Below are 72,089 nucleotides of genomic sequence, written 5' to 3'. Positions count from 1 at the left end.
ACGCACAAAGCCCTTGACCAGGTCTGGCACGATTCGCGCATGTATGAGGACTGGCACGATTTGTGCATGGTAAAGGATTCGTTGAAGGAGAACATGCAGAGGATACGCGCTTTGTATGAGGACGGTGCTAAAAGGACTTCTGCGGGAGAGGCGCTTTGCCATTGAACCGTATTGGGAGCGCATATAGCGCCGGTTCTTCTATTACGTACGCGGCCGTGACCGCAAGTATAACCGCCAAGCCCGGTTCATCTATTACGTACGCGACCGTGGTCGCAAGTAACCGCCCAGCCAGCCTTACCTTTCGCCCCGCATTTAACCCCGTAATTGTCCGATCCGCGTCAACGACCCGCGGGGAGCTTCTGCCGCCCTGAACATCCTCTTCGCGGTACGAGTCGGGGACCGGAGCGAACTGCCTGGACGCCATCATCCCTGGACCATCACCCTGACCATCTGCAATCCCCGTGTGAGTGTTTGAGTGTGAAACGGGCCCGTGTCCTGGGATAAGTTAAGACTGTAATAAGGCTGCACTGTGTGTTCTTCTCCTCCTTCCTGTACAAATTGTGAATAAACCAATCTGTTCTTCCTGTCTTTCCTGATTCGACCGTATCAGTGTTTTCCTCCATTGGGTAAGCGTGGCACGATTCGGAACCGCTCAGATCGGGTTTAGTCCTTGTTAACGGCCCGGGTCATGGTTCGCTATCGCTCGGAGTTTCCACCTATAACCATGATTCGGGCGGGGTTTATTTCCTTGCTTCCTGGGCGACATTGGTACTTAGGTAATAGGAATTCGGCCTACCACCCTATTCAACGCCGTCCGGAAGGAACGTCATAGCCCCGGATCCCGTCGGCTAGTAAAAGACAAGGGGACTAATCCCCCCTTGGTAAGGGGAAAGGCCGACCAGGAGATCCGCAACAATATGTTAATGATGATGTCATAGGTGCCTCCATTATGACATCATAATTCGACAAGTACAAAACGTCATCCGATCAAGATGAAATTTCTTGAGCATTATCTAGGGATAAATTGGTGGAGAAAAAAAAATAACGATGATGTCATTGGTCACGTGGTTCGGCCGTCCTATTTGTTTTAACACAAAAGCCTTAAAAAAACACTGAAAATACATCTTGGTGAGGGTTTGCAATCTCTGATTGCTCTTTCTTGTTAAGAAAAGCAAGAGGAAGGAAGTGGAAGAAATTATGGACTGATGAAGGAATGTTTTTATAAGAACATTTATGGATTTTCTTTAAGATAATGGTTTTACATTGTACATTACTTATAATGAAGGGAAAGTCATTGTAATTGAGCATTTTAATCATACTTTGAAAGAGAGAATTTATAAAACATTTATTGCATTGAGTTATCAAAAATGGGTTTCTGTTATTGAAGAAATTCTGGACGAGTATAATAAATAGTCTATTCCTCAACAGAAGCAAAAGCATCAAATGTTTTTTTTTACAAAATTAGATTGTGAAGAGATTAACCTGAGAAAACCTAAATTCGAAGTCAGTGATATTGTTCGAATTTCCAGATGGAAATCTCATTTTTAAAATTGTGATACGGTACCAAAAGATGGAGCAGTGATCTGTAAAAAATGCTTATATTTTAAACACATTTTCCTGAACTTATTAATTGTGTGATTTGAATGGAGAAGACGTTTTAGGCTTATTTGATACAAATGAACTTCAGAAAACAAAATTAGGCATAAAAATGTGAATTATTTTGTCTTTAATATTTTTTTCACGGTATGTTTAACATGTGTTATGAATATTTGGCAATATAGACTTTTTATTTGATGAAGCTGGTTGTTATAACTATTTTAACAAGCAGTTATCAAATTAATACATTATGTTTAGTGTTTACTAGCAACGGTACCCGCCCTACGGACGGAGCTTCAATTGGGAGGCCCAAATGAAAAGGCAAAATATCAGAAATTGAAGGTTTTTTATTTTAAACGATTTATATAAACATCCGTTAAATCATATCACACGCAAATCATCAAAATCTAAACAGTATTTGTAGAATTTCAATAAAAGCCACATCACTGTTCATATTGGTAAATATTATTCCATCGTGTTTGGAAAAATTTGGAAAAAATTGGAAAAACAATATAGCCTATTTTACTCCAGGGGGTCCCAGGATTACTCACCCAAAATTTCGTTGCGATCGGTTCAGCCGTTTTTGCGGTACCTGGGAACAGACGGACAGACAGACAGACAGATGGACAGACGGACAGACATTTGGTTAATTATCGCAAGATATAGTTTTAAAGGTTATATGATTATATTGTGGTTTTCATAACTTTGAATACGTATAGCTATGTAGGTAATATGATTATGTTGTCTTAGTGGGTCGTCATAGGCAGGTGGTTCGATATTAGGTGTTAACAGTTGAAGTGGTTCGACATCAGGGGTCAAAATGCCAAGTAGTTCAATATTTGGGATCAAAGTCAGTGGTTCAATATTAGAGGTTGAATAGCCAGAGTTTTTTTAAATATTTATGTCAAAGTACCAGAAAGGGTCAAAAGGTCAAATGATCAATTACGATCATTTCTATACTGCTGCTCTGCCTATGTAGCACCTGTCCAACAGTTTCTATTCAGGTCAAGATTCAAACCCAGCTTAGACAGTTCGAAAGCAAGTGCATAAGCTCGTTGTACAAAATGTTTACAACAACAACCATTGGAAAGCCATGTTTAATTTTAAAATGTGATTATACCGAGTAAGTTCTCCTACTGCCATACTTGTCAGGAAATAAATGGAGCAGTAATTTTACATTATCAGCATACATACTTCCAGATGAATTAAGCACTCTTGTGTCATGACACCAAACAGGAGCTGAAGTCTCAACAAAATGAGTCATCATTCAAGAGAAGTTTATTGGAAGACAGTTTTATGGATAACCGTCCCAAATATATCCACAGGGTAGTACCACAATCCACCAGGCAGAGAGATTGGTGAGGGAGAGGGAGAGGGATGGTTAGCGAGAGGTACATGGTTTTATGTGTTTGCGAGGCCGTGCGATCGCCGAGGAGGGTTGCTGAAAGCACGATGGATGCCGGTGTTTATGACGGTTGGGTTGCTCGGCCACACTAACATGCCTGATGAAGAGTCCGAGGCTTTGGCAATGATGAATAGCGCACGGGCTGGGCAGCCGCAGGCCAGCGGCAAAGCTTACAGATAATAAAGCCCCGAGGTTAAGCTCGTCCATGATTGTGCCGAGAGCCTTTGTGTAGGTCTCACAGATAGTGTCTCTCTCACTGCAGGCCAGTCTACAGCTGGTAGTGGAACTTGATGGCAGACAAAGGTCATCAATATGTTTCTTCTGAGACATCATCAGCCTTCTTTTTTCTATATATTATTACCTTCGCAAAAGCGGAAGGTTATGTTTTGATCGCTGTGTATTTATTTGTATGTCTGTGTGTGTGTATGTTAATCGCATAACTCAAAAAGTATTCAACCGAATTGCATGAAATTTGGTGGGATGATTGGTTATTATACGGGACACATTTGATTAGATTTTGGGAAACAGATTTGCTCAAATTCTGACTATTTTTAACTCGATCGTATTTCACTCAAAGTTATGAGCGACTGAAGAAGAAGATGTCCATCCAGGACGTCATCACTATAACGCGATCTCCCGCGATCATTTCAACCTCAAAAAAAATTATAATTGCAGATTTGTCAAGAGATGAGGCATATTAACAAACGAATGAAACAGATTTGCTCAAATTCTGACTATTTTTAACTCGATCGTATTTCACTCAAAGTTATGAGCGACTGAAGAAGAGGATGTCCATCCAAGACGTCATCACTATAACGCGATCTCCCGCGATCATTTCAACCTCAAATGAAATTCAAATTGCAGATTTGTCAATCGGGGAGGCATATTAACGGACGAATGAAACAGATTTGCTCAAATTCTGATTTTTAAAAATCGATCGCATTTCACATAAAGTTTCACATCGCATACACTCCCATGCCAAGTACAGAACAGTAGCTGCGGCGAAGGTATGCGCTCTACCGAGTGCCCGGATTCTAGTTTCTATATATTATAGCATCGCAACTGCCATTCTTTTTTCACTCATTCTTCTCATCTTGGAGCTTTGTATATCAGCTGAGCTTAGAGCTCCAGGCAGTTGCAGACAAAAATGGCTCTTCGGCATGCAAACAATATTACCTTTTTAAGTGACAAGTGTCTCCCATGGCACAACCTGGTTGGTGGTAATAATATCAGCACACACAACAATTAAATAAAAATCACTTCAGATTATATGTCACATGTGGATCATTTACATGTGGTGGATTAAACATTCCTGTAGAATTACACCAATGCATCTGCTCAATTTACATTACTTGTGCTGATGAAACATACCGTGTGTGCTGCAAGAAGTGAGGCTCTCCTTTGATTGGACTGTGGAAATGAGCTCCTTATTATCATCATCCCAGTTTTCTGTATTTGAAGAAAGTGCAAAAGATCCAACTTTGTGTTCAGTTAAACTAGCAAAAAAACAAGTGTTGTCAGATCTGATCTTCCATTGGAAAAGCTTATGGAACTTACTCCAGTAAAGAAAGGTAGTCAACCACATACACTCCCATTACTCAGGATCAAATGCTTACTCTTTAACAAACAAAATATACAGTGGATTTCTTAACTTTCACATTGTCATGCAAGCCTAACAGCCATTTTGGTGCACCTCTGAAAGATGCCGTCCCTTCAGTGGCAATGCACAAACCTCTGAAAGATGCCGTCCCTTCGGTGGCAATGCACAAACCTCTGAAAGATGCCGTCCCTTCGGTGGCAATGCACAAACCTCTGAAAGATGCCGTCCCTTCGGTGGCAATGCACAAACCTCTGAAAGATGCAGTCCCTTCGGTGGCAATGCACAAACCTCTGAAAGATGCCGTCCCTTCGGTGGCAATGCACAAACCTCTGAAAGATGCCGTCCCTTCGGTGGCAATGCACAAACCTCTGAAAGATGCCGTCCCTTCGGTGGCAATGCACAAACCTCTGAAAGATGCCGTCCCTTCGGTGGCAATGCACAAACCTCTGAAAGATGCCATCCCTTCGGTGGCAATGCACAAACCTCTGAAAGATGCCGTCCCTTCGGTGTCAATGCACAAACCTCTGAAAGATGCCGTCCCTTCGGTAGCAATGCACAAACCTCTGAAAGATGCCGTCCCTTCGGTGGCAATGCACAAACCTCTGAAAGATGCCGTCCCTTCGGTGGCAATGCACAAACCTCTGAAAGATGCCGTCCCTTCGGTGGCAATGCACAAACCTCTGAAAGATGCCGTCCCTTCGGTGGCAATGCACAAACCTCTAAAAGATGCCATCCCTTCGGTGGCAATGCACAAACCTCTGAAAGATGCCGTCCCTTCGGTGGCAATGCACAAACCTCTAAAAGATGCCGTCCCTTCGGTGTCAATGCACAAACCTCTGAAAGATGCCGTCCCTTCGGTAGCAATGCACAAACCTCTGAAAGATGCCGTCCCTTCGGTGGCAATGCACAAACCTCTGAAAGATGCCGTCCCTTCGGTGGCAATGCACAAACCTCTGAAAGATGCCGTCCCTTAGGTGGCAATGCACAAACCTCTGAAAGATGCCGTCCCTTCAGTGGAAATGCACTAACCTCTGAAAGATGCCGTCCCTTCAGTGGAAATGCACAAACTTCTGAAAGATGCCATCCCTTCGGTGGCAATGCACAAACCTCTGAAAGATGCCGTCCCTTCGGTGGCAATGCACAAACCTCTGAAAGATGCCGTCCCTTCGGTGGCAATGCACAAACCTCTGAAAGATGCTGTCCCTTCGGTGGCAAAGCACAAACCTCTGAAAGATGCCGTCCCTTCGGTGGCAATGCACAAACCTCTGAAAGATGCCGTCCCTTCGGTGGCAATGCACAAACCTCTGAAAGATGCCGTCCCTTCAGTGGAAATGCACTAACCTCTGAAAGATGCCGTCCCTTCAGTGGAAATGCACAAACTTCTGAAAGATGCCGTCCCTTCAGTGGCAATGCACAAACCTCTGAAAGATGCCATCCCTTCAGTGGAAATGCACAAACCTCTGAAAGATGCCGTCCCTTCAGTGGAAATGCACTAACCTCTGAAAGATGCCGTCCCTTCAGTGGCAATGCACAAACCTCTGAAACATGCCGTCCCTTCAGTGGAAATGCACTAACCTCTGAAAGATGCCGTCCCTTCAGTGGCAATGCACAAACCTCTGAAAGATGCCATCCCTTCGGTGGCAATGCACAAACCTCTGAAAGATGCCGTCCCTTCGGTGGCAATGCACAAACCTCTGAAAGATGCCATCCCTTCGGTGGCAATGCACAAACCTCTGAAAGATGCCGTCCCTTCGGTGTCAATGCACAAACCTCTGAAAGATGCCGTCCCTTCGGTAGCAATGCACAAACCTCTGAAAGATGCCGTCCCTTCGGTGGCAATGCACAAACCTCTGAAAGATGCCGTCCCTTCGGTGGCAATGCACAAACCTCTGAAAGATGCCATCCCTTCGGTGGCAATGCACAAACCTCTGAAAGATGCCGTCCCTTCGGTGTCAATGCACAAACCTCTGAAAGATGCCGTCCCTTCGGTAGCAATGCACAAACCTCTGAAAGATGCCGTCCCTTCGGTGGCAATGCACAAACCTCTGAAAGATGCCGTCCCTTCGGTGGCAATGCACAAACCTCTGAAAGATGCCGTCCCTTCGGTGGCAATGCACAAACCTCTGAAAGATGCCGTCCCTTCGGTGGCAATGCACAAACCTCTGAAAGATGCCATCCCTTCGGTGGCAATGCACAAACCTCTGAAAGATGCCGTCCCTTCGGTGGCAATGCACAAACCTCTAAAAGATGCCGTCCCTTCGGTGTCAATGCACAAACCTCTGAAAGATGCCGTCCCTTCGGTAGCAATGCACAAACCTCTGAAAGATGCCGTCCCTTCGGTGGCAATGCACAAACCTCTGAAAGATGCCGTCCCTTCAGTGGAAATGCACTAACCTCTGAAAGATGCCGTCCCTTCAGTGGAAATGCACAAACTTCTGAAAGATGCCATCCCTTCGGTGGCAATGCACAAACCTCTGAAAGATGCCGTCCCTTCGGTGGCAATGCACAAACCTCTGAAAGATGCCGTCCCTTCGGTGGCAATGCACAAACCTCTGAAAGATGCTGTCCCTTCGGTGGCAATGCACAAACCTCTGAAAGATGCCGTCCCTTCGGTGGCAATGCACAAACCTCTGAAAGATGCCGTCCCTTCGGTGGCAATGCACAAACCTCTGAAAGATGCCGTCCCTTCAGTGGAAATGCACTAACCTCTGAAAGATGCCGTCCCTTCAGTGGAAATGCACAAACTTCTGAAAGATGCCGTCCCTTCAGTGGCAATGCACAAACCTCTGAAAGATGCCATCCCTTCAGTGGAAATGCACAAACCTCTGAAAGATGCCGTCCCTTCAGTGGAAATGCACTAACCTCTGAAAGATGCCGTCCCTTCAGTGGCAATGCACAAACCTCTGAAACATGTCGTCCCTTCAGTGGAAATGCACTAACCTCTGAAAGATGCCGTCCCTTCAGTGGCAATGCACAAACCTCTGAAAGATGCCATCCCTTCGGTGGCAATGCACAAACCTCTGAAAGATGCCATCTCTTCGGTGGCAATGCACAAACCTCTGAAAGATGCCATCTCTTCGGTGGGAATGCACAAACCTCTGAAAGATGCCGTCCCTTCGGTGGCAATGCACAAACCTCTGAAAGATGCCGTCTCTTCGGTGGCAATGCACAAACCTCTGAAAGATGCCATCTCTTCGGTGGCAATGCACAAACCTCTGAAAGATGCCGTCTCTTCGGTGGCAATGCACAAACCTCTGAAAGATGCCATCTCTTCGGTGGCAATGCACAAACCTCTGAAAGATGCCGTCTCTTCGGTGGCAATGCACTAACCTCTGAAAGATGCCATCCCTTCGGTGGCAATGCACAAACCTCTGAAAGATGCCATCTCTTCGGTGGCAGTGCACAAACCTCTGAAAGATGCCATCTCTTCGGTAGCAATGCACAAACCTCTGAAAGATGCCTTTCCTTCGGTGGCAATGCACAAACTTCTGAAAGATGCCATCCCTTCGGTGGCAATGCACAAACCTCTGAAAGATGCCGTCCCTTCAGTGGAAATGCACAAACATCTGAAAGATGCCGTCCCTTCAGTGGCAATGCGCAAACCTCTGAAAGATGCCGTCCCTTCAGTGGCAATGCACAAACCTCTGAAAGATGCCGTCCCTTCAGTGGAAATGCACTAACCTCTGAAAGATGCCGTCCCTTCAGTGGAAATGCACAAACTTCTGAAAGATGCTGTCTCTTCAGTGGCAATGCACAAACCTCTGAAAGATGCCATCCCTTCAGTGGAAATGCACAAACCTCTGAAAGATGCCATCCCTTCAGTGGAAATGCACAAACCTCTGAAAGATGCCGTCCCTTCAGTGGAAATGCACTAACCTCTGAAAGATGCCGTGCCTTCAGTGGCAATGCACAAACCTCTGAAAGATGCCATCTCTTCTGTGGCAATGCACAAACCTCTGAAAGATGCCTTTCCTTCAGTGGAAATGCACAAACTTCTGAAAGATGCCATCCCTTCGGTGGCAATGCACTAACCTCTGAAAGATGCCGTCCCTTCAGTGGAAATGCACAAACTTCTGAAAGATGCCATCCCTTCGGTGGCAATGCATAAACCTCTGAAAGATGCCGTCCCTTCGGTGGCAATGCACAAACCTCTGAAAGATGCCGTCCCTTCGGTGGCAATGCACAAACCTCTGAAAGATGCCGTCCATTCGGTGGCAATGCACAAACCTCTGAAAGATGCCGTCCCTTCAGTGGAAATGCACTAACCTCTGAAAGATGCCGTCCCTTCAGTGGAAATGCACAAACTTCTGAAAGATTCCGTCTCTTCAGTGGCAATGCACAAACCTCTGAAAGATGCCATCCCTTCAGTGGAAATGCACAAACCTCTGAAAGATGCCGTCCCTTCAGTGGAAATGCACTAACCTCTGAAAGATGCCGTCCCTTCAGTGGCAATGCACAAACCTCTGAAAGATGCCATCCCTTCAGTGGAAATGCACTAACCTCTGAAAGATGCCGTCCCTTCAGTGGCAATGCACAAACCTCTGAAAGATGCCATCTCTTCGGTGGGAGTGCACAAACCTCTGAAAGATGCCATCTCTTCGGTGGCAATGCACAAACCCCTGAAAGATGCCATCTCTTCGGTGGCAATGCACAAACCTCTGAAAGATGCCATCTCTTCGGTGGCAATGCACAAACCTCTGAAAGATGCCGTCCCTTCGGTGGCAATGCACAAACCTCTGAAAGATGCCGTCTCTTCGGTGGCAATGCAAAAACCTCTGAAAGATGCCATCTCTTCGGTGGCAATGCACAAACCTCTGAAAGATGCCGTCTCTTCGGTGGCAATGCACAAACCTCTGAAAGATGCCATCTCTTCGGTGGCAATGCACAAACCTCTGAAAGATGCCGTCTCTTCGGTGGCAATGTACTAACCTCTGAAAGATGCCATCCCTTCGGTGGCAATGCACAAACCTCTGAAAGATGCCATCTCTTCGGTGGCAATGCACAAACCTCTGAAAGATGCCATCTCTTCGGTGGCAATGCACAAAACTCTGAAAGATGCCTTTCCTTCGGTGGCAATGCACAAACTTCTGAAAGATGCCATCCCTTCGGTGGCAATGCACAAACCTCTGAAAGATGCCGTCCCTTCAGTGGAAATGCACTAAACTCTGAAAGATGCCGTCTCTTCAATGGCAATGCACAAACCTCTGAAAGATGCCATCCCTTCAGTGGAAATGCACAAACCTCTGAAAGATGCCGTCCCTTCAGTGGAAATGCACTAACCTCTGAAAGATGCCGTCCCTTCAGTGGCAATGCACAAACCTCTGAAAGATGCCATCCCTTCGGTGGCAATGCACAAACCTCTGAAAGATGCCATCACTTCGGTGGAAATGCACAAACCTCTGAAAGATGCCACCTCTTCGGTGGCAATGCACAAACCTCTGAAAGATGCCATCCCTTCGGTGGCAATGCACAAACCTCTGAAAGATGCCATCTCTTCGGTGGCAATGCACAAACCTCTGAAAGATGCCATCCCTTCGGTGGCAATGCACAAACCTCTGAAAGATGCCATCTCTTCGGTGGCAATGCACAAACCTCTGAAAGATGCCGTCCCTTCGGTGGAAATGCACAAACCTCTGAAAGATGCCGTCCCTTCGGTGGAAATGCACAAATCTCTGAAAGATGCCATCTCTTCGGTGGCAATGCAAAAACCTCTGAAAGATGCCACCTCTTCGGTGGCAATGCACAAACCTCTGAAAGATGCCATCTCTTCGGTGGCTTCGGTGGCTTCGGTGGCTTCGGTGGCAATGCACAAACCTCTGAAAGATGCCGTCCCTTCAGTGGAAATGCACTAACCTCTGAAAGATGCCGTCCCTTCAGTGGCAATGCACAAACCTCTGAAAGATGCCATCCCTTCAGTGGCAATGCACAAACCTCTGAAAGATGCCATCTCTTCGGTGGGAATGCACAAACCTCTGAAAGATGCCATCTCTTCGGTGGCAATGCACAAACCTCTGAAAGATGCCATCTCTTCGGTGGCAATGCACAAACCTCTGAAAGATGCCGTCCCTTCAGTGGAAATGCACAAACATCTGAAAGATGCCGTCCCTTCAATGGCAATGCACAAACCTCTGAAAGATGCCGTCCCTTCAGTGGCAATGCACAAACCTCTGAAAGATGCCGTCCCTTCAGTGGAAATGCACTAACCTCTGAAAGATGCCGTCCCTTCAGTGGAAATGCACAAACTTCTGAAAGATGCCGTCTCTTCAGTGGCAATGCACAAACCTCTGAAAGATGCCATCCCTTCAGTGGAAATGCACAAACCTCTGAAAGATGCCGTCCCTTCAGTGGAAATGCACTAACCTCTGAAAGATGCCGTCCCTTCAGTGGCAATGCACAAACCTCTGAAAGATGCCATCTCTTCTGTGGCAATGCACAAACCTCTGAAAGATGCCTTTCCTTCGGTGGCAATGCACAAACCTCTGAAAGATGCCATCTCTTCGGTGGCAATGCACAAACCTCTGAAAGATGCCATCTCTTCTGTGGCAATGCACAAACCTCTGAAAGATGCCTTTCCTTCAGTGGAAATGCACAAACTTCTGAAAGATGCCATCCCTTCGGTGGCAATGCACTAACCTCTGAAAGATGCCGTCCCTTCAGTGGAAATGCACAAACTTCTGAAAGATGCCATCCCTTCGGTGGCAATGCATAAACCTCTGAAAGATGCCGTCCCTTCGGTGGCAATGCACAAACCTCTGAAAGATGCCGTCCCTTCGGTGGCAATGCACAAACCTCTGAAAGATGCCGTCCATTCGGTGGCAATGCACAAACCTCTGAAAGATGCCGTCCCTTCAGTGGAAATGCACTAACCTCTGAAAGATGCCGTCCCTTCAGTGGAAATGCACAAACTTCTGAAAGATTCCGTCTCTTCAGTGGCAATGCACAAACCTCTGAAAGATGCCATCCCTTCAGTGGAAATGCACAAACCTCTGAAAGATGCCGTCCCTTCAGTGGAAATGCACTAACCTCTGAAAGATGCCGTCCCTTCAGTGGCAATGCACAAACCTCTGAAAGATGCCATCCCTTCAGTGGAAATGCACTAACCTCTGAAAGATGCCGTCCCTTCAGTGGCAATGCACAAACCTCTGAAAGATGCCATCTCTTCGGTGGGAGTGCACAAACCTCTGAAAGATGCCATCTCTTCGGTGGCAATGCACAAACCCCTGAAAGATGCCATCTCTTCGGTGGCAATGCACAAACCTCTGAAAGATGCCATCTCTTCGGTGGCAATGCACAAACCTCTGAAAGATGCCGTCCCTTCGGTGGCAATGCACAAACCTCTGAAAGATGCCGTCTCTTCGGTGGCAATGCAAAAACCTCTGAAAGATGCCATCTCTTCGGTGGCAATGCACAAACCTCTGAAAGATGCCGTCTCTTCGGTGGCAATGCACAAACCTCTGAAAGATGCCATCTCTTCGGTGGCAATGCACAAACCTCTGAAAGATGCCGTCTCTTCGGTGGCAATGTACTAACCTCTGAAAGATGCCATCCCTTCGGTGGCAATGCACAAACCTCTGAAAGATGCCATCTCTTCGGTGGCAATGCACAAACCTCTGAAAGATGCCATCTCTTCGGTGGCAATGCACAAAACTCTGAAAGATGCCTTTCCTTCGGTGGCAATGCACAAACTTCTGAAAGATGCCATCCCTTCGGTGGCAATGCACAAACCTCTGAAAGATGCCGTCCCTTCAGTGGAAATGCACTAAACTCTGAAAGATGCCGTCTCTTCAATGGCAATGCACAAACCTCTGAAAGATGCCATCCCTTCAGTGGAAATGCACAAACCTCTGAAAGATGCCGTCCCTTCAGTGGAAATGCACTAACCTCTGAAAGATGCCGTCCCTTCAGTGGCAATGCACAAACCTCTGAAAGATGCCATCCCTTCGGTGGCAATGCACAAACCTCTGAAAGATGCCATCACTTCGGTGGAAATGCACAAACCTCTGAAAGATGCCACCTCTTCGGTGGCAATGCACAAACCTCTGAAAGATGCCATCCCTTCGGTGGCAATGCACAAACCTCTGAAAGATGCCATCTCTTCGGTGGCAATGCACAAACCTCTGAAAGATGCCATCCCTTCGGTGGCAATGCACAAACCTCTGAAAGATGCCATCTCTTCGGTGGCAATGCACAAACCTCTGAAAGATGCCGTCCCTTCGGTGGAAATGCACAAACCTCTGAAAGATGCCGTCCCTTCGGTGGAAATGCACAAATCTCTGAAAGATGCCATCTCTTCGGTGGCAATGCAAAAACCTCTGAAAGATGCCACCTCTTCGGTGGCAATGCACAAACCTCTGAAAGATGCCATCTCTTCGGTGGCTTCGGTGGCTTCGGTGGCTTCGGTGGCAATGCACAAACCTCTGAAAGATGCCGTCCCTTCAGTGGAAATGCACTAACCTCTGAAAGATGCCGTCCCTTCAGTGGCAATGCACAAACCTCTGAAAGATGCCATCCCTTCAGTGGCAATGCACAAACCTCTGAAAGATGCCATCTCTTCGGTGGGAATGCACAAACCTCTGAAAGATGCCATCTCTTCGGTGGCAATGCACAAACCTCTGAAAGATGCCATCTCTTCGGTGGCAATGCACAAACCTCTGAAAGATGCCGTCCCTTCAGTGGAAATGCACAAACATCTGAAAGATGCCGTCCCTTCAATGGCAATGCACAAACCTCTGAAAGATGCCGTCCCTTCAGTGGCAATGCACAAACCTCTGAAAGATGCCGTCCCTTCAGTGGAAATGCACTAACCTCTGAAAGATGCCGTCCCTTCAGTGGAAATGCACAAACTTCTGAAAGATGCCGTCTCTTCAGTGGCAATGCACAAACCTCTGAAAGATGCCATCCCTTCAGTGGAAATGCACAAACCTCTGAAAGATGCCGTCCCTTCAGTGGAAATGCACTAACCTCTGAAAGATGCCGTCCCTTCAGTGGCAATGCACAAACCTCTGAAAGATGCCATCTCTTCTGTGGCAATGCACAAACCTCTGAAAGATGCCTTTCCTTCGGTGGCAATGCACAAACCTCTGAAAGATGCCATCTCTTCGGTGGCAATGCACAAACCTCTGAAAGATGCCTTTCCTTCGGTGGCAATGCACAAACTTCTGAAAGATGCCATCCCTTCGGTTGCAATGCACAAACCTCTGAAAGATGCCATCTCTTCGGTGGCAATGCACTAACCTCTGAAAGATGCCATCTCTTCGGTGGCAATGCACAAACCTCTGAAAGATGCCGTCTCTTCGGTGGAAATGCACTAACCTCTGAAAGATGCCATCCCTTCGGTGGCAATGCAGTAACCTCTGAAAGATGCCATCTCTTCGGTGGCAATGTACAAACCTCTGAAAGATGCCACCTCTTCGGTGGCAATGCACTAACCTCTGAAAGATGCCATCTCTTCGGTGGCAATGCACAAACCTCTGAAAGATGCCATCTCTTCGGTGGCAATGCACAAACCTCTGAAAGATGCCATCTCTTCGGTGGCAATGCACAAACCTGAAAGATGCCTTCCCTTCGGTGGAAATGCACAAACCTCTGAAAGATGCCATCCCTTCGGTGGCAATGCACAAACCTCTGAAAGATGCCGTCTCTTCGGTGGCAATGCACAAACCTCTGAAAGATGCCGTCCCTTCGGTGGCAATGCACAAACCTCTGAAAGATGCCGTCCATTCGGTGGCAATGCACAAACCTCTGAAAGATGCCGTCCCTTCAGTGGAAATGCACTAACCTCTGAAAGATGCCGTCCCTTCAGTGGAAATGCACAAACTTCTGAAAGATTCCGTCTCTTCAGTGGCAATGCACAAACCTCTGAAAGATGCCATCCCTTCAGTGGAAATGCACAAACCTCTGAAAGATGCCGTCCCTTCAGTGGAAATGCACTAACCTCTGAAAGATGCCGTCCCTTCAGTGGCAATGCACAAACCTCTGAAAGATGCCGTCCCTTCAGTGGAAATGCACTAACCTCTGAAAGATGCCGTCCCTTCAGTGGCAATGCACAAACCTCTGAAAGATGCCATCTCTTCGGTGGGAATGCACAAACCTCTGAAAGATGCCATCTCTTCGGTGGCAATGCACAAACCCCTGAAAGATGCCATCTCTTCGGTGGCAATGCACAAACCTCTGAAAGATGCCATCTCTTCGGTGGCAATGCACAAACCTCTGAAAGATGCCGTCCCTTCGGTGGCAATGCACAAACCTCTGAAAGATGCCGTCTCTTCGGTGGCAATGCAAAAACCTCTGAAAGATGCCATCTCTTCGGTGGCAATGCACAAACCTCTGAAAGATGCCGTCTCTTCGGTGGCAATGCACAAACCTCTGAAAGATGCCATCTCTTCGGTGGCAATGCACAAACCTCTGAAAGATGCCGTCTCTTCGATGGCAATGTACTAACCTCTGAAAGATGCCATCCCTTCGGTGGCAATGCACAAACCTCTGAAAGATGCCATCTCTTCGGTGGCAATGCACAAACCTCTGAAAGATGCCATCTCTTCGGTGGCAATGCACAAAACTCTGAAAGATGCCTTTCCTTCGGTGGCAATGCACAAACTTCTGAAAGATGCCATCCCTTCGGTGGCAATGCACAAACCTCTGAAAGATGCCGGCCCTTCAGTGGAAATGCACTAAACTCTGAAAGATGCCGTCTCTTCAATGGCAATGCACAAACCTCTGAAAGATGCCATCCCTTCAGTGGAAATGCACAAACCTCTGAAAGATGCCGTCCCTTCAGTGGAAATGCACTAACCTCTGAAAGATGCCGTCCCTTCAGTGGCAATGCACAAACCTCTGAAAGATGCCATCCCTTCGGTGGCAATGCACAAACCTCTGAAAGATGCCATCACTTCGGTGGAAATGCACAAACCTCTGAAAGATGCCACCTCTTCGGTGGCAATGCACAAACCTCTGAAAGATGCCATCCCTTCGGTGGCAATGCACAAACCTCTGAAAGATGCCATCTCTTCGGTGGCAATGCACAAACCTCTGAAAGATGCCATCCCTTCGGTGGCAATGCACAAACCTCTGAAAGATGCCATCTCTTCGGTGGCAATGCACAAACCTCTGAAAGATGCCGTCCCTTCGGTGGAAATGCACAAACCTCTGAAAGATGCCGTCCCTTCGGTGGAAATGCACAAATCTCTGAAAGATGCCATCTCTTCGGTGGCAATGCAAAAACCTCTGAAAGATGCCACCTCTTCGGTGGCAATGCACAAACCTCTGAAAGATGCCATCTCTTCGGTGGCTTCGGTGGCTTCGGTGGCTTCGGTGGCAATGCACAAACCTCTGAAAGATGCCGTCCCTTCAGTGGAAATGCACTAACCTCTGAAAGATGCCATCCCTTCAGTGGAAATGCACTAACCTCTGAAAGATGCCGTCCCTTCAGTGGCAATGCACAAACCTCTGAAAGATGCCGTCCCTTCGGTGGCAATGCACAAACCTCTGAAAGATGCCGTCCCTTCGGTGGCAATGCACAAACCTCTGAAAGATGCCGTCCCTTCAGTGGAAATGCACTAACCTCTGAAAGATGCCGTCCCTTCAGTGGAAATGCACAAACTTCTGAAAGATGCCGTCCCTTCAGTGGCAATGCACAAACCTCTGAAAGATGCCATCCCTTCAGTGGAAATGCACAAACCTCTGAAAGATGCCGTCCCTTCAGTGGAAATGCACTAACCTCTGAAAGATGCCGTCCCTTCAGTGGCAATGCACAAACCTCTGAAACATGTCGTCCCTTCAGTGGAAATGCACTAACCTCTGAAAGATGCCGTCCCTTCAGTGGCAATGCACAAACCTCTGAAAGATGCCATCCCTTCGGTGGCAATGCACAAACCTCTGAAAGATGCCATCTCTTCGGTGGCAATGCACAAACCTCTGAAAGATGCCATCTCTTCGGTGGGAATGCACAAACCTCTGAAAGATGCCGTCCCTTCGGTGGCAATGCACAAACCTCTGAAAGATGCCGTCTCTTCGGTGGCAATGCACAAACCTCTGAAAGATGCCATCTCTTCGGTGGCAATGCACAAACCTCTGAAAGATGCCGTCTCTTCGGTGGCAATGCACAAACCTCTGAAAGATGCCATCTCTTCGGTGGCAATGCACAAACCTCTGAAAGATGCCGTCTCTTCGGTGGCAATGCACTAACCTCTGAAAGATGCCATCCCTTCGGTGGCAATGCACAAACCTCTGAAAGATGCCATCTCTTCGGTGGCAGTGCACAAACCTCTGAAAGATGCCATCTCTTCGGTAGCAATGCACAAACCTCTGAAAGATGCCTTTCCTTCGGTGGCAATGCACAAACTTCTGAAAGATGCCATCCCTTCGGTGGCAATGCACAAACCTCTGAAAGATGCCGTCCCTTCAGTGGAAATGCACAAACATCTGAAAGATGCCGTCCCTTCAGTGGCAATGCGCAAACCTCTGAAAGATGCCGTCCCTTCAGTGGCAATGCACAAACCTCTGAAAGATGCCGTCCCTTCAGTGGAAATGCACTAACCTCTGAAAGATGCCGTCCCTTCAGTGGAAATGCACAAACTTCTGAAAGATGCTGTCTCTTCAGTGGCAATGCACAAACCTCTGAAAGATGCCATCCCTTCAGTGGAAATGCACAAACCTCTGAAAGATGCCATCCCTTCAGTGGAAATGCACAAACCTCTGAAAGATGCCGTCCCTTCAGTGGAAATGCACTAACCTCTGAAAGATGCCGTGCCTTCAGTGGCAATGCACAAACCTCTGAAAGATGCCATCTCTTCTGTGGCAATGCACAAACCTCTGAAAGATGCCTTTCCTTCAGTGGAAATGCACAAACTTCTGAAAGATGCCATCCCTTCGGTGGCAATGCACTAACCTCTGAAAGATGCCGTCCCTTCAGTGGAAATGCACAAACTTCTGAAAGATGCCATCCCTTCGGTGGCAATGCATAAACCTCTGAAAGATGCCGTCCCTTCGGTGGCAATGCACAAACCTCTGAAAGATGCCGTCCCTTCGGTGGCAATGCACAAACCTCTGAAAGATGCCGTCCATTCGGTGGCAATGCACAAACCTCTGAAAGATGCCGTCCCTTCAGTGGAAATGCACTAACCTCTGAAAGATGCCGTCCCTTCAGTGGAAATGCACAAACTTCTGAAAGATTCCGTCTCTTCAGTGGCAATGCACAAACCTCTGAAAGATGCCATCCCTTCAGTGGAAATGCACAAACCTCTGAAAGATGCCGTCCCTTCAGTGGAAATGCACTAACCTCTGAAAGATGCCGTCCCTTCAGTGGCAATGCACAAACCTCTGAAAGATGCCATCCCTTCAGTGGAAATGCACTAACCTCTGAAAGATGCCGTCCCTTCAGTGGCAATGCACAAACCTCTGAAAGATGCCATCTCTTCGGTGGGAGTGCACAAACCTCTGAAAGATGCCATCTCTTCGGTGGCAATGCACAAACCCCTGAAAGATGCCATCTCTTCGGTGGCAATGCACAAACCTCTGAAAGATGCCATCTCTTCGGTGGCAATGCACAAACCTCTGAAAGATGCCGTCCCTTCGGTGGCAATGCACAAACCTCTGAAAGATGCCGTCTCTTCGGTGGCAATGCAAAAACCTCTGAAAGATGCCATCTCTTCGGTGGCAATGCACAAACCTCTGAAAGATGCCGTCTCTTCGGTGGCAATGCACAAACCTCTGAAAGATGCCATCTCTTCGGTGGCAATGCACAAACCTCTGAAAGATGCCGTCTCTTCGGTGGCAATGTACTAACCTCTGAAAGATGCCATCCCTTCGGTGGCAATGCACAAACCTCTGAAAGATGCCATCTCTTCGGTGGCAATGCACAAACCTCTGAAAGATGCCATCTCTTCGGTGGCAATGCACAAAACTCTGAAAGATGCCTTTCCTTCGGTGGCAATGCACAAACTTCTGAAAGATGCCATCCCTTCGGTGGCAATGCACAAACCTCTGAAAGATGCCGTCCCTTCAGTGGAAATGCACTAAACTCTGAAAGATGCCGTCTCTTCAATGGCAATGCACAAACCTCTGAAAGATGCCATCCCTTCAGTGGAAATGCACAAACCTCTGAAAGATGCCGTCCCTTCAGTGGAAATGCACTAACCTCTGAAAGATGCCGTCCCTTCAGTGGCAATGCACAAACCTCTGAAAGATGCCATCCCTTCGGTGGCAATGCACAAACCTCTGAAAGATGCCATCACTTCGGTGGAAATGCACAAACCTCTGAAAGATGCCACCTCTTCGGTGGCAATGCACAAACCTCTGAAAGATGCCATCCCTTCGGTGGCAATGCACAAACCTCTGAAAGATGCCATCTCTTCGGTGGCAATGCACAAACCTCTGAAAGATGCCATCCCTTCGGTGGCAATGCACAAACCTCTGAAAGATGCCATCTCTTCGGTGGCAATGCACAAACCTCTGAAAGATGCCGTCCCTTCGGTGGAAATGCACAAACCTCTGAAAGATGCCGTCCCTTCGGTGGAAATGCACAAATCTCTGAAAGATGCCATCTCTTCGGTGGCAATGCAAAAACCTCTGAAAGATGCCACCTCTTCGGTGGCAATGCACAAACCTCTGAAAGATGCCATCTCTTCGGTGGCTTCGGTGGCTTCGGTGGCTTCGGTGGCAATGCACAAACCTCTGAAAGATGCCGTCCCTTCAGTGGAAATGCACTAACCTCTGAAAGATGCCGTCCCTTCAGTGGCAATGCACAAACCTCTGAAAGATGCCATCCCTTCAGTGGCAATGCACAAACCTCTGAAAGATGCCATCTCTTCGGTGGCAATGCACAAACCTCTGAAAGATGCCATCCCTTCGGTGGCAATGCACAAACCTCTGAAAGATGCCATCTCTTCGGTGGCAATGCACAAACCTCTGAAAGATGCCGTCTCTTCGGTGGCAATGCACAAACCTCTGAAAGATGCCATCTCTTCGGTGGCAATGCACAAACCTCTGAAAGATGCCGTCTCTTCGGTGGCAATGCACTAACCTCTGAAAGATGCCATCCCTTCGGTGGCAATGCACAAACCTCTGAAAGATGCCATCTCTTCGGTGGCAGTGCACAAACCTCTGAAAGATGCCATCTCTTCGGTAGCAATGCACAAACCTCTGAAAGATGCCTTTCCTTCGGTGGCAATGCACAAACTTCTGAAAGATGTCATCCCTTCGGTGGCAATGCACAAACCTCTGAAAGATGCCGTCCCTTCAGTGGAAATGCACAAACATCTGAAAGATGCCGTCCCTTCAGTGGCAATGCGCAAACCTCTGAAAGATGCCGTCCCTTCAGTGGCAATGCACAAACCTCTGAAAGATGCCGTCCCTTCAGTGGAAATGCACTAACCTCTGAAAGATGCCGTCCCTTCAGTGGAAATGCACAAACTTCTGAAAGATGCTGTCTCTTCAGTGGCAATGCACAAACCTCTGAAAGATGCCATCCCTTCAGTGGAAATGCACAAACCTCTGAAAGATGCCATCCCTTCAGTGGAAATGCACAAACCTCTGAAAGATGCCGTCCCTTCAGTGGAAATGCACTAACCTCTGAAAGATGCCGTGCCTTCAGTGGCAATGCACAAACCTCTGAAAGATGCCATCTCTTCTGTGGCAATGCACAAACCTCTGAAAGATGCCTTTCCTTCAGTGGAAATGCACAAACTTCTGAAAGATGCCATCCCTTCGGTGGCAATGCACTAACCTCTGAAAGATGCCGTCCCTTCAGTGGAAATGCACATACTTCTGAAAGATGCCATCCCTTCGGTGGCAATGCATAAACCTCTGAAAGATGCCGTCCCTTCGGTGGCAATGCACAAACCTCTGAAAGATGCCGTCCCTTCGGTGGCAATGCACAAACCTCTGAAAGATGCCGTCCATTCGGTGGCAATGCACAAACCTCTGAAAGATGCCGTCCCTTCAGTGGAAATGCACTAACCTCTGAAAGATGCCGTCCCTTCAGTGGAAATGCACAAACTTCTGAAAGATTCCGTCTCTTCAGTGGCAATGCACAAACCTCTGAAAGATGCCATCCCTTCAGTGGAAATGCACAAACCTCTGAAAGATGCCGTCCCTTCAGTGGAAATGCACTAACCTCTGAAAGATGCCGTCCCTTCAGTGGCAATGCACAAACCTCTGAAAGATGCCATCCCTTCAGTGGAAATGCACTAACCTCTGAAAGATGCCGTCCCTTCAGTGGCAATGCACAAACCTCTGAAAGATGCCATCTCTTCGGTGGGAGTGCACAAACCTCTGAAAGATGCCATCTCTTCGGTGGCAATGCACAAACCCCTGAAAGATGCCATCTCTTCGGTGGCAATGCACAAACCTCTGAAAGATGCCATCTCTTCGGTGGCAATGCACAAACCTCTGAAAGATGCCGTCCCTTCGGTGGCAATGCACAAACCTCTGAAAGATGCCGTCTCTTCGGTGGCAATGCAAAAACCTCTGAAAGATGCCATCTCTTCGGTGGCAATGCACAAACCTCTGAAAGATGCCGTCTCTTCGGTGGCAATGCACAAACCTCTGAAAGATGCCATCTCTTCGGTGGCAATGCACAAACCTCTGAAAGATGCCGTCTCTTCGGTGGCAATGTACTAACCTCTGAAAGATGCCATCCCTTCGGTGGCAATGCACAAACCTCTGAAAGATGCCATCTCTTCGGTGGCAATGCACAAACCTCTGAAAGATGCCATCTCTTCGGTGGCAATGCACAAAACTCTGAAAGATGCCTTTCCTTCGGTGGCAATGCACAAACTTCTGAAAGATGCCATCCCTTCGGTGGCAATGCACAAACCTCTGAAAGATGCCGTCCCTTCAGTGGAAATGCACTAAACTCTGAAAGATGCCGTCTCTTCAATGGCAATGCACAAACCTCTGAAAGATGCCATCCCTTCAGTGGAAATGCACAAACCTCTGAAAGATGCCGTCCCTTCAGTGGAAATGCACTAACCTCTGAAAGATGCCGTCCCTTCAGTGGCAATGCACAAACCTCTGAAAGATGCCATCCCTTCGGTGGCAATGCACAAACCTCTGAAAGATGCCATCACTTCGGTGGAAATGCACAAACCTCTGAAAGATGCCACCTCTTCGGTGGCAATGCACAAACCTCTGAAAGATGCCATCCCTTCGGTGGCAATGCACAAACCTCTGAAAGATGCCATCTCTTCGGTGGCAATGCACAAACCTCTGAAAGATGCCATCCCTTCGGTGGCAATGCACAAACCTCTGAAAGATGCCATCTCTTCGGTGGCAATGCACAAACCTCTGAAAGATGCCGTCCCTTCGGTGGAAATGCACAAACCTCTGAAAGATGCCGTCCCTTCGGTGGAAATGCACAAATCTCTGAAAGATGCCATCTCTTCGGTGGCAATGCAAAAACCTCTGAAAGATGCCACCTCTTCGGTGGCAATGCACAAACCTCTGAAAGATGCCATCTCTTCGGTGGCTTCGGTGGCTTCGGTGGCTTCGGTGGCAATGCACAAACCTCTGAAAGATGCCGTCCCTTCAGTGGAAATGCACTAACCTCTGAAAGATGCCGTCCCTTCAGTGGCAATGCACAAACCTCTGAAAGATGCCATCCCTTCAGTGGCAATGCACAAACCTCTGAAAGATGCCATCTCTTCGGTGGGAATGCACAAACCTCTGAAAGATGCCATCTCTTCGGTGGCAATGCACAAACCTCTGAAAGATGCCATCTCTTCGGTGGCAATGCACAAACCTCTGAAAGATGCCGTCCCTTCAGTGGAAATGCACAAACATCTGAAAGATGCCGTCCCTTCAATGGCAATGCACAAACCTCTGAAAGATGCCGTCCCTTCAGTGGCAATGCACAAACCTCTGAAAGATGCCGTCCCTTCAGTGGAAATGCACTAACCTCTGAAAGATGCCGTCCCTTCAGTGGAAATGCACAAACTTCTGAAAGATGCCGTCTCTTCAGTGGCAATGCACAAACCTCTGAAAGATGCCATCCCTTCAGTGGAAATGCACAAACCTCTGAAAGATGCCGTCCCTTCAGTGGAAATGCACTAACCTCTGAAAGATGCCGTCCCTTCAGTGGCAATGCACAAACCTCTGAAAGATGCCATCTCTTCTGTGGCAATGCACAAACCTCTGAAAGATGCCTTTCCTTCGGTGGCAATGCACAAACCTCTGAAAGATGCCATCTCTTCGGTGGCAATGCACAAACCTCTGAAAGATGCCTTTCCTTCGGTGGCAATGCACAAACTTCTGAAAGATGCCATCCCTTCGGTTGCAATGCACAAACCTCTGAAAGATGCCATCTCTTCGGTGGCAATGCACTAACCTCTGAAAGATGCCATCTCTTCGGTGGCAATGCACAAACCTCTGAAAGATGCCGTCTCTTCGGTGGAAATGCACTAACCTCTGAAAGATGCCATCCCTTCGGTGGCAATGCAGTAACCTCTGAAAGATGCCATCTCTTCGGTGGCAATGTACAAACCTCTGAAAGATGCCACCTCTTCGGTGGCAATGCACTAACCTCTGAAAGATGCCATCTCTTCGGTGGCAATGCACAAACCTCTGAAAGATGCCATCTCTTCGGTGGCAATGCACAAACCTCTGAAAGATGCCATCTCTTCGGTGGCAATGCACAAACCTGAAAGATGCCTTCCCTTCGGTGGAAATGCACAAACCTCTGAAAGATGCCATCCCTTCGGTGGCAATGCACAAACCTCTGAAAGATGCCGTCTCTTCGGTGGCAATGCACAAACCTCTGAAAGATGCCGTCCCTTCGGTGGCAATGCACAAACCTCTGAAAGATGCCGTCCATTCGGTGGCAATGCACAAACCTCTGAAAGATGCCGTCCCTTCAGTGGAAATGCACTAACCTCTGAAAGATGCCGTCCCTTCAGTGGAAATGCACAAACTTCTGAAAGATTCCGTCTCTTCAGTGGCAATGCACAAACCTCTGAAAGATGCCATCCCTTCAGTGGAAATGCACAAACCTCTGAAAGATGCCGTCCCTTCAGTGGAAATGCACTAACCTCTGAAAGATGCCGTCCCTTCAGTGGCAATGCACAAACCTCTGAAAGATGCCGTCCCTTCAGTGGAAATGCACTAACCTCTGAAAGATGCCGTCCCTTCAGTGGCAATGCACAAACCTCTGAAAGATGCCATCTCTTCGGTGGGAATGCACAAACCTCTGAAAGATGCCATCTCTTCGGTGGCAATGCACAAACCCCTGAAAGATGCCATCTCTTCGGTGGCAATGCACAAACCTCTGAAAGATGCCATCTCTTCGGTGGCAATGCACAAACCTCTGAAAGATGCCGTCCCTTCGGTGGCAATGCACAAACCTCTGAAAGATGCCGTCTCTTCGGTGGCAATGCAAAAACCTCTGAAAGATGCCATCTCTTCGGTGGCAATGCACAAACCTCTGAAAGATGCCGTCTCTTCGGTGGCAATGCACAAACCTCTGAAAGATGCCATCTCTTCGGTGGCAATGCACAAACCTCTGAAAGATGCCGTCTCTTCGATGGCAATGTACTAACCTCTGAAAGATGCCATCCCTTCGGTGGCAATGCACAAACCTCTGAAAGATGCCATCTCTTCGGTGGCAATGCACAAACCTCTGAAAGATGCCATCTCTTCGGTGGCAATGCACAAAACTCTGAAAGATGCCTTTCCTTCGGTGGCAATGCACAAACTTCTGAAAGATGCCATCCCTTCGGTGGCAATGCACAAACCTCTGAAAGATGCCGTCCCTTCAGTGGAAATGCACTAAACACTGAAAGATGCCGTCTCTTCAATGGCAATGCACAAACCTCTGAAAGATGCCATCCCTTCAGTGGAAATGCACAAACCTCTGAAAGATGCCGTCCCTTCAGTGGAAATGCACTAACCTCTGAAAGATGCCGTCCCTTCAGTGGCAATGCACAAACCTCTGAAAGATGCCATCCCTTCGGTGGCAATGCACAAACCTCTGAAAGATGCCATCACTTCGGTGGAAATGCACAAACCTCTGAAAGATGCCACCTCTTCGGTGGCAATGCACAAACCTCTGAAAGATGCCATCCCTTCGGTGGCAATGCACAAACCTCTGAAAGATGCCATCTCTTCGGTGGCAATGCACAAACCTCTGAAAGATGCCATCCCTTCGGTGGCAATGCACAAACCTCTGAAAGATGCCATCTCTTCGGTGGCAATGCACAAACCTCTGAAAGATGCCGTCCCTTCGGTGGAAATGCACAAACCTCTGAAAGATGCCGTCCCTTCGGTGGAAATGCACAAATCTCTGAAAGATGCCATCTCTTCGGTGGCAATGCAAAAACCTCTGAAAGATGCCACCTCTTCGGTGGCAATGCACAAACCTCTGAAAGATGCCATCTCTTCGGTGGCTTCGGTGGCTTCGGTGGCTTCGGTGGCAATGCACAAACCTCTGAAAGATGCCGTCCCTTCAGTGGAAATGCACTAACCTCTGAAAGATGCCGTCCCTTCAGTGGCAATGCACAAACCTCTGAAAGATGCCATCCCTTCAGTGGCAATGCACAAACCTCTGAAAGATGCCATCTCTTCGGTGGGAATGCACAAACCTCTGAAAGATGCCATCTCTTCGGTGGCAATGCACAAACCTCTGAAAGATGCCATCTCTTCGGTGGCAATGCACAAACCTCTGAAAGATGCCGTCCCTTCAGTGGAAATGCACAAACATCTGAAAGATGCCGTCCCTTCAATGGCAATGCACAAACCTCTGAAAGATGCCGTCCCTTCAGTGGCAATGCACAAACCTCTGAAAGATGCCGTCCCTTCAGTGGAAATGCACTAACCTCTGAAAGATGCCGTCCCTTCAGTGGAAATGCACAAACTTCTGAAAGATGCCGTCTCTTCAGTGGCAATGCACAAACCTCTGAAAGATGCCATCCCTTCAGTGGAAATGCACAAACCTCTGAAAGATGCCGTCCCTTCAGTGGAAATGCACTAACCTCTGAAAGATGCCGTCCCTTCAGTGGCAATGCACAAACCTCTGAAAGATGCCATCTCTTCTGTGGCAATGCACAAACCTCTGAAAGATGCCTTTCCTTCGGTGGCAATGCACAACCCTCTGAAAGATGCCATCTCTTCGGTGGCAATGCACAAACCTCTGAAAGATGCCTTTCCTTCGGTGGCAATGCACAAACTTCTGAAAGATGCCATCCCTTCGGTTGCAATGCACAAACCTCTGAAAGATGCCATCTCTTCGGTGGCAATGCACTAACCTCTGAAAGATGCCATCTCTTCGGTGGCAATGCACAAACCTCTGAAAGATGCCGTCTCTTCGGTGGCAATGCACTAACCTCTGAAAGATGCCATCCCTTCGGTGGCAATGCAGTAACCTCTGAAAGATGCCATCTCTTCGGTGGCAATGTACAAACCTCTGAAAGATGCCACCTCTTCGGTGGCAATGCACTAACCTCTGAAAGATGCCATCTCTTCGGTGGCAATGCACAAACCTCTGAAAGATGCCATCTCTTCGGTGGCAATGCACAAACCTCTGAAAGATGCCATCTCTTCGGTGGCAATGCACAAACCTGAAAGATGCCTTCCCTTCGGTGGAAATGCACAAACCTCTGAAAGATGCCATCCCTTCAGTGGAAATGCACAAACCTCTGAAAGATGCCATCCCTTGAGGGGAAATGCACAAACCTCTGAAAGATGCCATCCCTTCGGTGGCAATGCACAAACCTCTGAAAGATGCCGTCCCTTCGGTGGCAATGCACAAACCTCTGAAAGATGCCGTCCCTTCGGTGGCAATGCACAAACCTCTGAAAGATGCCGTCCCTTCAGTGGAAATGCACTAACCTCTGAAAGATGCCGTCCCTTCAGTGGAAATGCACAAACTTCTGAAAGATTCCGTCTCTTCAGTGGCAATGCACAAACCTCTGAAAGATGCCATCCCTTCAGTGGAAATGCACAAACCTCTGAAAGATGCCGTCCCTTCAGTGGAAATGCACTAACCTCTGAAAGATGCCGTCCCTTCAGTGGCAATGCACAAACCTCTGAAAGATGCCGTCCCTTCAGTGGAAATGCACTAACCTCTGAAAGATGCCGTCCCTTCAGTGGCAATGCACAAACCTCTGAAAGATGCCATCCCTTCGGTGGCAATGCACAAACCTCTGAAAGATGCCATCTCTTCGGTGGGAATGCACAAACCTCTGAAAGATGCCATCTCTTCGGTGGCAATGCACAAACCTCTGAAAGATGCCATCTCTTCGGTGGCAATGCACAAACCTCTGAAAGATGCCATCTCTTCGGTGGCAATGCACAAACCTCTGAAAGATGCCGTCCCTTCGGTGGCAATGCACAAACCTCTGAAAGATGCCGTCTCTTCGGTGGCAATGCAAAAACCTCTGAAAGATGCCATCTCTTCGGTGGCAATGCACAAACCTCTGAAAGATGCCGTCTCTTCGGTGGCAATGCACAAACCTCTGAAAGATGCCATCTCTTCGGTGGCAATGCACAAACCTCTGAAAGATGCCGTCTCTTCGGTGGCAATGTACTAACCTCTGAAAGATGCCATCCCTTCGGTGGCAATGCACAAACCTCTGAAAGATGCCATCTCTTCGGTGGCAATGCACAAACCTCTGAAAGATGCCATCTCTTTGGTGGCAATGCACAAAACTCTGAAAGATGCCTTTCCTTCGGTGGCAATGCACAAACTTCTGAAAGATGCCATCCCTTCGGTGGCAATGCACAAACCTCTGAAAGATGCCGTCCCTTCAGTGGAAATGCACTAAACTCTGAAAGATGCCGTCTCTTCAATGGCAATGCACAAACCTCTGAAAGATGCCATCCCTTCAGTGGAAATGCACAAACCTCTGAAAGATGCCGTCCCTTCAGTGGAAATGCACTAACCTCTGAAAGATGCCGTCCCTTCAGTGGCAATGCACAAACCTCTGAAAGATGCCATCCCTTCGGTGGCAATGCACAAACCTCTGATAGATGCCGTCTCTTCGGTGGCAATGCACAAACCTCTGAAAGATGCCATCACTTCGGTGGAAATGCACAAACCTCTGAAAGATGCCACCTCTTCGGTGGCAATGCACAAACCTCTGAAAGATGCCATCCCTTCGGTGGCAATGCACAACCCTCTGAAAGATGCCATCTCTTCGGTGGCAATGCACAAACCTCTGAAAGATGCCGTCCCTTCGGTGGAAATGCACAAACCTCTGAAAGATGCCGTCCCTTCGGTGGAAATGCACAAATCTCTGAAAGATGCCATCTCTTCGGTGGCAATGCAAAAACCTCTGAAAGATGCCACCTCTTCGGTGGCAATGCACAAACCTCTGAAAGATGCCATCTCTTCGGTGGCTTCGGTGGCTTCGGTGGCTTCGGTGGCAATGCACAAAGCTCTGAAAGATGCCGTCCCTTCAGTGGAAATGCACTAACCTCTGAAAGATGCCGTCCCTTCAGTGGCAATGCACAAACCTCTGAAAGATGCCATCCCTTCAGTGGCAATGCACAAACCTCTGAAAGATGCCATCTCTTCGGTGGGAATGCACAAACCTCTGAAAGATGCCATCTCTTCGGTGGCAATGCACAAACCTCTGAAAGATGCCATCTCTTCGGTGGCAATGCACAAACCTCTGAAAGATGCCGTCCCTTCAGTGGAAATGCACAAACATCTGAAAGATGCCGTCCCTTCAATGGCAATGCACAAACCTCTGAAAGATGCCGTCCCTTCAGTGGCAATGCACAAACCTCTGAAAGATGCCGTCCCTTCAGTGGAAATGCACTAACCTCTGAAAGATGCCGTCCCTTCAGTGGAAATGCACAAACTTCTGAAAGATGCCGTCTCTTCAGTGGCAATACACAAACCTCTGAAAGATGCCATCCCTTCAGTGGAAATGCACAAACCTCTGAAAGATGCCGTCCCTTCAGTGGAAATGCACTAACCTCTGAAAGATGCCGTACCTTCAGTGGCAATGCACAAACCTCTGAAAGATGCCATCTCTTCTGTGGCAATGCACAAACCTCTGAAAGATGCCTTTCCTTCGGTGGCAATGCACAAACCTCTGAAAGATGCCATCTCTTCGGTGGCAATGCACAAACCTCTGAAAGATGCCTTTCCTTCGGTGGCAATGCACAAACTTCTGAAAGATGCCATCCCTTCGGTTGCAATGCACAAACCTCTGAAAGATGCCATCTCTTCGGTGGCAATGCACTAACCTCTGAAAGATGCCATCTCTTCGGTGGCAATGCACAAACCTCTGAAAGATGCCGTCTCTTCGGTGGCAATGCACTAACCTCTGAAAGATGCCATCCCTTCGGTGGCAATGCAGTAACCTCTGAAAGATGCCATCTCTTCGGTGGCAATGTACAAACCTCTGAAAGATGCCATCTCTTCGGTGGCAATGCACAAACCTCTGAAAGATGCCATCTCTTCGGTGGCAATGCACAAACCTCTGAAAGATGCCATCTCTTCGGTGGCAATGCACAAACCTGAAAGATGCCTTCCCTTCGGTGGAAATGCACAAACCTCTGAAAGATGCCATCCCTTCAGTGGAAATGCACAAACCTCTGAAAGATGCCATCCCTTGAGGGGAAATGCACAAACCTCTGAAAGATGCCATCCCTTCGGTGGCAATGCACAAACCTCTGAAAGATGCCGTCCCTTCGGTGGCAATGCACAAACCTCTGAAAGATGCCGTCCCTTCGGTGGCAATGCACAAACCTCTGAAAGATGCCGTCCCTTCAGTGGAAATGCACTAACCTCTGAAAGATGCCGTCCCTTCAGTGGAAATGCACAAACTTCTGAAAGATGCCATCCCTTCAGTGGAAATGCACAAACCTCTGAAAGATGCCGTCCCTTCAGTGGAAATGCACTAACCTCTGAAAGATGCCGTCCCTTCAGTGGCAATGCACAAACCTCTGAAAGATGCCGTCCCTTCAGTGGAAATGCACTAACCTCTGAAAGATGCCGTCCCTTCAGTGGCAATGCACAAACCTCTGAAAGATGCCATCCCTTCGGTGGCAATGCACAAACCTCTGAAAGATGCCATCTCTTCGGTGGGAATGCACAAACCTCTGAAAGATGCCATCTCTTCGGTGGCAATGCACAAACCTCTGAAAGATGCCATCTCTTCGGTGGCAATGCACAAACCTCTGAAAGATGCCATCTCTTCGGTGGCAATGCACAAACCTCTGAAAGATGCCGTCCCTTCGGTGGCAATGCACAAACCTCTGAAAGATGCCGTCTCTTCGGTGGCAATGCAAAAACCTCTGAAAGATGCCATCTCTTCGGTGGCAATGCACAAACCTCTGAAAGATGCCATCTCTTCGGTGGCAATGCACAAACCTCTGAAAGATGCCATCTCTTCGGTGGCAATGCACAAACCTCTGAAAGATGCCGTCTCTTCGGTGGCAATGCAAAAACCTCTGAAAGATGCCATCTCTTCGGTGGCAATGCACAAACCTCTGAAAGATGCCGTCTCTTCGGTGGCAATGTACAAACCTCTGAAAGATGCCATCTCTTCGGTGGCAATGCACAAACCTCTGAAAGATGCCGTCTCTTCGGTGGCAATGCACTAACCTCTGAAAGATGCCATCCCTTCGGTGGCAATGCACAAACCTCTGAAAGATGCCATCTCTTCGGTGGCAATGCACAAACCTCTGAAAGATGCCATCTCTTCGGTGGCAATGCACAAAACTCTGAAAGATGCCTTTCCTTCGGTGGCAATGCACAAACTTCTGAAAGATGCCATCCCTTCGGTGGCAATGCACAAACCTCTGAAAGATGCCGTCCCTTCAGTGGAAATGCACAAACATCTGAAAGATGCCGTCCCTTCAGTGGAAATGCACTAAACTCTGAAAGATGCCGTCTCTTCAATGGCAATGCACAAACCTCTGAAAGATGCCATCCCTTCAGTGGAAATGCACAAACCTCTGAAAGATGCCGTCCCTTCAGTGGAAATGCACTAACCTCTGAAAGATGCCGTCCCTTCAGTGGCAATGCACAAACCTCTGAAAGATGCCATCCCTTCGGTGGCAATGCACAAACCTCTGATAGATGCCATCTCTTCGGTGGCAATGCACAAACCTCTGAAAGATGCCATCACTTCGGTGGAAATGCACAAACCTCTGAAAGATGCCACCTCTTTGGTGGCAATGCACAAACCTCTGAAAGATGCCATCCCTTCGGTGGCAATGCACAAACCTCTGAAAGATGCCATCTCTTTGGTGGCAATGCACAAACCTCTGAAAGATGCCGTCCCTTCGGTGGAAATGCACAAACCTCTGAAAGATGCCGTCCCTTCGGTGGAAATGCACAAATCTCTGAAAGATGCCATCTCTTCGGTGGCAATGCAAAAACCTCTGAAAGATGCCACCTCTTCGGTGGCAATGCACAAACCTCTGAAAGATGCCATCTCTTCGGTGGCTTCGGTGGCTTCGGTGGCTTCGGTGGCAATGCACAAACCTCTGAAAGATGCCGTCCCTTCAGTGGAAATGCACTAACCTCTGAAAGATGCCGTCCCTTCAGTGGCAATGCACAAACCTCTGAAAGATGCCATCCCTTCAGTGGCAATGCACAAACCTCTGAAAGATGCCGTCCCTTCAGTGGAAATGCACTAACCTCTGAAAGATGCCGTCCCTTCAGTGGCAATGCACAAACCTCTGAAAGATGCCATCCCTTCAGTGGCAATGCACAAACCTCTGAAAGATGCCATCTCTTCGGTGGGAATGCACAAACCTCTGAAAGATGCCATCTCTTCGGTGGCAATGCACAAACCTCTGAAAGATGCCATCTCTTCGGTGGCAATGCACAAACCTCTGAAAGATGCCGTCCCTTCGGTGGCAATGCACAAACCTCTGAAAGATGCCGTCTCTTCGGTGGCAATGCACAAACCTCTGAAAGATGCCATTTCTTCGGTGGCAATGCACAAACCTCTGAAAGATGCCGTCTCTTCGGTGGCAATGCACAAACCTCTGAAAGATGCCATCTCTTCGGTGGCAATGCACAAACCTCTGAAAGATGCCGTCTCTTCGGTGGCAATGCACTAACCTCTGAAAGATGCCATCTCTTCGGTGGCAATGCACAAACCTCTGAAAGATGCCGTCTCTTCGGTGGCAATGCACTAACCTCTGAAAGATGCCGTCCCTTCAGTGGAAATGCACAAACTTCTGAAAGATGCCATGCCTTCGGTGGCAATGCACAAACCTCTGAAAGATGCCATCCCTTCGGTGGCAATGCACAAACCTCTGAAAGATGCCGTCCCTTCGGTGGCAATGCACAAACCTCTGAAAGATGCCGTGCCTTCAGTGGCAATGCACAAACCTCTGAAAGATGCCATCCCTTCGGTGGCAATGCACAAACCTCTGAAAGATGCCATCTCTTCGGTGGCAATGCACAAACCTCTGAAATATGCCATCTCTTCGGTGGCAATGCACAAACCTGGAAGATGCCTTCCCTTCGGTGGAAATGCACAAACCTCTGAAAGATGCCATCCCTTCAGTGGAAATGCACAAACCTCTGAAAGATGCCATCCCTTGAGGGGAAATGCACAAACCTCTGAACGATGCCGTCCCTTCGGTGGCAATGCACAAACCTCTGAAAGATGCCGTCCCTTCGGTGGCAATGCACAAACCTCTGAAAGATGCCGTCCCTTCGGTGGCAATGCACAAACCTCTGAAAGATGCCGTCCCTTCAGTGGAAATGCACTAACCTCTGAAAGATGCCGTCCCTTCAGTGGAAATGCACAAACTTCTGAAAGATGCCGTCTCTTCAGTGGCAATGCACAAACCTCTGAAAGATGCCATCCCTTCAGTGGAAATGCACAAACCTCTGAAAGATGCCGTCCCTTCAGTGGAAATGCACTAACCTCTGAAAGATGCCGTCCCTTCGGTGGCAATGCACAAACCTCTGAAAGATGCCGTCTCTTCGGTGGAAATGCACTAACCTCTGAAAGATGCCGTCCCTTCAGTGGCAATGCACAAACCTCTGAAAGATGCCATCCCTTCGGTGGCAATGCACAAACCTCTGAAAGATGCCATCTCTTCGGTGGGAATGCACAAACCTCTGAAAGATGCCATCTCTTCGGTGGCAATGCACAAACCTCTGAAAGATGCCGTCTCTTCGGTGGCAATGCACAAACCTCTGAAAGATGCCATCTCTTCGGTGGCAATGCACAAACCTCTGAAAGATGCCGTCTCTTCGGTGGCAATGCACAAACCTCTGAAAGATGCCATCTCTTCGGTGGCAATGCACAAACCTCTGAAAGATGCCGTCTCTTCGGTGGCAATGCACAAACCTCTGAAAGATGCCGTCCCTTCGGTGGCAATGCACAAACCTCTGAAAGATGCCGTCTCTTTGGTGGCAATGCACAAACCTCTGAAAGATGCCATCTCTTCAGTGGCAATGCACAAACCTCTGAAAGATGCCGTCTCTTCGGTGGCAATGCACAAACCTCTGAAAGATGCCATCTCTTCTGTGGCAATGCACAAACCTCTGAAAGATGCCTTTCCTTCGGTGGCAATGCACAAACCTCTGAAAGATGCCATCTCTTCGGTGGCAATGCACAAACCTCTGAAAGATGCCTTTCCTTCGGTGGCAATGCACAAACTTCTGAAAGATGCCATCCCTTCGGTTGCAATGCACAAACCTCTGAAAGATGCCATCTCTTCGGTGGCAATGCACTAACCTCTGAAAGATGCCATCTCTTCGGTGGCAATGCACAAACCTCTGAAAGATGCCGTCTCTTCGGTGGCAATGCACTAACCTCTGAAAGATGCCATCCCTTCGGTGGCAATGCAGTAACCTCTGAAAGATGCCATCTCTTCGGTGGCAATGTACAAACCTCTGAAAGATGCCATCTCTTCGGTGGCAATGCACTAACCTCTGAAAGATGCCATCTCTTCGGTGGCAATGCACAAACCTCTGAAATATGCCATCTCTTCGGTGGCAATGCACAAACCTCTGAAAGATGCCATCTCTTCGGTGGCAATGCACAAACCTGAAAGATGCCTTCCCTTCGGTGGAAATGCACAAACCCCTGAAAGATGCCATCTCTTCGGTGGCAATGCACAAACCTCTGAAAGATGCCGTCTCTTCGGTGGCAATGCAAAAACCTCTGAAAGATGCCATCTCTTCGGTGGCAATGCACAAACCTCTGAAAGATGCCATCTCTTCGGTGGCAATGCACAAACCTCTGAAAGATGCCATCTCTTCGGTGGCAATGCACAAAACTCTGAAAGATGCCTTTCCTTCGGTGGCAATGCACAAACTTCTGAAAGATGCCATCCCTTCGGTGGCAATGCACAAACCTCTGAAAGATGCCGTCCCTTCAGTGGAAATGCACAAACATCTGAAAGATGCCGTCCCTTCAGTGGAAATGCACTAAACTCTGAAAGATGCCGTCTCTTCAATGGCAATGCACAAACCTCTGAAAGATGCCATCCCTTCAGTGGAAATGCACAAACCTCTGAAAGATGCCGTCCCTTCAGTGGAAATGCACTAACCTCTGAAAGATGCCGTCCCTTCAGTGGCAATGCACAAACCTCTGAAAGATGCCATCCCTTCGGTGGCAATGCACAAACCTCTGATAGATGCCATCTCTTCGGTGGCAATGCACAAACCTCTGAAAGATGCCATCACTTCGGTGGAAATGCACAAACCTCTGAAAGATGCCACCTCTTTGGTGGCAATGCACAAACCTCTGAAAGATGCCATCCCTTCGGTGGCAATGCACAAACCTCTGAAAGATGCCATCTCTTTGGTGGCAATGCACAAACCTCTGAAAGATGCCGTCCCTTCGGTGGAAATGCACAAACCTCTGAAAGATGCCGTCCCTTCGGTGGAAATGCACAAATCTCTGAAAGATGCCATCTCTTCGGTGGCAATGCAAAAACCTCTGAAAGATGCCACCTCTTCGGTGGCAATGCACAAACCTCTGAAAGATGCCATCTCTTCGGTGGCTTCGGTGGCTTCGGTGGCTTCGGTGGCAATGCACAAACCTCTGAAAGATGCCGTCCCTTCAGTGGAAATGCACTAACCTCTGAAAGATGCCGTCCCTTCAGTGGCAATGCACAAACCTCTGAAAGATGCCATCCCTTCAGTGGCAATGCACAAACCTCTGAAAGATGCCGTCCCTTCAGTGGAAATGCACTAACCTCTGAAAGATGCCGTCCCTTCAGTGGCAATGCACAAACCTCTGAAAGATGCCATCCCTTCAGTGGCAATGCACAAACCTCTGAAAGATGCCATCTCTTCGGTGGGAATGCACAAACCTCTGAAAGATGCCATCTCTTCGGTGGCAATGCACAAACCTCTGAAAGATGCCATCTCTTCGGTGGCAATGCACAAACCTCTGAAAGATGCCGTCCCTTCGGTGGCAATGCACAAACCTCTGAAAGATGCCGTCTCTTCGGTGGCAATGCACAAACCTCTGAAAGATGCCATTTCTTCGGTGGCAATGCACAAACCTCTGAAAGATGCCGTCTCTTCGGTGGCAATGCACAAACCTCTGAAAGATGCCATCTCTTCGGTGGCAATGCACAAACCTCTGAAAGATGCCGTCTCTTCGGTGGCAATGCACTAACCTCTGAAAGATGCCATCTCTTCGGTGGCAATGCACAAACCTCTGAAAGATGCCGTCTCTTCGGTGGCAATGCACTAACCTCTGAAAGATGCCGTCCCTTCAGTGGAAATGCACAAACTTCTGAAAGATGCCATGCCTTCGGTGGCAATGCACAAACCTCTGAAAGATGCCATCCCTTCGGTGGCAATGCACAAACCTCTGAAAGATGCCGTCCCTTCGGTGGCAATGCACAAACCTCTGAAAGATGCCGTCCCTTCAGTGGCAATGCACAAACCTCTGAAAGATGCCATCCCTTCGGTGGCAATGCACAAACCTCTGAAAGATGCCATCTCTTCGGTGGCAATGCACAAACCTCTGAAATATGCCATCTCTTCGGTGGCAATGCACAAACCTGGAAGATGCCTTCCCTTCGGTGGAAATGCACAAACCTCTGAAAGATGCCATCCCTTCAGTGGAAATGCACAAACCTCTGAAAGATGCCATCCCTTGAGGGGAAATGCACAAACCTCTGAACGATGCCGTCCCTTCGGTGGCAATGCACAAACCTCTGAAAGATGCCGTCCCTTCGGTGGCAATGCACAAACCTCTGAAAGATGCCGTCCCTTCGGTGGCAATGCACAAACCTCTGAAAGATGCCGTCCCTTCAGTGGAAATGCACTAACCTCTGAAAGATGCCGTCCCTTCAGTGGAAATGCACAAACTTCTGAAAGATGCCGTCTCTTCAGTGGCAATGCACAAACCTCTGAAAGATGCCATCCCTTCAGTGGAAATGCACAAACCTCTGAAAGATGCCGTCCCTTCAGTGGAAATGCACTAACCTCTGAAAGATGCCGTCCCTTCGGTGGCAATGCACAAACCTCTGAAAGATGCCGTCTCTTCGGTGGAAATGCACTAACCTCTGAAAGATGCCGTCCCTTCAGTGGCAATGCACAAACCTCTGAAAGATGCCATCCCTTCGGTGGCAATGCACAAACCTCTGAAAGATGCCATCTCTTCGGTGGGAATGCACAAACCTCTGAAAGATGCCATCTCTTCGGTGGCAATGCACAAACCTCTGAAAGATGCCGTCTCTTCGGTGGCAATGCACAAACCTCTGAAAGATGCCATCTCTTCGGTGGCAATGCACAAACCTCTGAAAGATGCCGTCTCTTCGGTGGCAATGCACAAACCTCTGAAAGATGCCATCTCTTCGGTGGCAATGCACAAACCTCTGAAAGATGCCGTCTCTTCGGTGGCAATGCACAAACCTCTGAAAGATGCCGTCCCTTCGGTGGCAATGCACAAACCTCTGAAAGATGCCGTCTCTTTGGTGGCAATGCACAAACCTCTGAAAGATGCCATCTCTTCAGTGGCAATGCACAAACCTCTGAAAGATGCCGTCTCTTCGGTGGCAATGCACAAACCTCTGAAAGATGCCATCTCTTCTGTGGCAATGCACAAACCTCTGAAAGATGCCTTTCCTTCGGTGGCAATGCACAAACCTCTGAAAGATGCCATCTCTTCGGTGGCAATGCACAAACCTCTGAAAGATGCCTTTCCTTCGGTGGCAATGCACAAACTTCTGAAAGATGCCATCCCTTCGGTTGCAATGCACAAACCTCTGAAAGATGCCATCTCTTCGGTGGCAATGCACTAACCTCTGAAAGATGCCATCTCTTCGGTGGCAATGCACAAACCTCTGAAAGATGCCGTCTCTTCGGTGGCAATGCACTAACCTCTGAAAGATGCCATCCCTTCGGTGGCAATGCAGTAACCTCTGAAAGATGCCATCTCTTCGGTGGCAATGTACAAACCTCTGAAAGATGCCATCTCTTCGGTGGCAATGCACTAACCTCTGAAAGATGCCATCTCTTCGGTGGCAATGCACAAACCTCTGAAATATGCCATCTCTTCGGTGGCAATGCACAAACCTCTGAAAGATGCCATCTCTTCGGTGGCAATGCACAAACCTGAAAGATGCCTTCCCTTCGGTGGAAATGCACAAACCTCTGAAAGATGCCATCCCTTCAGTGGAAATGCACAAACCTCTGAAAGATGCCATCCCTTGAGGGGAAATGCACAAACCTCTGAAAGATGCCATCCCTTCGGTGGCAATGCACAAACCTCTGAAAGATGCCGTCCCTTCGGTGGCAATGCACAAACCTCTGAAAGATGCCGTCCCTTCGGTGGCAATGCACAAACCTCTGAAAGATGCCGTCCCTTCAGTGGAAATGCACTAACCTCTGAAAGATGCCGTCCCTTCAGTGGAAATGCACAAACTTCTGAAAGATGCCATCCCTTCAGTGGAAATGCACAAACCTCTGAAAGATGCCGTCCCTTCAGTGGAAATGCACTAACCTCTGAAAGATGCCGTCCCTTCAGTGGCAATGCACAAACCTCTGAAAGATGCCGTCCCTTCAGTGGAAATGCACTAACCTCTGAAAGATGCCGTCCCTTCAGTGGCAATGCACAAACCTCTGAAAGATGCCATCCCTTCGGTGGCAATGCACAAACCTCTGAAAGATGCCATCTCTTCGGTGGGAATGCACAAACCTCTGAAAGATGCCATCTCTTCGGTGGCAATGCACAAACCTCTGAAAGATGCCATCTCTTCGGTGGCAATGCACAAACCTCTGAAAGATGCCATCTCTTCGGTGGCAATGCACAAACCTCTGAAAGATGCCGTCCCTTCGGTGGCAATGCACAAACCTCTGAAAGATGCCGTCTCTTCGGTGGCAATGCAAAAACCTCTGAAAGATGCCATCTCTTCGGTGGCAATGCACAAACCTCTGAAAGATGCCATCTCTTCGGTGGCAATGCACAAACCTCTGAAAGATGCCATCTCTTCGGTGGCAATGCACAAACCTCTGAAAGATGCCGTCTCTTCGGTGGCAATGCAAAAACCTCTGAAAGATGCCATCTCTTCGGTGGCAATGCACAAACCTCTGAAAGATGCCGTCTCTTCGGTGGCAATGTACAAACCTCTGAAAGATGCCATCTCTTCGGTGGCAATGCACAAACCTCTGAAAGATGCCGTCTCTTCGGTGGCAATGCACTAACCTCTGAAAGATGCCATCCCTTCGGTGGCAATGCACAAACCTCTGAAAGATGCCATCTCTTCGGTGGCAATGCACAAAACTCTGAAAGATGCCTTTCCTTCGGTGGCAATGCACAAACTTCTGAAAGATGCCATCCCTTCGGTGGCAATGCACAAACCTCTGAAAGATGCCGTCCCTTCAGTGGAAATGCACAAACATCTGAAAGATGCCGTCCCTTCAGTGGAAATGCACTAAACTCTGAAAGATGCCGTCTCTTCAATGGCAATGCACAAACCTCTGAAAGATGCCATCCCTTCAGTGGAAATGCACAAACCTCTGAAAGATGCCGTCCCTTCAGTGGAAATGCACTAACCTCTGAAAGATGCCGTCCCTTCAGTGGCAATGCACAAACCTCTGAAAGATGCCATCCCTTCGGTGGCAATGCACAAACCTCTGATAGATGCCATCTCTTCGGTGGCAATGCACAAACCTCTGAAAGATGCCATCACTTCGGTGGAAATGCACAAACCTCTGAAAGATGCCACCTCTTTGGTGGCAATGCACAAACCTCTGAAAGATGCCATCCCTTCGGTGGCAATGCACAAACCTCTGAAAGATGCCATCTCTTTGGTGGCAATGCACAAACCTCTGAAAGATGCCGTCCCTTCGGTGGAAATGCACAAACCTCTGAAAGATGCCGTCCCTTCGGTGGAAATGCACAAATCTCTGAAAGATGCCATCTCTTCGGTGGCAATGCAAAAACCTCTGAAAGATGCCACCTCTTCGGTGGCAATGCACAAACCTCTGAAAGATGCCATCTCTTCGGTGGCTTCGGTGGCTTCGGTGGCTTCGGTGGCAATGCACAAACCTCTGAAAGATGCCGTCCCTTCAGTGGAAATGCACTAACCTCTGAAAGATGCCGTCCCTTCAGTGGCAATGCACAAACCTCTGAAAGATGCCATCCCTTCAGTGGCAATGCACAAACCTCTGAAAGATGCCATCTCTTCGGTGGGAATGCACAAACCTCTGAAAGATGCCATCTCTTCGGTGGCAATGCACAAACCTCTGAAAGATGCCATCTCTTCGGTGGCAATGCACAAACCTCTGAAAGATGCCATCTCTTTGGTGGCAATGCACAAACCTCTGAAAGATGCCGTCTCTTCGGTGGCAATGCACAAACCTCTGAAAGATGCCGTCTCTTCGGTGGCAATGCACAAACCTCTGAAAGATGCCGTCTCTTCGGTGGCAATGCACAAACCTCTGAAAGATGCCGTCTCTTCGGTGGCAATGCACAAACCTCTGAAAGATGCCGTCTCTTCGGTGGCAATGCACAAACCTCTGAAAGATGCCGTCTCTTCGGTGGCAATGCACTAACCTCTGAAAGATGCCATCTCTTCGGTGGCAATGCACAAACCTCTGAAAGATGCCGTCTCTTCGGTGGCAATGCACAAACTTCTGAAAGATGCCGTCCCTTCAGTGGAAATGCACAAACTTCTGAAAGATGCCATCCCTTCGGTGGCAATGCACAAACCTCTGGAAGATGCCGTCCCTTCGGTGGCAATGCACAAACCTCTGAAAGATGCCGTCCCTTCGGTGGCAATGCACAAACCTCTGAAAGATGCCGTCCCTTCAGTGGCAATGCACAAACCTCTGAAAGATGCCACCTCTTCGGTGGCAATGCACAAACCTCTGAAAGATGCCATCTCTTCGGTGGCAATGCACAAACCTGGAAGATGCCTTCCCTTCGGTGGAAATGCACAAACCTGGAAGATGCCTTCCCTTCGGTGGAAATGCACAAACCTCTGAAAGATGCCATCCCTTCAGTGGAAATGCACAAACCTCTGAAAGATGCCATCCCTTGAGGGGAAATGCACAAACCTCTGAAAGATGCCGTCCCTTCGGTGGCAATGCACAAACCTCTGAAAGATGCCGTCCCTTCGGTGGCAATGCACAAACCTCTGAAAGATGCCGTCCCTTCGGTGGCAATGCACAAACCTCTGAAAGATGCCGTCCCTTCAGTGGAAATGCACTAACCTCTGAAAGATGCCGTCCCTTCAGTGGAAATGCACAAACTTCTGAAAGATGCCGTCTCTTCAGTGGAAATGCACAAACCTCTGAAAGATGCCATCCCTTCAGTGGAAATGCACAAACCTCTGAAAGATGCCGTCCCTTCAGTGGAAATGCACTAACCTCTGAAAGATGCCGTCCCTTCGGTGGCAATGCACAAACCTCTGAAAGATGCCGTCCCTTCGGTGGAAATGCACTAACCTCTGAAAGATGACGTCCCTTCAGTGGCAATGCACAAACCTCTGAAAGATGCCATCCCTTCGGTGGCAATGCACAAACCTCTGAAAGATGCCATCTCTTCGGTGGCAATGCACAAACCTCTGAAAGATGCCATCTCTTCGGTGGCAATGCACAAACCTCTGAAAGATGCCGTCTCTTCGGTGGCAATGTACAAACCTCTGAAAGATGCCATCTCTTCGGTGGCAATGCACAAACCTCTGAAAGATGCCGTCTCTTCGGTGGCAATGCACTAACCTCTGAAAGATGCCATCCCTTCGGTGGCAATGCACAAACCTCTGAAAGATGCCATCTCTTCGGTGGCAATGCACAAAACTCTGAAAGATGCCTTTCCTTCGGTGGCAATGCACAAACTTCTGAAAGATGCCATCCCTTCGGTGGCAATGCACAAACCTCTGAAAGATGCCGTCCCTTCAGTGGAAATGCACAAACATCTGAAAGATGCCGTCCCTTCAGTGGAAATGCACTAAACTCTGAAAGATGCCGTCTCTTCAATGGCAATGCACAAACCTCTGAAAGATGCCATCCCTTCAGTGGAAATGCACAAACCTCTGAAAGATGCCGTCCCTTCAGTGGAAATGCACTAACCTCTGAAAGATGCCGTCCCTTCAGTGGCAATGCACAAACCTCTGAAAGATGCCATCCCTTCGGTGGCAATGCACAAACCTCTGATAGATGCCATCTCTTCGGTGGCAATGCACAAACCTCTGAAAGATGCCATCACTTCGGTGGAAATGCACAAACCTCTGAAAGATGCCACCTCTTTGGTGGCAATGCACAAACCTCTGAAAGATGCCATCCCTTCGGTGGCAATGCACAAACCTCTGAAAGATGCCATCTCTTTGGTGGCAATGCACAAACCTCTGAAAGATGCCGTCCCTTCGGTGGAAATGCACAAACCTCTGAAAGATGCCGGCCCTTCGGTGGAAATGCACAAATCTCTGAAAGATGCCATCTCTTCGGTGGCAATGCAAAAACCTCTGAAAGATGCCACCTCTTCGGTGGCAATGCACAAACCTCTGAAAGATGCCATCTCTTCGGTGGCTTCGGTGGCTTCGGTGGCTTCGGTGGCAATGCACAAACCTCTGAAAGATGCCGTCCCTTCAGTGGAAATGCACTAACCTCTGAAAGATGCCGTCCCTTCAGTGGCAATGCACAAACCTCTGAAAGATGCCATCCCTTCAGTGGCAATGCACAAACCTCTGAAAGATGCCATCTCTTCGGTGGGAATGCACAAACCTCTGAAAGATGCCATCTCTTCGGTGGCAATGCACAAACCTCTGAAAGATGCCATCTCTTCGGTGGCAATGCACAAACCTCTGAAAGATGCCATCTCTTTGGTGGCAATGCACAAACCTCTGAAAGATGCCGTCTCTTCGGTGGCAATGCACAAACCTCTGAAAGATGCCGTCTCTTCGGTGGCAATGCACAAACCTCTGAAAGATGCCGTCTCTTCGGTGGCAATGCACAAACCTCTGAAAGATGCCGTCTCTTCGGTGGCAATGCACAAACCTCTGAAAGATGCCGTCTCTTCGGTGGCAATGCACAAACCTCTGAAAGATGCCGTCTCTTCGGTGGCAATGCACTAACCTCTGAAAGATGCCATCTCTTCGGTGGCAATGCACAAACCTCTGAAAGATGCCGTCTCTTCGGTGGCAATGCACAAACTTCTGAAAGATGCCGTCCCTTCAGTGGAAATGCACAAACTTCTGAAAGATGCCATCCCTTCGGTGGCAATGCACAAACCTCTGGAAGATGCCGTCCCTTCGGTGGCAATGCACAAACCTCTGAAAGATGCCGTCCCTTCGGTGGCAATGCACAAACCTCTGAAAGATGCCGTCCCTTCAGTGGCAATGCACAAACCTCTGAAAGATGCCACCTCTTCGGTGGCAATGCACAAACCTCTGAAAGATGCCATCTCTTCGGTGGCAATGCACAAACCTGGAAGATGCCTTCCCTTCGGTGGAAATGCACAAACCTGGAAGATGCCTTCCCTTCGGTGGAAATGCACAAACCTCTGAAAGATGCCATCCCTTCAGTGGAAATGCACAAACCTCTGAAAGATGCCATCCCTTGAGGGGAAATGCACAAACCTCTGAAAGATGCCGTCCCTTCGGTGGCAATGCACAAACCTCTGAAAGATGCCGTCCCTTCGGTGGCAATGCACAAACCTCTGAAAGATGCCGTCCCTTCGGTGGCAATGCACAAACCTCTGAAAGATGCCGTCCCTTCAGTGGAAATGCACTAACCTCTGAAAGATGCCGTCCCTTCAGTGGAAATGCACAAACTTCTGAAAGATGCCGTCTCTTCAGTGGAAATGCACAAACCTCTGAAAGATGCCATCCCTTCAGTGGAAATGCACAAACCTCTGAAAGATGCCGTCCCTTCAGTGGAAATGCACTAACCTCTGAAAGATGCCGTCCCTTCGGTGGCAATGCACAAACCTCTGAAAGATGCCGTCCCTTCGGTGGAAATGCACTAACCTCTGAAAGATGACGTCCCTTCAGTGGCAATGCACAAACCTCTGAAAGATGCCATCCCTTCGGTGGCAATGCACAAACCTCTGAAAGATGCCATCTCTTCGGTGGCAATGCACAAACCTCTGAAAGATGCCATCTCTTCGGTGGCAATGCACAAACCTCTGAAAGATGCCATCTCTTCGGTGGCAATGCACAAACCTCTGAAAGATGCCGTCCCTTCGGTGGCAATGCACAAACCTCTGAAAGATGCCGTCTCTTCGGTGGCAATGCACAAACCTCTGAAAGATGCCGTCTCTTCGGTGGCAATGCACAAACCTCTGAAAGATGCCGTCTCTTCGGTGGCAATGCACAAACCTCTGAAAGATGCCATCTCTTCGGTGGCAATGCACAAACCTCTGAAAGATGCCGTCTCTTCGGTGGCAATGCACAAACCTCTGAAAGATGCCGTCTCTTCGGTGGCAATGCACTAACCTCTGAAAGATGCCATCCCTTCGGTGGCAATGCACAAACCTCTGAAAGATGCCATCTCTTCGGTGGCAATGCACAAACCTCTGAAAGATGCCATCTCTTCGGTGGCAATGCACAAAACTCTGCAAGATGCCTTTCCTTCGGTGGCAATGCACAAACTTCTGAAAGATGCCATCCCTTCGGTGGCAATGCACAAACCTCTGAAAGATGCCGTCCCTTCAGTGGAAATGCACAAACATCTGAAAGATGCCGTCCCTTCAGTGGCAATGCACAAACCTCTGAAAGATGCCTTCCCTTCAGGGGCAATGCACAAAACTCTGAAAGATGCCGTCCCTTCAGGGGCAATGCACAAACCTCTGAAAGATGCCGTCCCTTCAGTGGAAATGCACTAAACTCTGAAAGATGCCGTCTCTTCAGTGGCAATGCACAAACCTCTGAAAGATGCCATCCCTTCAGTGGAAATGCACAAACCTCTGAAAGATGCCGTCCCTTCAGTGGAAATGCACTATCCTCTGAAAGATGCCGTCCCTTCAGTGGCAATGCATAAACCTCTGAAAGATGCCATCCCTTCGGTGGCAATGCACAAACCTCTGATAGATGCCATCTCTTCGGTGGCAATGCACAAACCTCTGAAAGATGCCATCACTTCGGTGGAAATGCACAAACCTCTGAAAGATGCCACCTCTTCGGTGGCAATGCACAAACCTCTGAAAGATGCCATCCCTTCGGTGGCAATGCACAAACCTCTGAAAGATGCCATCTCTTCGGTGGCAATGCACAAACCTCTGAAAGATGCCGTCCCTTCGGTGGAAATGCACAAACCTCTGAAAGATGCCGTCCCTTCGGTGGAAATGCACAAATCTCTGAAAGATGCCATCTCTTCGGTGGCAATGCAAAAACCTCTGAAAGATGCCACCTCTTCGGTGGCAATGCACAAACCTCTGAAAGATGCCATCTCTTCGGTGGCTTCGGTGGCTTCGGTGGCAATGCACAAACCTCTGAAAGATGCCGTCCCTTCAGTGGAAATGCACTAACCTCTGAAAGATGCCGTCCCTTCAGTGGCAATGCACAAACCTCTGAAAGATGCCGTCTCTTCGGTGGCAATGCACAAACCTCTGAAAGATGCCATCTCTTCGGTGGCAATGCACAAACCTCTGAAAGATGCCGTCCCTTCGGTGGCAATGCACAAACCTCTGAAAGATGCCGTCTCTTCGGTGGCAATGCACAAACCTCTGAAAGATGCCATCTCTTCGGTGGCAATGCACAAACCTCTGAAAGATGCCGTCTCTTCGGTGGCAATGCACAAACCTCTGAAAGATGCCGTCTCTTCGGTGGCAATGCACAAACCTCTGAAAGATGCCGTCTCTTCGGTGGCAATGCACTAACCTCTGAAAGATGCCATCTCTTCGGTGGCAATGCACAAACCTCTGAAAGATGCCGTCTCTTCGGTGGCAATGCACTAACCTCTGAAAGATGCCGTCCCTTCAGTGGAAATGCACAAACTTCTGAAAGATGCCATCCCTTCGGTGGCAATGCATAAACCTCTGAAAGATGCCGTCCCTTCGGTGGCAATGCACAAAACTCTGAAAGATGCCGTCCCTTCGGTGGCAATGCACAAACCTCTGAAAGATGCCGTCCCTTCGGTGGCAATGCACAAACCTCTGAAAGATGCCGTCCCTTCGGTGGCAATGCACAAACCTCTGAAAGATGCCGTCCCTTCGGTGGCAATGCACAAACCTCTGAAAGATGCCGTCCCTTCAGTGGAAATGCACTAACCTCTGAAAGATGCCGTCCCTTCAGTGGAAATGCACAAACTTCTGAAAGATGCCGTCCCTTCAGTGGCAATGCACAAACCTCTGAAAGATGCCATCCCTTCAGTGGAAATGCACAAACCTCTGAAAGATGCCGTCCCTTCAGTGGAAATGCACTAACCTCTGAAAGATGCCGTCCCTTCAGTGGCAATGCACAAACCTCTGAAAGATGCCGTCCCTTCAGTGGAAATGCACTAACCTCCGAAAGATGCCGTCCCTTCAGTGGCAATGCACAAACCTCTGAAAGATGCCATCCCTTCGGTGGCAATGCACAAACCTCTGAAAGATGCCATCTCTTCGGTGGGAATGCACAAACCTCTGAAAGATGCCATCTCTTCGGTGGCAATGCACAAACCTCTGAAAGATGCCATCTCTTCGGTGGCAATGCACAAACCTCTGAAAGATGCCGTCCCTTCGGTGGCAATGCACAAACCTCTGAAAGATGCCGTCTCTTCGGTGGCAATGCACAAACCTCTGAAAGATGCCATCTCTTCGATGGCAATGCAGAAACCTCTGAAAGATGCCGTCTCTTCGGTGGCAATGCACAAACCTCTGAAAGATGCCATCTCTTCGGTGGCAATGCACAAACCTCTGAAAGATGCCGTCTCTTCGGTGGCAATGCACTAACCTCTGAAAGATGCCATCCCTTCGGTGGCAATGCACAAACCTCTGAAAGATGCCATCTCTTCGGTGGCAATGCACAAACCTCTGAAAGATGCCATCTCTTCGGTGGCAATGCACAAAACTCTGAAAGATGCCTTTCCTTCGGTGGCAATGCACAAACTTCTGAAAGATGCCATCCCTTCGGTGGCAATGCACAAACCTCTGAAAGATGCCGTCCCTTCAGTGGAAATGCACAAACATCTGAAAGATGCCGTCCCTTCAGTGGAAATGCACTAAACTCTGAAAGATGCCGTCTCTTCAATGGCAATGCACAAACCTCTGAAAGATGCCATCCCTTCAGTGGAAATGCACAAACCTCTGAAAGATGCCGTCCCTTCAGTGGAAATGCACTAACCTCTGAAAGATGCCGTCCCTTCAGTGGCAATGCACAAACCTCTGAAAGATGCCATCCCTTCGGTGGCAATGCACAAACCTCTGATAGATGCCATCTCTTCGGTGGCAATGCACAAACCTCTGAAAGATGCCATCACTTCAGTGGAAATGCACAAACCTCTGAAAGATGCCACCTCTTCGGTGGCAATGCACAAACCTCTGAAAGATGCCATCCCTTCGGTGGCAATGCACAAACCTCTGAAAGATGCCATCTCTTCGGTGGCAATGCACAAACCTCTGAACGATGCCGTCCCTTCGGTGGAAATGCACAAACCTCTGAAAGATGCCGTCCCTTCGGTGGAAATGCACAAATCTCTGAAAGATGCCATCTCTTCGGTGGCAATGCACAAACCTCTGAAAGATGCCATCTCTTCGGTGGCTTTGGTGGCTTCGGTGGCTTCGGTGGCAATGCACAAACCTCTGAAAGATGCCGTCCCTTCAGTGGAAATGCACTAACCTCTGAAAGATGCCGTCCCTTCAGTGGCAATGCACAAACCTCTGAAAGATGCCATCCCTTCAGTGGCAATGCACAAACCTCTGAAAGATGCCATCTCTTCGGTGGGAATGCACAAACCTCTGAAAGATGCCATCTCTTCGGTGGCAATGCACAAACCTCTGAAAGATGCCATCTCTTCGGTGGCAATGCACAAACCTCTGAAAGATGCCGTCCCTTCGGTGGCAATGCACAAACCTCTGAAAGATGCCGTCTCTTCGGTGGCAATGCACAAACCTCTGAAAGATGCCATTTCTTCGGTGGCAATGCACAAACCTCTGAAAGATGCCGTCTCTTCGGTGGCAATGCACAAACCTCTGAAAGATGCCATCTCTTCGGTGGCAATGCACAAACCTCTGAAAGATGCCGTCTCTTCGGTGGCAATGCACTAACCTCTGAAAGATGCCATCTCTTCGGTGGCAATGCACAAACCTCTGAAAGATGCCGTCTCTTCGGTGGCAATGCACTAACCTCTGAAAGATGCCGTCCCTTCAGTGGAAATGCACAAACTTCTGAAAGATGCCATGCCTTCGGTGGCAATGCACAAACCTCTGAAAGATGCCATCCCTTCGGTGGCAATGCACAAACCTCTGAAAGATGCCGTCCCTTCGGTGGCAATGCACAAACCTCTGAAAGATGCCGTCCCTTCAGTGGCAATGTACAAACCTCTGAAAGATGCCATCCCTTCGGTGGCAATGCACAAACCTCTGAAAGATGCCATCTCTTCGGTGGCAATGCACAAACCTCTGAAATATGCCATCTCTTCGGTGGCAATGCACAAACCTGGAAGATGCCTTCCCTTCGGTGGAAATGCACAAACCTCTGAAAGATGCCATCCCTTCAGTGGAAATGCACAAACCTCTGAAAGATGCCATCCCTTGAGGGGAAATGCACAAACCTCTGAACGATGCCGTCCCTTCGGTGGCAATGCACAAACCTCTGAAAGATGCCGTCCCTTCGGTGGCAATGCACAAACCTCTGAAAGATGCCGTCCCTTCGGTGGCAATGCACAAACCTCTGAAAGATGCCGTCCCTTCAGTGGAAATGCACTAACCTCTGAAAGATGCCGTCCCTTCAGTGGAAATGCACAAACTTCTGAAAGATGCCGTCTCTTCAGTGGCAATGCACAAACCTCTGAAAGATGCCATCCCTTCAGTGGCAATGCACAAACCTCTGAAAGATGCCGTCCCTTCGGTGGCAATGCACAAACCTCTGAAAGATGCCGTCCCTTCGGTGGCAATGCACAAACCTCTGAAAGATGCCGTCCCTTCGGTGGCAATGCACAAACCTCTGAAAGATGCCGTCCCTTCAGTGGAAATGCACTAACCTCTGAAAGATGCCGTCCCTTCAGTGGAAATGCACAAACTTCTGAAAGATGCCGTCCCTTCAGTGGCAATGCACAAACCTCTGAAAGATGCCATCCCTTCAGTGGAAATGCACAAACCTCTGAAAGATGCCGTCCCTTCAGTGGAAATGCACTAACCTCTGAAAGATGCCGTCCCTTCAGTGGCAATGCACAAACCTCTGAAAGATGCCGTCCCTTCAGTGGAAATGCACTAACCTCCGAAAGATGCCGTCCCTTCAGTGGCAATGCACAAACCTCTGAAAGATGCCATCCCTTCGGTGGCAATGCACAAACCTCTGAAAGATGCCATCTCTTCGGTGGGAATGCACAAACCTCTGAAAGATGCCATCTCTTCGGTGGCAATGCACAAACCTCTGAAAGATGCCATCTCTTCGGTGGCAATGCACAAACCTCTGAAAGATGCCGTCCCTTCGGTGGCAATGCACAAACCTCTGAAAGATGCCGTCTCTTCGGTGGCAATGCACAAACCTCTGAAAGATGCCATCTCTTCGATGGCAATGCAGAAACCTCTGAAAGATGCCGTCTCTTCGGTGGCAATGCACAAACCTCTGAAAGATGCCATCTCTTCGGTGGCAATGCACAAACCTCTGAAAGATGCCGTCTCTTCGGTGGCAATGCACTAACCTCTGAAAGATGCCATCCCTTCGGTGGCAATGCACAAACCTCTGAAAGATGCCATCTCTTCGGTGGCAATGCACAAACCTCTGAAAGATGCCATCTCTTCGGTGGCAATGCACAAAACTCTGAAAGATGCCTTTCCTTCGGTGGCAATGCACAAACTTCTGAAAGATGCCATCCCTTCGGTGGCAATGCACAAACCTCTGAAAGATGCCGTCCCTTCAGTGGAAATGCACAAACATCTGAAAGATGCCGTCCCTTCAGTGGAAATGCACTAAACTCTGAAAGATGCCGTCTCTTCAATGGCAATGCACAAACCTCTGAAAGATGCCATCCCTTCAGTGGAAATGCACAAACCTCTGAAAGATGCCGTCCCTTCAGTGGAAATGCACTAACCTCTGAAAGATGCCGTCCCTTCAGTGGCAATGCACAAACCTCTGAAAGATGCCATCCCTTCGGTGGCAATGCACAAACCTCTGATAGATGCCATCTCTTCGGTGGCAATGCACAAACCTCTGAAAGATGCCATCACTTCAGTGGAAATGCACAAACCTCTGAAAGATGCCACCTCTTCGGTGGCAATGCACAAACCTCTGAAAGATGCCATCCCTTCGGTGGCAATGCACAAACCTCTGAAAGATGCCATCTCTTCGGTGGCAATGCACAAACCTCTGAACGATGCCGTCCCTTCGGTGGAAATGCACAAACCTCTGAAAGATGCCGTCCCTTCGGTGGAAATGCACAAATCTCTGAAAGATGCCATCTCTTCGGTGGCAATGCACAAACCTCTGAAAGATGCCATCTCTTCGGTGGCTTTGGTGGCTTCGGTGGCTTCGGTGGCAATGCACAAACCTCTGAAAGATGCCGTCCCTTCAGTGGAAATGCACTAACCTCTGAAAGATGCCGTCCCTTCAGTGGCAATGCACAAACCTCTGAAAGATGCCATCCCTTCAGTGGCAATGCACAAACCTCTGAAAGATGCCATCTCTTCGGTGGGAATGCACAAACCTCTGAAAGATGCCATCTCTTCGGTGGCAATGCACAAACCTCTGAAAGATGCCATCTCTTCGGTGGCAATGCACAAACCTCTGAAAGATGCCGTCCCTTCGGTGGCAATGCACAAACCTCTGAAAGATGCCGTCTCTTCGGTGGCAATGCACAAACCTCTGAAAGATGCCATTTCTTCGGTGGCAATGCACAAACCTCTGAAAGATGCCGTCTCTTCGGTGGCAATGCACAAACCTCTGAAAGATGCCATCTCTTCGGTGGCAATGCACAAACCTCTGAAAGATGCCGTCTCTTCGGTGGCAATGCACTAACCTCTGAAAGATGCCATCTCTTCGGTGGCAATGCACAAACCTCTGAAAGATGCCGTCTCTTCGGTGGCAATGCACTAACCTCTGAAAGATGCCGTCCCTTCAGTGGAAATGCACAAACTTCTGAAAGATGCCATGCCTTCGGTGGCAATGCACAAACCTCTGAAAGATGCCATCCCTTCGGTGGCAATGCACAAACCTCTGAAAGATGCCGTCCCTTCGGTGGCAATGCACAAACCTCTGAAAGATGCCGTCCCTTCAGTGGCAATGCACAAACCTCTGAAAGATGCCATCCCTTCGGTGGCAATGCACAAACCTCTGAAAGATGCCATCTCTTCGGTGGCAATGCACAAACCTCTGAAATATGCCATCTCTTCGGTGGCAATGCACAAACCTGGAAGATGCCTTCCCTTCGGTGGAAATGCACAAACCTCTGAAAGATGCCATCCCTTCAGTGGAAATGCACAAACCTCTGAAAGATGCCATCCCTTGAGGGGAAATGCACAAACCTCTGAACGATGCCGTCCCTTCGGTGGCAATGCACAAACCTCTGAAAGATGCCGTCCCTTCGGTGGCAATGCACAAACCTCTGAAAGATGCCGTCCCTTCGGTGGCAATGCACAAACCTCTGAAAGATGCCGTCCCTTCAGTGGAAATGCACTAACCTCTGAAAGATGCCGTCCCTTCAGTGGAAATGCACAAACTTCTGAAAGATGCCGTCTCTTCAGTGGCAATGCACAAACCTCTGAAAGATGCCATCCCTTCAGTGGAAATGCACAAACCTCTGAAAGATGCCGTCCCTTCAGTGGAAATGCACTAACCTCTGAAAGATGCCGTCCCTTCGGTGGCAATGCACAAACCTCTGAAAGATGCCGTCTCTTCGGTGGAAATGCACTAACCTCTGAAAGATGCCGTCCCTTCAGTGGCAATGCACAAACCTCTGAAAGATGCCATCCCTTCGGTGGCAATGCACAAACCTCTGAAAGATGCCATCTCTTCGGTGGGAATGCACAAACCTCTGAAAGATGCCATCTCTTCGGTGGCAATGCACAAACCTCTGAAAGATGCCGTCTCTTCGGTGGCAATGCACAAACCTCTGAAAGATGCCATCTCTTCGGTGGCAATGCACAAACCTCTGAAAGATGCCGTCTCTTCGGTGGCAATGCACAAACCTCTGAAAGATGCCATCTCTTCGGTGGCAATGCACAAACCTCTGAAAGATGCCGTCTCTTCGGTGGCAATGCACAAACCTCTGAAAGATGCCGTCCCTTCGGTGGCAATGCACAAACCTCTGAAAGATGCCGTCTCTTCGGTGGCAATGCACAAACCTCTGAAAGATGCCACCTCTTCAGTGGCAATGCACAAACCTCTGAAAGATGCCGTCTCTTCGGTGGCAATGCACAAACCTCTGAAAGATGCCATCTCTTCGGTGGCAATGCACAAACCTCTGAAAGATGCCGTCTCTTCGGTGGCAATGTACTAACCTCTGAAAGATGCCATCCCTTCGGTGGCAATGCACAAACCTCTGAAAGATGCCATCTCTTCGGTGGCAATGCACAAACCTCTGAAAGATGCCGTCCCTTCAGTGGAAATGCACAAACTTCTGAAAGATGCCATCCCTTCGGTGGCAATGCATAAACCTCTGAAAGATGCCGTCCCGTCGGTGGCAATGCACAAACCTCTGAAAGATGCCGTCCCTTCGGTGGCAATGCACAAACCTCTGAAAGATGCCGTCCCTTCGGTGGCAATGCACAAACCTCTGAAAGATGCCGTCCCTTCGGTGGCAATGCACAAACCTCTGAAAGATGCCGTCCCTTCGGTGGCAATGCACAAACCTCTGAAAGATGCCGTCCCTTCAGTGGAAATGCACTAACCTCTGAAAGATGCCGTCCCTTCAGTGGAAATGCACAAACTTCTGAAAGATGCCGTCCCTTCAGTGGCAATGCACAAACCTCTGAAAGATGCCATCCCTTCAGTGGAAATGCACAAACCTCTGAAAGATGCCGTCCCTTCAGTGGAAATGCACTAACCTCTGAAAGATGCCGTCCCTTCAGTGGCAATGCACAAACCTCTGAAAGATGCCGTCCCTTCAGTGGAAATGCACTAACCTCCGAAAGATGCCGTCCCTTCAGTGGCAATGCACAAACCTCTGAAAGATGCCATCCCTTCGGTGGCAATGCACAAACCTCTGAAAGATGCCATCTCTTCGGTGGGAATGCACAAACCTCTGAAAGATGCCATCTCTTCGGTGGCAATGCACAAACCTCTGAAAGATGCCATCTCTTCGGTGGCAATGCACAAACCTCTGAAAGATGCCGTCCCTTCGGTGGCAATGCACAAACCTCTGAAAGATGCCGTCTCTTCGGTGGCAATGCACAAACCTCTGAAAGATGCCATCTCTTCGATGGCAATGCAGAAACCTCTGAAAGATGCCGTCTCTTCGGTGGCAATGCACAAACCTCTGAAAGATGCCATCTCTTCGGTGGCAATGCACAAACCTCTGAAAGATGCCGTCTCTTCAGTGGCAATGCACTAACCTCTGAAAGATGCCATCCCTTCGGTGGCAATGCACAAACCTCTGAAAGATGCCATCTCTTCGGTGGCAATGCACAAACCTCTGAAAGATGCCATCTCTTCGGTGGCAATGCACAAAACTCTGAAAGATGCCTTTCCTTCGGTGGCAATGCACAAACTTCTGAAAGATGCCATCCCTTCGGTGGCAATGCACAAACCTCTGAAAGATGCCGTCCCTTCAGTGGAAATGCACAAACATCTGAAAGATGCCGTCCCTTCAGTGGAAATGCACTAAACTCTGAAAGATGCCGTCTCTTCAATGGCAATGCACAAACCTCTGAAAGATGCCATCCCTTCAGTGGAAATGCACAAACCTCTGAAAGATGCCGTCCCTTCAGTGGAAATGCACTAACCTCTGAAAGATGCCGTCCCTTCAGTGGCAATGCACAAACCTCTGAAAGATGCCATCCCTTCGGTGGCAATGCACAAACCTCTGATAGATGCCATCTCTTCGGTGGCAATGCACAAACCTCTGAAAGATGCCATCACTTCAGTGGAAATGCACAAACCTCTGAAAGATGCCACCTCTTCGGTGGCAATGCACAAACCTCTGAAAGATGCCATCCCTTCGGTGGCAATGCACAAACCTCTGAAAGATGCCATCTCTTCGGTGGCAATGCACAAACCTCTGAAAGATGCCGTCCCTTCGGTGGAAATGCACAAACCTCTGAAAGATGCCGTCCCTTCGGTGGAAATGCACAAATCTCTGAAAGATGCCATCTCTTCGGTGGCAATGCACAAACCTCTGAAAGATGCCATCTCTTCGGTGGCTTCGGTGGCTTCGGTGGCTTCGGTGGCAATGCACAAACCTCTGAAAGATGCCGTCCCTTCAGTGGAAATGCACTAACCTCTGAAAGATGCCGTCCCTTCAGTGGCAATGCACAAACCTCTGAAAGATGCCATCCCTTCAGTGGCAATGCACAAACCTCTGAAAGATGCCATCTCTTCGGTGGGAATGCACAAACCTCTGAAAGATGCCATCTCTTCCGTGGCAATGCACAAACCTCTGAAAGATGCCATCTCTTCGGTGGCAATGCACAAACCTCTGAAAGATGCCGTCCCTTCGGTGGCAATGCACAAACCTCTGAAAGATGCCGTCTCTTCGGTGGCAATGCACAAACCTCTGAAAGATGCCATTTCTTCGGTGGCAATGCACAAACCTCTGAAAGATGCCGTCTCTTCGGTGGCAATGCACAAACCTCTGAAAGATGCCATCTCTTCGGTGGCAATGCACAAACCTCTGAAAGATGCCGTCTCTTCGGTGGCAATGCACTAACCTCTGAAAGATGCCATCTCTTCGGTGGCAATGCACAAACCTCTGAAAGATGCCGTCTCTTCGGTGGCAATGCACTAACCTCTGAAAGATGCCGTCCCTTCAGTGGAAATGCACAAACTTCTGAAAGATGCCATCCCTTCGGTGGCAATGCACAAACCTCTGAAAGATGCCATCCCTTCGGTGGCAATGCACAAACCTCTGAAAGATGCCGTCCCTTCGGTGGCAATGCACAAACCTCTGAAAGATGCCGTCCCTTCAGTGGCAATGCACAAACCTCTGAAAGATGCCATCCCTTCGGTGGCAATGCACAAACCTCTGAAAGATGCCATCTCTTCGGTGGCAATGCACAAACCTCTGAAAGATGCCATCACTTCAGTGGAAATGCACAAACCTCTGAAAGATGCCACCTCTTCGGTGGCAATGCACAAACCTCTGAAAGATGCCATCCCTTCGGTGGCAATGCACAAACCTCTGAAAGATGCCATCTCTTCGGTGGCAATGCACAAACCTCTGAAAGATGCCGTCCATTCGGTGGAAATGCACAAACCTCTGAAAGATGCCATCTCTTCGGTGGCAATGCACAAACCTCTGAAAGATGCCATCTCTTCGGTGGCTTCGGTGGCTTCGGTGGCTTCGGTGGCAATGCACAAACCTCTGAAAGATGCCGTCCCTTCAGTGGAAATGCACTAACCTCTGAAAGATGCCGTCCCTTCAGTGGCAATGCACAAACCTCTGAAAGATGCCATCCCTTCAGTGGCAATGCACAAACCTCTGAAAGATGCCATCTCTTCGGTGGGAATGCACAAACCTCTGAAAGATGCCATCTCTTCGGTGGCAATGCACAAACCTCTGAAAGATGCCATCTCTTCGGTGGCAATGCACAAACCTCTGAAAGATGCCGTCCCTTCGGTGGCAATGCACAAACCTCTGAAAGATGCCGTCTCTTCGGTGGCAATGCACAAACCTCTGAAAGATGCCATTTCTTCGGTGGCAATGCACAAACCTCTGAAAGATGCCGTCTCTTCGGTGGCAATGCACAAACCTCTGAAAGATGCCATCTCTTCGGTGGCAATGCACAAACCTCTGAAAGATGCCGTCTCTTCGGTGGCAATGCACTAACCTCTGAAAGATGCCATCTCTTCGGTGGCAATGCACAAACCTCTGAAAGATGCCGTCTCTTCGGTGGCAATGCACTAACCTCTGAAAGATGCCGTCCCTTCAGTGGAAATGCACAAACTTCTGAAAGATGCCATCCCTTCGGTGGCAATGCACAAACCTCTGAAAGATGCCATCCCTTCGGTGGCAATGCACAAACCTCTGAAAGATGCCGTCCCTTCGGTGGCAATGCACAAACCTCTGAAAGATGCCGTCCCTTCAGTGGCAATGCACAAACCTCTGAAAGATGCCATCACTTCGGTGGCAATGCACAAACCTCTGAAAGATGCCATCTCTTCGGTGGCAATGCACAAACCTCTGAAATATGCCATCTCTTCGGTGGCAATGCACAAACCTGGAAGATGCCTTCCCTTCGGTGGAAATGCACAAACCTCTGAAAGATGCCATCCCTTCAGTGGAAATGCACAAACCTCTGAAAGATGCCATCCCTTGAGGGGAAATGCACAAACCTCTGAACGATGCCGTCCCTTCGGTGGCAATGCACAAACCTCTGAAAGATGCCGTCCCTTCGGTGGCAATGCACAAACCTCTGAAAGATGCCGTCCCTTCGGTGGCAATGCACAAACCTCTGAAAGATGCCGTCCCTTCAGTGGAAATGCACTAACCTCTGAAAGATGCCGTCCCTTCAGTGGAAATGCACAAACTTCTGAAAGATGCCGTCTCTTCAGTGGCAATGCACAAACCTCTGAAAGATGCCATCCCTTCAGTGGAAATGCACAAACCTCTGAAAGATGCCGTCCCTTCAGTGGAAATGCACTAACCTCTGAAAGATGCCGTCCCTTCGGTGGCAATGCACAAACCTCTGAAAGATGCCGTCTCTTCGGTGGAAATGCACTAACCTCTGAAAGATGCCGTCCCTTCAGTGGCAATGCACAAACCTCTGAAAGATGCCATCCCTTCGGTGGCAATGCACAAACCTCTGAAAGATGCCATCTCTTCGGTGGGAATGCACAAACCTCTGAAAGATGCCATCTCTTCGGTGGCAATGCACAAACCTCTGAAAGATGCCGTCTCTTCGGTGGCAATGCACAAACCTCTGAAAGATGCCATCTCTTCGGTGGCAATGCACAAACCTCTGAAAGATGCCGTCTCTTCGGTGGCAATGCACAAACCTCTGAAAGATGCCATCTCTTCGGTGGCAATGCACAAACCTCTGAAAGATGCCGTCTCTTCGGTGGCAATGCACAAACCTCTGAAAGATGCCGTCCCTTCGGTGGCAATGCACAAACCTCTGAAAGATGCCGTCTCTTCGGTGGCAATGCACAAACCTCTGAAAGATGCCATCTCTTCAGTGGCAATGCACAAACCTCTGAAAGATGCCGTCTCTTCGGTGGCAATGCACAAACCTCTGAAAGATGCCATCTCTTCGGTGGCAATGCACAAACCTCTGAAAGATGCCGTCTCTTCGGTGGCAATGTACTAACCTCTGAAAGATGCCATCCCTTCGGTGGCAATGCACAAACCTCTGAAAGATGCCATCTCTTCGGTGGCAATGCACAAACCTCTGAAAGATGCCTTCCCTTCAGGGGCAATGCACAAAACTCTGAAAGATGCCGTCCCTTCAGGGGCCATGCACAAACCTCTGAAAGAAGCCGTCCCTTCAGTGGAAATGCACTAAACTCTGAAAGATGCCGTCTCTTCAGTGGCAATGCACAAACCTCTGAAAGATGCCATCCCTTCAGTGGAAATGCACAAACCTCTGAAAGATGCCGTCCCTTCAGTGGAAATGCACTAACCTCTGAAAGATGCCGTCCCTTCAGTGGCAATGCACAAACCTCTGAAAGATGCCTTCCCTTCGGTGGCAATGCACAAACCTCTGATAGATGCCATCTCTTCGGTGGCAATGCACAAACCTCTGAAAGATGCCATCACTTCGGTGGAAATGCACAAACCTCTGAAAGATGCCACCTCTTCGGTGGCAATGCACAAACCTCTGAAAGATGCCATCCCTTCGGTGGCAATGCACAAACCTCTGAAAGATGCCATCTCTTCGGTGGCAATGCACAAACCTCTGAAAGATGCCGTCCCTTCGGTGGAAATGCACAAACCTCTGAAAGATGCCGTCCCTTCGGTGGAAATGCACAAATCTCTGAAAGATGCCATCTCTTCGTTGGCAATGCAAAAACCTCTGAAAGATGCCACCTCTTCGGTGGCAATGCACAAACCTCTGAAAGATGCCATCTCTTTGGTGGCTTCGGTGGCTTCGGTGGCAATGCACAAACCTCTGAAAGATGCCGTCCCTTCAGTGGAAATGCACTAACCTCTGAAAGATGCCGTCCCTTCGGTGGCAATGCACAAACCTCTGAAAGATGCAGTCCCTTCGGTGGCAATGCACAAACCTCTGAAAGATGCCGTCCCTTCGGTGGCAATGCACAAACCTCTGAAAGATGCCGTCCCTTCGGTGGCAATGCACAAACCTCTGAAAGATGCCGTCCCTTCGGTGGCAATGCACAAACCTCTGAAAGATGCCGTCCCTTCGGTGGCAATGCACAAACCTCTGAAAGATGCCATCCCTTCGGTGGCAATGCACAAACCTCTGAAAGATGCCGTCCCTTCGGTGTCAATGCACAAACCTCTGAAAGATGCCGTCCCTTCGGTAGCAATGCACAAACCTCTGAAAGATGCCGTCCCTTCGGTGGCAATGCACAAACCTCTGAAAGATGCCGTCCCTTCGGTGGCAATGCACAAACCTCTGAAAGATGCCGTCCCTTCGGTGGCAATGCACAAACCTCTGAAAGATGCCGTCCCTTCGGTGGCAATGCACAAACCTCTAAAAGATGCCATCCCTTCGGTGGCAATGCACAAACCTCTGAAAGATGCCGTCCCTTCGGTGGCAATGCACAAACCTCTAAAAGATGCCGTCCCTTCGGTGTCAATGCACAAACCTCTGAAAGATGCCGTCCCTTCGGTAGCAATGCACAAACCTCTGAAAGATGCCGTCCCTTCGGTGGCAATGCACAAACCTCTGAAAGATGCCGTCCCTTCGGTGGCAATGCACAAACCTCTGAAAGATGCCGTCCCTTAGGTGGCAATGCACAAACCTCTGAAAGATGCCGTCCCTTCAGTGGAAATGCACTAACCTCTGAAAGATGCCGTCCCTTCAGTGGAAATGCACAAACTTCTGAAAGATGCCATCCCTTCGGTGGCAATGCACAAACCTCTGAAAGATGCCGTCCCTTCGGTGGCAATGCACAAACCTCTGAAAGATGCCGTCCCTTCGGTGGCAATGCACAAACCTCTGAAAGATGCTGTCCCTTCGGTGGCAAAGCACAAACCTCTGAAAGATGCCGTCCCTTCGGTGGCAATGCACAAACCTCTGAAAGATGCCGTCCCTTCGGTGGCAATGCACAAACCTCTGAAAGATGCCGTCCCTTCAGTGGAAATGCACTAACCTCTGAAAGATGCCGTCCCTTCAGTGGAAATGCACAAACTTCTGAAAGATGCCGTCCCTTCAGTGGCAATGCACAAACCTCTGAAAGATGCCATCCCTTCAGTGGAAATGCACAAACCTCTGAAAGATGCCGTCCCTTCAGTGGAAATGCACTAACCTCTGAAAGATGCCGTCCCTTCAGTGGCAATGCACAAACCTCTGAAACATGCCGTCCCTTCAGTGGAAATGCACTAACCTCTGAAAGATGCCGTCCCTTCAGTGGCAATGCACAAACCTCTGAAAGATGCCATCCCTTCGGTGGCAATGCACAAACCTCTGAAAGATGCCGTCCCTTCGGTGGCAATGCACAAACCTCTGAAAGATGCCATCCCTTCGGTGGCAATGCACAAACCTCTGAAAGATGCCGTCCCTTCGGTGTCAATGCACAAACCTCTGAAAGATGCCGTCCCTTCGGTAGCAATGCACAAACCTCTGAAAGATGCCGTCCCTTCGGTGGCAATGCACAAACCTCTGAAAGATGCCGTCCCTTCGGTGGCAATGCACAGACCTCTGAAAGATGCCATCCCTTCGGTGGCAATGCACAAACCTCTGAAAGATGCCGTCCCTTCGGTGTCAATGCACAAACCTCTGAAAGATGCCGTCCCTTCGGTAGCAATGCACAAACCTCTGAAAGATGCCGTCCCTTCGGTGGCAATGCACAAACCTCTGAAAGATGCCGTCCCTTCGGTGGCAATGCACAAACCTCTGAAAGATGCCGTCCCTTCGGTGGCAATGCACAAACCTCTGAAAGATGCCGTCCCTTCGGTGGCAATGCACAAACCTCTGAAAGATGCCATCCCTTCGGTGGCAATGCACAAACCTCTGAAAGATGCCGTCCCTTCGGTGGCAATGCACAAACCTCTAAAAGATGCCGTCCCTTCGGTGTCAATGCACAAACCTCTGAAAGATGCCGTCCCTTCGGTAGCAATGCACAAACCTCTGAAAGATGCCGTCCCTTCGGTGGCAATGCACAAACCTCTGAAAGATGCCGTCCCTTCAGTGGAAATGCACTAACCTCTGAAAGATGCCGTCCCTTCAGTGGAAATGCACAAACTTCTGAAAGATGCCATCCCTTCGGTGGCAATGCACAAACCTCTGAAAGATGCCGTCCCTTCGGTGGCAATGCACAAACCTCTGAAAGATGCCGTCCCTTCGGTGGCAATGCACAAACCTCTGAAAGATGCTGTCCCTTCGGTGGCAATGCACAAACCTCTGAAAGATGCCGTCCCTTCGGTGGCAATGCACAAACCTCTGAAAGATGCCGTCCCTTCGGTGGCAATGCACAAACCTCTGAAAGATGCCGTCCCTTCAGTGGAAATGCACTAACCTCTGAAAGATGCCGTCCCTTCAGTGGAAATGCACAAACTTCTGAAAGATGCCGTCCCTTCAGTGGCAATGCACAAACCTCTGAAAGATGCCATCCCTTCAGTGGAAATGCACAAACCTCTGAAAGATGCCGTCCCTTCAGTGGAAATGCACTAACCTCTGAAAGATGCCGTCCCTTCAGTGGCAATGCACAAACCTCTGAAACATGTCGTCCCTTCAGTGGAAATGCACTAACCTCTGAAAGATGCCGTCCCTTCAGTGGCAATGCACAAACCTCTGAAAGATGCCATCCCTTCGGTGGCAATGCACAAACCTCTGAAAGATGCCATCTCTTCGGTGGCAATGCACAAACCTCTGAAAGATGCCATCTCTTCGGTGGGAATGCACAAACCTCTGAAAGATGCCGTCCCTTCGGTGGCAATGCACAAACCTCTGAAAGATGCCGTCTCTTCGGTGGCAATGCACAAACCTCTGAAAGATGCCATCTCTTCGGTGGCAATGCACAAACCTCTGAAAGATGCCGTCTCTTCGGTGGCAATGCACAAACCTCTGAAAGATGCCATCTCTTCGGTGGCAATGCACAAACCTCTGAAAGATGCCGTCTCTTCGGTGGCAATGCACTAACCTCTGAAAGATGCCATCCCTTCGGTGGCAATGCACAAACCTCTGAAAGATGCCATCTCTTCGGTGGCAGTGCACAAACCTCTGAAAGATGCCATCTCTTCGGTAGCAATGCACAAACCTCTGAAAGATGCCTTTCCTTCGGTGGCAATGCACAAACTTCTGAAAGATGCCATCCCTTCGGTGGCAATGCACAAACCTCTGAAAGATGCCGTCCCTTCAGTGGAAATGCACAAACATCTGAAAGATGCCGTCCCTTCAGTGGCAATGCGCAAACCTCTGAAAGATGCCGTCCCTTCAGTGGCAATGCACAAACCTCTGAAAGATGCCGTCCCTTCAGTGGAAATGCACTAACCTCTGAAAGATGCCGTCCCTTCAGTGGAAATGCACAAACTTCTGAAAGATGCTGTCTCTTCAGTGGCAATGCACAAACCTCTGAAAGATGCCATCCCTTCAGTGGAAATGCACAAACCTCTGAAAGATGCCATCCCTTCAGTGGAAATGCACAAACCTCTGAAAGATGCCGTCCCTTCAGTGGAAATGCACTAACCTCTGAAAGATGCCGTGCCTTCAGTGGCAATGCACAAACCTCTGAAAGATGCCATCTCTTCTGTGGCAATGCACAAACCTCTGAAAGATGCCTTTCCTTCAGTGGAAATGCACAAACTTCTGAAAGATGCCATCCCTTCGGTGGCAATGCACTAACCTCTGAAAGATGCCGTCCCTTCAGTGGAAATGCACAAACTTCTGAAAGATGCCATCCCTTCGGTGGCAATGCATAAACCTCTGAAAGATGCCGTCCCTTCGGTGGCAATGCACAAACCTCTGAAAGATGCCGTCCCTTCGGTGGCAATGCACAAACCTCTGAAAGATGCCGTCCATTCGGTGGCAATGCACAAACCTCTGAAAGATGCCGTCCCTTCAGTGGAAATGCACTAACCTCTGAAAGATGCCGTCCCTTCAGTGGAAATGCACAAACTTCTGAAAGATTCCGTCTCTTCAGTGGCAATGCACAAACCTCTGAAAGATGCCATCCCTTCAGTGGAAATGCACAAACCTCTGAAAGATGCCGTCCCTTCAGTGGAAATGCACTAACCTCTGAAAGATGCCGTCCCTTCAGTGGCAATGCACAAACCTCTGAAAGATGCCATCCCTTCAGTGGAAATGCACTAACCTCTGAAAGATGCCGTCCCTTCAGTGGCAATGCACAAACCTCTGAAAGATGCCATCTCTTCGGTGGGAGTGCACAAACCTCTGAAAGATGCCATCTCTTCGGTGGCAATGCACAAACCCCTGAAAGATGCCATCTCTTCGGTGGCAATGCACAAACCTCTGAAAGATGCCATCTCTTCGGTGGCAATGCACAAACCTCTGAAAGATGCCGTCCCTTCGGTGGCAATGCACAAACCTCTGAAAGATGCCGTCTCTTCGGTGGCAATGCAAAAACCTCTGAAAGATGCCATCTCTTCGGTGGCAATGCACAAACCTCTGAAAGATGCCGTCTCTTCGGTGGCAATGCACAAACCTCTGAAAGATGCCATCTCTTCGGTGGCAATGCACAAACCTCTGAAAGATGCCGTCTCTTCGGTGGCAATGTACTAACCTCTGAAAGATGCCATCCCTTCGGTGGCAATGCACAAACCTCTGAAAGATGCCATCTCTTCGGTGGCAATGCACAAACCTCTGAAAGATGCCATCTCTTCGGTGGCAATGCACAAAACTCTGAAAGATGCCTTTCCTTCGGTGGCAATGCACAAACTTCTGAAAGATGCCATCCCTTCGGTGGCAATGCACAAACCTCTGAAAGATGCCGTCCCTTCAGTGGAAATGCACTAAACTCTGAAAGATGCCGTCTCTTCAATGGCAATGCACAAACCTCTGAAAGATGCCATCCCTTCAGTGGAAATGCACAAACCTCTGAAAGATGCCGTCCCTTCAGTGGAAATGCACTAACCTCTGAAAGATGCCGTCCCTTCAGTGGCAATGCACAAACCTCTGAAAGATGCCATCCCTTCGGTGGCAATGCACAAACCTCTGAAAGATGCCATCACTTCGGTGGAAATGCACAAACCTCTGAAAGATGCCACCTCTTCGGTGGCAATGCACAAACCTCTGAAAGATGCCATCCCTTCGGTGGCAATGCACAAACCTCTGAAAGATGCCATCTCTTCGGTGGCAATGCACAAACCTCTGAAAGATGCCATCCCTTCGGTGGCAATGCACAAACCTCTGAAAGATGCCATCTCTTCGGTGGCAATGCACAAACCTCTGAAAGATGCCGTCCCTTCGGTGGAAATGCACAAACCTCTGAAAGATGCCGTCCCTTCGGTGGAAATGCACAAATCTCTGAAAGATGCCATCTCTTCGGTGGCAATGCAAAAACCTCTGAAAGATGCCACCTCTTCGGTGGCAATGCACAAACCTCTGAAAGATGCCATCTCTTCGGTGGCTTCGGTGGCTTCGGTGGCTTCGGTGGCAATGCACAAACCTCTGAAAGATGCCGTCCCTTCAGTGGAAATGCACTAACCTCTGAAAGATGCCGTCCCTTCAGTGGCAATGCACAAACCTCTGAAAGATGCCATCCCTTCAGTGGCAATGCACAAACCTCTGAAAGATGCCATCTCTTCGGTGGGAATGCACAAACCTCTGAAAGATGCCATCTCTTCGGTGGCAATGCACAAACCTCTGAAAGATGCCATCTCTTCGGTGGCAATGCACAAACCTCTGAAAGATGCCGTCCCTTCAGTGGAAATGCACAAACATCTGAAAGATGCCGTCCCTTCAATGGCAATGCACAAACCTCTGAAAGATGCCGTCCCTTCAGTGGCAATGCACAAACCTCTGAAAGATGCCGTCCCTTCAGTGGAAATGCACTAACCTCTGAAAGATGCCGTCCCTTCAGTGGAAATGCACAAACTTCTGAAAGATGCCGTCTCTTCAGTGGCAATGCACAAACCTCTGAAAGATGCCATCCCTTCAGTGGAAATGCACAAACCTCTGAAAGATGCCGTCCCTTCAGTGGAAATGCACTAACCTCTGAAAGATGCCGTCCCTTCAGTGGCAATGCACAAACCTCTGAAAGATGCCATCTCTTCTGTGGCAATGCACAAACCTCTGAAAGATGCCTTTCCTTCGGTGGCAATGCACAAACCTCTGAAAGATGCCATCTCTTCGGTGGCAATGCACAAACCTCTGAAAGATGCCTTTCCTTCGGTGGCAATGCACAAACTTCTGAAAGATGCCATCCCTTCGGTTGCAATGCACAAACCTCTGAAAGATGCCATCTCTTCGGTGGCAATGCACTAACCTCTGAAAGATGCCATCTCTTCGGTGGCAATGCACAAACCTCTGAAAGATGCCGTCTCTTCGGTGGAAATGCACTAACCTCTGAAAGATGCCATCCCTTCGGTGGCAATGCAGTAACCTCTGAAAGATGCCATCTCTTCGGTGGCAATGTACAAACCTCTGAAAGATGCCACCTCTTCGGTGGCAATGCACTAACCTCTGAAAGATGCCATCTCTTCGGTGGCAATGCACAAACCTCTGAAAGATGCCATCTCTTCGGTGGCAATGCACAAACCTCTGAAAGATGCCATCTCTTCGGTGGCAATGCACAAACCTGAAAGATGCCTTCCCTTCGGTGGAAATGCACAAACCTCTGAAAGATGCCATCCCTTCGGTGGCAATGCACAAACCTCTGAAAGATGCCGTCTCTTCGGTGGCAATGCACAAACCTCTGAAAGATGCCGTCCCTTCGGTGGCAATGCACAAACCTCTGAAAGATGCCGTCCATTCGGTGGCAATGCACAAACCTCTGAAAGATGCCGTCCCTTCAGTGGAAATGCACTAACCTCTGAAAGATGCCGTCCCTTCAGTGGAAATGCACAAACTTCTGAAAGATTCCGTCTCTTCAGTGGCAATGCACAAACCTCTGAAAGATGCCATCCCTTCAGTGGAAATGCACAAACCTCTGAAAGATGCCGTCCCTTCAGTGGAAATGCACTAACCTCTGAAAGATGCCGTCCCTTCAGTGGCAATGCACAAACCTCTGAAAGATGCCGTCCCTTCAGTGGAAATGCACTAACCTCTGAAAGATGCCGTCCCTTCAGTGGCAATGCACAAACCTCTGAAAGATGCCATCTCTTCGGTGGGAATGCACAAACCTCTGAAAGATGCCATCTCTTCGGTGGCAATGCACAAACCCCTGAAAGATGCCATCTCTTCGGTGGCAATGCACAAACCTCTGAAAGATGCCATCTCTTCGGTGGCAATGCACAAACCTCTGAAAGATGCCGTCCCTTCGGTGGCAATGCACAAACCTCTGAAAGATGCCGTCTCTTCGGTGGCAATGCAAAAACCTCTGAAAGATGCCATCTCTTCGGTGGCAATGCACAAACCTCTGAAAGATGCCGTCTCTTCGGTGGCAATGCACAAACCTCTGAAAGATGCCATCTCTTCGGTGGCAATGCACAAACCTCTGAAAGATGCCGTCTCTTCGGTGGCAATGTACTAACCTCTGAAAGATGCCATCCCTTCGGTGGCAATGCACAAACCTCTGAAAGATGCCATCTCTTCGGTGGCAATGCACAAACCTCTGAAAGATGCCATCTCTTCGGTGGCAATGCACAAAACTCTGAAAGATGCCTTTCCTTCGGTGGCAATGCACAAACTTCTGAAAGATGCCATCTCTTCAATGGCAATGCACAAACCTCTGAAAGATGCCATCCCTTCAGTGGAAATGCACAAACCTCTGAAAGATGCCGTCCCTTCAGTGGAAATGCACTAACCTCTGAAAGATGCCGTCCCTTCAGTGGCAATGCACAAACCTCTGAAAGATGCCATCCCTTCGGTGGCAATGCACAAACCTCTGAAAGATGCCATCACTTCGGTGGAAATGCACAAACCTCTGAAAGATGCCACCTCTTCGGTGGCAATGCACAAACCTCTGAAAGATGCCATCCCTTCGGTGGCAATGCACAAACCTCTGAAAGATGCCATCTCTTCGGTGGCAATGCACAAACCTCTGAAAGATGCCATCCCTTCGGTGGCAATGCACAAACCTCTGAAAGATGCCATCTCTTCGGTGGCAATGCACAAACCTCTGAAAGATGCCGTCCCTTCGGTGGAAATGCACAAACCTCTGAAAGATGCCGTCCCTTCGGTGGAAATGCACAAATCTCTGAAAGATGCCATCTCTTCGGTGGCAATGCAAAAACCTCTGAAAGATGCCACCTCTTCGGTGGCAATGCACAAACCTCTGAAAGATGCCATCTCTTCGGTGGCTTCGGTGGCTTCGGTGGCTTCGGTGGCAATGCACAAACCTCTGAAAGATGCCGTCCCTTCAGTGGAAATGCACTAACCTCTGAAAGATGCCGTCCCTTCAGTGGCAATGCACAAACCTCTGAAAGATGCCATCCCTTCAGTGGCAATGCACAAACCTCTGAAAGATGCCATCTCTTCGGTGGGAATGCACAAACCTCTGAAAGATGCCATCTCTTCGGTGGCAATGCACAAACCTCTGAAAGATGCCATCTCTTCGGTGGCAATGCACAAACCTCTGAAAGATGCCGTCCCTTCAGTGGAAATGCACAAACATCTGAAAGATGCCGTCCCTTCAATGGCAATGCACAAACCTCTGAAAGATGCCGTCCCTTCAGTGGCAATGCACAAACCTCTGAAAGATGCCGTCCCTTCAGTGGAAATGCACTAACCTCTGAAAGATGCCGTCCCTTCAGTGGAAATGCACAAACTTCTGAAAGATGCCGTCTCTTCAGTGGCAATGCACAAACCTCTGAAAGATGCCATCCCTTCAGTGGAAATGCACAAACCTCTGAAAGATGCCGTCCCTTCAGTGGAAATGCACTAACCTCTGAAAGATGCCGTCCCTTCAGTGGCAATGCACAAACCTCTGAAAGATGCCATCTCTTCTGTGGCAATGCACAAACCTCTGAAAGATGCCTTTCCTTCGGTGGCAATGCACAAACCTCTGAAAGATGCCATCTCTTCGGTGGCAATGCACAAACCTCTGAAAGATGCCTTTCCTTCGGTGGCAATGCACAAACTTCTGAAAGATGCCATCCCTTCGGTTGCAATGCACAAACCTCTGAAAGATGCCATCTCTTCGGTGGCAATGCACTAACCTCTGAAAGATGCCATCTCTTCGGTGGCAATGCACAAACCTCTGAAAGATGCCGTCTCTTCGGTGGAAATGCACTAACCTCTGAAAGATGCCATCCCTTCGGTGGCAATGCAGTAACCTCTGAAAGATGCCATCTCTTCGGTGGCAATGTACAAACCTCTGAAAGATGCCACCTCTTCGGTGGCAATGCACTAACCTCTGAAAGATGCCATCTCTTCGGTGGCAATGCACAAACCTCTGAAAGATGCCATCTCTTCGGTGGCAATGCACAAACCTCTGAAAGATGCCATCTCTTCGGTGGCAATGCACAAACCTGAAAGATGCCTTCCCTTCGGTGGAAATGCACAAACCTCTGAAAGATGCCATCCCTTCGGTGGCAATGCACAAACCTCTGAAAGATGCCGTCTCTTCGGTGGCAATGCACAAACCTCTGAAAGATGCCGTCCCTTCGGTGGCAATGCACAAACCTCTGAAAGATGCCGTCCATTCGGTGGCAATGCACAAACCTCTGAAAGATGCCGTCCCTTCAGTGGAAATGCACTAACCTCTGAAAGATGCCGTCCCTTCAGTGGAAATGCACAAACTTCTGAAAGATTCCGTCTCTTCAGTGGCAATGCACAAACCTCTGAAAGATGCCATCCCTTCAGTGGAAATGCACAAACCTCTGAAAGATGCCGTCCCTTCAGTGGAAATGCACTAACCTCTGAAAGATGCCGTCCCTTCAGTGGCAATGCACAAACCTCTGAAAGATGCCGTCCCTTCAGTGGAAATGCACTAACCTCTGAAAGATGCCGTCCCTTCAGTGGCAATGCACAAACCTCTGAAAGATGCCATCTCTTCGGTGGGAATGCACAAACCTCTGAAAGATGCCATCTCTTCGGTGGCAATGCACAAACCCCTGAAAGATGCCATCTCTTCGGTGGCAATGCACAAACCTCTGAAAGATGCCATCTCTTCGGTGGCAATGCACAAACCTCTGAAAGATGCCGTCCCTTCGGTGGCAATGCACAAACCTCTGAAAGATGCCGTCTCTTCGGTGGCAATGCAAAAACCTCTGAAAGATGCCATCTCTTCGGTGGCAATGCACAAACCTCTGAAAGATGCCGTCTCTTCGGTGGCAATGCACAAACCTCTGAAAGATGCCATCTCTTCGGTGGCAATGCACAAACCTCTGAAAGATGCCGTCTCTTCGGTGGCAATGTACTAACCTCTGAAAGATGCCATCCCTTCGGTGGCAATGCACAAACCTCTGAAAGATGCCATCTCTTCGGTGGCAATGCACAAACCTCTGAAAGATGCCATCTCTTCGGTGGCAATGCACAAAACTCTGAAAGATGCCTTTCCTTCGGTGGCAATGCACAAACTTCTGAAAGATGCCATCCCTTCGGTGGCAATGCACAAACCTCTGAAAGATGCCGTCCCTTCAGTGGAAATGCACTAAACTCTGAAAGATGCCGTCTCTTCAATGGCAATGCACAAACCTCTGAAAGATGCCATCCCTTCAGTGGAAATGCACAAACCTCTGAAAGATGCCGTCCCTTCAGTGGAAATGCACTAACCTCTGAAAGATGCCGTCCCTTCAGTGGCAATGCACAAACCTCTGAAAGATGCCATCCCTTCGGTGGCAATGCACAAACCTCTGAAAGATGCCATCACTTCGGTGGAAATGCACAAACCTCTGAAAGATGCCACCTCTTCGGTGGCAATGCACAAACCTCTGAAAGATGCCATCCCTTCGGTGGCAATGCACAAACCTCTGAAAGATGCCATCTCTTCGGTGGCAATGCACAAACCTCTGAAAGATGCCATCCCTTCGGTGGCAATGCACAAACCTCTGAAAGATGCCATCTCTTCGGTGGCAATGCACAAACCTCTGAAAGATGCCGTCCCTTCGGTGGAAATGCACAAACCTCTGAAAGATGCCGTCCCTTCGGTGGAAATGCACAAATCTCTGAAAGATGCCATCTCTTCGGTGGCAATGCAAAAACCTCTGAAAGATGCCACCTCTTCGGTGGCAATGCACAAACCTCTGAAAGATGCCATCTCTTCGGTGGCTTCGGTGGCTTCGGTGGCTTCGGTGGCAATGCACAAACCTCTGAAAGATGCCGTCCCTTCAGTGGAAATGCACTAACCTCTGAAAGATGCCGTCCCTTCAGTGGCAATGCACAAACCTCTGAAAGATGCCATCCCTTCAGTGGCAATGCACAAACCTCTGAAAGATGCCATCTCTTCGGTGGGAATGCACAAACCTCTGAAAGATGCCATCTCTTCGGTGGCAATGCACAAACCTCTGAAAGATGCCATCTCTTCGGTGGCAATGCACAAACCTCTGAAAGATGCCGTCCCTTCAGTGGAAATGCACAAACATCTGAAAGATGCCGTCCCTTCAATGGCAATGCACAAACCTCTGAAAGATGCCGTCCCTTCAGTGGCAATGCACAAACCTCTGAAAGATGCCGTCCCTTCAGTGGAAATGCACTAACCTCTGAAAGATGCCGTCCCTTCAGTGGAAATGCACAAACTTCTGAAAGATGCCGTCTCTTCAGTGGCAATGCACAAACCTCTGAAAGATGCCATCCCTTCAGTGGAAATGCACAAACCTCTGAAAGATGCCGTCCCTTCAGTGGAAATGCACTAACCTCTGAAAGATGCCGTCCCTTCAGTGGCAATGCACAAACCTCTGAAAGATGCCATCTCTTCTGTGGCAATGCACAAACCTCTGAAAGATGCCTTTCCTTCGGTGGCAATGCACAACCCTCTGAAAGATGCCATCTCTTCGGTGGCAATGCACAAACCTCTGAAAGATGCCTTTCCTTCGGTGGCAATGCACAAACTTCTGAAAGATGCCATCCCTTCGGTTGCAATGCACAAACCTCTGAAAGATGCCATCTCTTCGGTGGCAATGCACTAACCTCTGAAAGATGCCATCTCTTCGGTGGCAATGCACAAACCTCTGAAAGATGCCGTCTCTTCGGTGGCAATGCACTAACCTCTGAAAGATGCCATCCCTTCGGTGGCAATGCAGTAACCTCTGAAAGATGCCATCTCTTCGGTGGCAATGTACAAACCTCTGAAAGATGCCACCTCTTCGGTGGCAATGCACTAACCTCTGAAAGATGCCATCTCTTCGGTGGCAATGCACAAACCTCTGAAAGATGCCATCTCTTCGGTGGCAATGCACAAACCTCTGAAAGATGCCATCTCTTCGGTGGCAATGCACAAACCTGAAAGATGCCTTCCCTTCGGTGGAAATGCACAAACCTCTGAAAGATGCCATCCCTTCAGTGGAAATGCACAAACCTCTGAAAGATGCCATCCCTTGAGGGGAAATGCACAAACCTCTGAAAGATGCCATCCCTTCGGTGGCAATGCACAAACCTCTGAAAGATGCCGTCCCTTCGGTGGCAATGCACAAACCTCTGAAAGATGCCGTCCCTTCGGTGGCAATGCAGAAACCTCTGAAAGATGCCGTCCCTTCAGTGGAAATGCACTAACCTCTGAAAGATGCCGTCCCTTCAGTGGAAATGCACAAACTTCTGAAAGATTCCGTCTCTTCAGTGGCAATGCACAAACCTCTGAAAGATGCCATCCCTTCAGTGGAAATGCACAAACCTCTGAAAGATGCCGTCCCTTCAGTGGAAATGCACTAACCTCTGAAAGATGCCGTCCCTTCAGTGGCAATGCACAAACCTCTGAAAGATGCCGTCCCTTCAGTGGAAATGCACTAACCTCTGAAAGATGCCGTCCCTTCAGTGGAAATGCACAAACCTCTGAAAGATGCCGTCCCTTCAGTGGAAATGCACTAACCTCTGAAAGATGCCGTCCCTTCAGTGGCAATGCACAAACCTCTGAAAGATGCCGTCCCTTCAGTGGAAATGCACTAACCTCTGAAAGATGCCGTCCCTTCAGTGGCAATGCACAAACCTCTGAAAGATGCCATCTCTTCTGTGGCAATGCACAAACCTCTGAAAGATGCCTTTCCTTCGGTGGCAATGCACAAACCTCTGAAAGATGCCATCTCTTCGGTGGCAATGCACAAACCTCTGAAAGATGCCTTTCCTTCGGTGGCAATGCACAAACTTCTGAAAGATGCCATCCCTTCGGTTGCAATGCACAAACCTCTGAAAGATGCCATCTCTTCGGTGGCAATGCACTAACCTCTGAAAGATGCCATCTCTTCGGTGGCAATGCACAAACCTCTGAAAGATGCCGTCTCTTCGGTGGAAATGCACTAACCTCTGAAAGATGCCATCCCTTCGGTGGCAATGCAGTAACCTCTGAAAGATGCCATCTCTTCGGTGGCAATGTACAAACCTCTGAAAGATGCCACCTCTTCGGTGGCAATGCACTAACCTCTGAAAGATGCCATCTCTTCGGTGGCAATGCACAAACCTCTGAAAGATGCCATCTCTTCGGTGGCAATGCACAAACCTCTGAAAGATGCCATCTCTTCGGTGGCAATGCACAAACCTGAAAGATGCCTTCCCTTCGGTGGAAATGCACAAACCTCTGAAAGATGCCATCCCTTCGGTGGCAATGCACAAACCTCTGAAAGATGCCGTCTCTTCGGTGGCAATGCACAAACCTCTGAAAGATGCCGTCCCTTCGGTGGCAATGCACAAACCTCTGAAAGATGCCGTCCATTCGGTGGCAATGCACAAACCTCTGAAAGATGCCGTCCCTTCAGTGGAAATGCACTAACCTCTGAAAGATGCCGTCCCTTCAGTGGAAATGCACAAACTTCTGAAAGATTCCGTCTCTTCAGTGGCAATGCACAAACCTCTGAAAGATGCCATCCCTTCAGTGGAAATGCACAAACCTCTGAAAGATGCCGTCCCTTCAGTGGAAATGCACTAACCTCTGAAAGATGCCGTCCCTTCAGTGGCAATGCACAAACCTCTGAAAGATGCCGTCCCTTCAGTGGAAATGCACTAACCTCTGAAAGATGCCGTCCCTTCAGTGGCAATGCACAAACCTCTGAAAGATGCCATCTCTTCGGTGGGAATGCACAAACCTCTGAAAGATGCCATCTCTTCGGTGGCAATGCACAAACCCCTGAAAGATGCCATCTCTTCGGTGGCAATGCACAAACCTCTGAAAGATGCCATCTCTTCGGTGGCAATGCACAAACCTCTGAAAGATGCCGTCCCTTCGGTGGCAATGCACAAACCTCTGAAAGATGCCGTCTCTTCGGTGGCAATGCAAAAACCTCTGAAAGATGCCATCTCTTCGGTGGCAATGCACAAACCTCTGAAAGATGCCGTCTCTTCGGTGGCAATGCACAAACCTCTGAAAGATGCCATCTCTTCGGTGGCAATGCACAAACCTCTGAAAGATGCCGTCTCTTCGGTGGCAATGTACTAACCTCTGAAAGATGCCATCCCTTCGGTGGCAATGCACAAACCTCTGAAAGATGCCATCTCTTCGGTGGCAATGCACAAACCTCTGAAAGATGCCATCTCTTCGGTG

This window comes from Myxine glutinosa, chromosome 2 (genome assembly GCF_964187855.1).
Source record: "Myxine glutinosa chromosome 2, kmMyxGlut1.1, whole genome shotgun sequence".
Classification (NCBI taxonomy): Eukaryota; Metazoa; Chordata; class Myxini; order Myxiniformes; family Myxinidae; genus Myxine; species Myxine glutinosa.
Note: the sequence above shows the minus strand (reverse complement) of the source record.